General features: G+C 33.9%; 9 protein-coding genes and 1 long non-coding RNA gene across 10 annotated transcripts; 7 read left to right on the top strand and 3 right to left on the bottom strand.

Moving 5' to 3' along the window:
• Positions 1 to 3,504: 3,504 nt before the first annotated feature.
• LOC131172712 (disease resistance protein RUN1-like) lies at positions 3,505 to 8,704 on the top strand. Its single transcript, XM_058134229.1, has 6 exons — positions 3,505 to 3,830; positions 5,284 to 6,346; positions 6,468 to 6,758; positions 6,842 to 7,054; positions 7,137 to 8,321; positions 8,609 to 8,704. The coding sequence occupies exons 1-6, from the start codon at positions 3,505 to 3,507 to the stop codon at positions 8,702 to 8,704; spliced, it is 3,174 nt and encodes a 1,057-aa protein (XP_057990212.1).
• Positions 8,705 to 10,020: 1,316 nt separating this feature from the next.
• LOC131172713 (YTH domain-containing protein ECT4-like) lies at positions 10,021 to 13,035 on the bottom strand. The gene is made up of 5 exons (XM_058134230.1): positions 12,996 to 13,035; positions 12,024 to 12,037; positions 11,646 to 11,832; positions 10,634 to 11,196; positions 10,021 to 10,494 (listed from the first exon to the last, which is right to left on the bottom strand). Exons 1-5 carry the CDS (start codon positions 13,033 to 13,035, stop codon positions 10,021 to 10,023), a joined length of 1,278 nt encoding a protein of 425 aa, XP_057990213.1.
• A 5,497-nt stretch (positions 13,036 to 18,532) lies between these two features.
• On the top strand, positions 18,533 to 21,424 carry LOC131172563 (uncharacterized). The gene is made up of 2 exons (XM_058133646.1): positions 18,533 to 19,970; positions 21,296 to 21,424. The coding sequence occupies exon 1, from the start codon at positions 18,990 to 18,992 to the stop codon at positions 19,734 to 19,736; it is 747 nt and encodes a 248-aa protein (XP_057989629.1). The 5' UTR covers positions 18,533 to 18,989; the 3' UTR covers positions 19,737 to 19,970; positions 21,296 to 21,424.
• A 4,312-nt stretch (positions 21,425 to 25,736) lies between these two features.
• Positions 25,737 to 27,210, top strand: LOC131172565 (uncharacterized). The gene is made up of 3 exons (XM_058133648.1): positions 25,737 to 25,763; positions 25,940 to 26,341; positions 26,701 to 27,210. The coding sequence occupies exons 2-3, from the start codon at positions 26,171 to 26,173 to the stop codon at positions 26,896 to 26,898; spliced, it is 369 nt and encodes a 122-aa protein (XP_057989631.1). The 5' UTR covers positions 25,737 to 25,763; positions 25,940 to 26,170; the 3' UTR covers positions 26,899 to 27,210.
• A 3,178-nt stretch (positions 27,211 to 30,388) lies between these two features.
• Positions 30,389 to 32,341, top strand: LOC131172714 (disease resistance protein RUN1-like). Its single transcript, XM_058134231.1, has 2 exons — positions 30,389 to 30,951; positions 31,183 to 32,341. Exons 1-2 carry the CDS (start codon positions 30,479 to 30,481, stop codon positions 32,339 to 32,341), a joined length of 1,632 nt encoding a protein of 543 aa, XP_057990214.1. The 5' UTR covers positions 30,389 to 30,478.
• A 39-nt stretch (positions 32,342 to 32,380) lies between these two features.
• LOC131172564 (disease resistance protein RML1B-like) lies at positions 32,381 to 33,346 on the top strand. Its single transcript, XM_058133647.1, has 2 exons — positions 32,381 to 32,656; positions 33,032 to 33,346. The coding sequence occupies exons 1-2, from the start codon at positions 32,447 to 32,449 to the stop codon at positions 33,275 to 33,277; spliced, it is 456 nt and encodes a 151-aa protein (XP_057989630.1). The 5' UTR covers positions 32,381 to 32,446; the 3' UTR covers positions 33,278 to 33,346.
• On the top strand, positions 33,279 to 33,978 carry LOC131172715 (disease resistance protein TAO1-like; the record flags this gene model as incomplete). The annotated part of the gene is made up of 2 exons (XM_058134232.1): position 33,279; positions 33,323 to 33,978. Coding segments are annotated over 2 exons (657 nt in total), but the record flags the coding sequence as incomplete, so codon positions are not given.
• Positions 33,979 to 35,455: 1,477 nt separating this feature from the next.
• LOC131172716 (YTH domain-containing protein ECT4-like) lies at positions 35,456 to 38,023 on the bottom strand. Its single transcript, XM_058134233.1, has 6 exons — positions 38,020 to 38,023; positions 37,707 to 37,768; positions 36,988 to 37,174; positions 36,468 to 36,536; positions 35,973 to 36,349; positions 35,456 to 35,833 (listed from the first exon to the last, which is right to left on the bottom strand). The coding sequence occupies exons 1-6, from the start codon at positions 38,021 to 38,023 to the stop codon at positions 35,456 to 35,458; spliced, it is 1,077 nt and encodes a 358-aa protein (XP_057990216.1).
• Positions 38,024 to 44,632: 6,609 nt separating this feature from the next.
• LOC131172717 (leucine-rich repeat receptor-like serine/threonine-protein kinase BAM1) lies at positions 44,633 to 46,986 on the bottom strand. Its single transcript, XM_058134234.1, has 2 exons — positions 46,125 to 46,986; positions 44,633 to 45,162 (listed from the first exon to the last, which is right to left on the bottom strand). The coding sequence occupies exons 1-2, from the start codon at positions 46,984 to 46,986 to the stop codon at positions 44,744 to 44,746; spliced, it is 1,281 nt and encodes a 426-aa protein (XP_057990217.1). The 3' UTR covers positions 44,633 to 44,743.
• A 3-nt stretch (positions 46,987 to 46,989) lies between these two features.
• LOC131173343 (uncharacterized) lies at positions 46,990 to 50,572 on the top strand. Its single transcript, XR_009143647.1, has 5 exons — positions 46,990 to 47,211; positions 47,375 to 47,426; positions 47,576 to 47,848; positions 49,643 to 49,787; positions 50,042 to 50,572. It is a non-coding gene; the product is annotated as an uncharacterized LOC131173343 (long non-coding RNA).
• The last annotated feature ends 14,564 nt before the right edge of the window (positions 50,573 to 65,136 follow it).

Genomic DNA, 65,136 nt, shown 5'->3' on the forward strand with positions numbered 1-65,136 from the left:
AGTAACCCAGGGATATCATTGTCATACTAGAAGATACTACCCTTTTTTAAGGGTAGCTTACCCCAATGGCAACTGTAATTACTGACAAGTAAGTAATCCTAAATTCTTAGAATAACCATTGGCATAAAATTATAGTAATAATAGGATTTTTATTTGATAAATTAAAATTAACTTTGTTTTTAATTTAATTGACATTTGTATGTAATTAATTTAAATAAATACTTTGTAAATTAAAATTAATCTTGTTTATAAATTAAACTAATATTGGCATGTAAAATAAATTTAATTTAATACTTGATAATTGTAAAATAAATTTACATATTAGAAATATTTATTAGGTTGCGATTGTTTGGGCCTTATGTGATATTAGAATAAATTACGCATGTACATAATTAAATTAGTTCAATTATCCTTAGGGTAACTTGGTGAAAATTAATTAATTAGATTAAATATAAACTTAGTGTTATTTGAAATTGAATTTGTTTGTAAATTAAATTATCAATAATAAATTAATTTTAGTAATCTGGTAAATATTATTTAAATAATTAGCAACCCCATAGATAGAAATTATTTGTGCATGAAAATTGTTTGTAAACAACAACTCTTTTGTGAATTACTTGCTTGTGTAGGATTAGAATTGCATTTTTAGGATGAAGTTTAATAAATGAATAATAAATAAGAATTCTAGAAACATTAGTAGATGACTGGCACTCGAATTAACGAGGTTAGACCAAGCGTAAGGGGTGCCTAACACCTTCCCCTTACGTACCCACTATCCCGAACCTAGATATTGGGCTATGGTAATGACGGTTGAGGAAACTCTGCAAGGAGTAAGTTGCCATCCATGACCCTCGAAAGAAACACTGAATATGTCCCGGTTATTACCCGAGTGGCGACTCCTGTCTATCTATGTCTTTGTGACATAAATCCTTAGTATCGTGGTAGTGTTATGGGAAGGCGGTACTTACCAGTGGTTCGATTCTATTAGGATTGTATGAAGTGCACGTCTAGAAAATGTTGTCTAAGGAGGTAGTACTTAAGTGAGACCATTGTGACTCCACCATCTTTTCTGGGCATTACCTGGTCCATTTTATATAATTCTAGTGGATGATATTTCGCCTCACGCCCGCCCCCTCTTACAGGATCCTATGCTCCGCAAGTTTACTAGATCTCAACCGGGCTCTGATACCAACTTTATCACGACCCAAAATTCTGAGCTGTGACCGACGCATAATTTAAGTATTCTTAAATCATGCAAGCCTTATCAGAGTATCTTGAATAAATATATTGTCACTTACTAATTCTAAAAAAATAGACAAAATCCAAATAAACAAAATATTGAATAAACATCATAAATATCTGATAAGTAAACTACGGAGTCTCTACAGATTTCAAATAAAAACTTAAACTATTCAATAAACTAAACTAATTATTAGCTCGAGGGAATATGAATTCGGGCATACTATGAGAACAAATCAAAGATTGTCCCTATCCAGAAAATAAACTGAATATTTGGATCAGCTGCAGAATTCTACTGATATGAAACAGATAATAGACAAAGAAAATGTGGTTTGAGCTAATGCTTAGTGAATGGCAATTATAGCACACAAAGGAATAAGAACAGACAGACGCTTGATTAATTTCACAATAAATTTTCTATTCAATAAAATAATGCTCATGCTATCAAATCATTAATAAAATAATTTCATAAAACATATATATAAAAGAAATTCATTCAATAAAAATTTTATGATACAGTGCATCAGGGTGATGATACCCCACTTCACCAAAGGCCAGATGGTAAGCGCGCTACCAGATATTAGATACCTTCATCCTTCTTCACAGATATTAATGCATATGATACTAATGCAAACCATAAAGTGCAATGATGCATGACTCAACAATGCAACCTAATACCATGATAGTCCACACAGCGAGGCCAGATAGCAGATACAGATACTGAGCACAGGTATCAATTCAAAATAGAAAATCAAATTGTACAAATCAATCAAAATCCATGAAAAATTTCAGATAGCAAATAATAACTGATAGTGCAATTTCAACAGTTTATTTCAATAAATTCAGAGAGTCAATAAGATCAAATTAATCTCAAATAAATTTAGTGTAACACATCGATAAATTTTATATTAAGATATCAATTAATATAAAGACATTAAAGGCCTGTTCCCAAGATCCTAATATCTCTAATGTAGAGATAATTGACAAAATCAATTATTTAATCAAAATCAGAATAAAATTCAATAATAAAATAAAACTCTAGAACCTCACATATAAAATAATTGTTAAAATACTGATTTAAAATTTCATTTAATAACAATTTTAATGCTAAGAAATTTTAAAAGGGACTAAAACAGTGTCATGTATTATAATTACCACTCACCTGAAACCTCCAAGACAATAGCTAGATTCAATAAAAGAAAGACAATTTCAACTGACAGATTGAATATTCGAATCTCCTATACACTCAAAATATAAAAGAAAAATTATCAAATAATAATAAAATAAAATAACTTCAATATATATATATATAATCTAAATTTAAAGTTATTGTCTCACAGTAATCATGATCAACACAAATAAATATCAATAGTCAAAGAAAAAAAAATAAATTTTTAGAGTAGTTGTAACAATTCAAGAAAAGAAAATAAAATCAAATTCACTCATTATTGAACAAAGAAAGGAAATTTTTACCTTGAAAATAGAATCTAAGGTGATCAATAAAGAAATAAAAATTCATGAATTCTTTGCGCTCATCATATTATAAATCGTAAATATATATATATATATATATATATATATATATATATATATATATATATATATATAACAATAAATAAAAGATAATAAAAATACTTGTTGAGAGTATTTGGTGGAAGAAGGAGGTGATACACAAGCTTTGAGAGTAAAGTTTAGCAAAAAAAGATGATTATAATATATATATTTCAAGAATTATATTAGGTATATAATGAAATAAAAATTATTATTAAATTGAATTATTTAAATATTAGATATATATTTAATTTTAAAAATAATATATATATATATATATATAAATAGATAAATCATCATTTAATAAAATATTTTTTTTATTTATTTTTAATAATTATATTAAATTATTATTAATTAATTAAAATAAATAAATAAATAGGTAAAATATTAAATTTCCACAAAGCTTTTGCTAAAGCTGCATTTAATTTGTGTGGACTAAATAGAGCTATACGATCCTTCCTGGAAGGCAAATCTGATGTTGACTAAAATTCCAGTTGTTCTTTTTGTCCATTAGTAATATGTTCCTTCCTAGAAGAATATTATGGTGTTTCTGGTCATCTTCATCTTCTTTCTTTTTTTATTCTTCCTTTACCTCTTCATTTGTTCATAAATTTCTTGCATCAGACTAGTCTACCCAAATATTCATCTCTAGTATTTTGCTTTCTCTACCTTCTTCAAACTCGGTTGCACAAGATCCTTCTTTTATCACTTATCATGGCTTCTACTTCTTCCACTCCTCCCAATCAGTGGAAGAAATGGGATGTTTTTATTAGTTTTAGAGGCGACGATACGCGTTATGGTATTCTCTCCCATCTCTCTAAAGCCCTGAAGGACAAACAAATCAAGACTTTTACGGACGAAGAGCTTCATAAAGGGGAAATGATATCACCAGAGCTCTTGAAAATAATTCGAGAATCAAGCATCTCAATAGTCATTTTTTCTGAAAATTATGCAGATTCTCCATGGTGTTTGGATGAGCTTGTTGAAATACTTAAATGCAAGGAAGAATCAGGACAAATAGTTCTACCGCTTTTTACAAGGTAGATCCAACTGACGCGTTCAAAAGCTTACGGGAATTTTGGGAAGGCATTTGCTATTGCTACGCATGGAGAAAAAGGCAGTCCACAAAAGGTCGACAAGCTGAGCGTGCTATGATGGAAGTAAGCAACTTATCGTGGATGGGATTCACGAATATCAAGTAAGTTAATTACTCTTTCTTCGCAGTTTTTTTTAGTTTTTCATTTTAAGGAAAGAGAATCAAAATATAGAAACTTTTAATAGATTACATTAATCTTAATACCTAATTCGAATATAGGCAGCACTAATATGAAAATCGATATTTGTTAACTTATTCTAAAATCAAAACATATTAATTATATACTAATCGTTTTGCCTTATGTTGAGCATATTGTTTATTTTTTTATTTAATAACATAATTTAATATATTTTTTTTATATTTTTATATTTTCATAATTATATTATAAAATGTTAATAATAAAATTTTTAATTAATTATAATTTTATCTCAAGTGTTAATAAGTAAATAAATTGATTAATATATTAATTTTTGTTATTTTTAAGTTATCTGACATATATTAGTAAAATAATAAATAAAATAAGAAAAATTGGATGACAGGTGATAATTTTTAAAACACCATTATTAAATTTTTTAAATTTTAAATATAATAAAAAATATTTTTAAAATAAATGCCTGAATTTTATAAATAATTTTTAGTGAACAAATTGTTTTTAATTTCATTTTTATTAACTTAGAAAAACAATGAATTATTTAAAAAAAATTATATCAATAATATATATTTAATAAAATAATTTAATGTGTATTTTTCTATATTTTTTTATTTTTATAATCATATTATAAAATGTTAATAATACAATTTTTAATTAATTATAATTTTATTTCAAGTGCTAACGTATAAATAAATTGATTAATATATTAGTTTTTCTTATTTTTAAACGTAGCAATATTTTAAATATTATTTTTAAATTTTTTCAATTTTAAATATAATAAGAAATGTCTTTAAAAATAGTTACTTAAATTTTATAAATAATTTTTTAGCGAATAATTATTTAGATATAAATATGTATATATTAATATAATTTTAAATGAATTTAAAAATGGTTAATTTTTAAAAATATTATGATCAGTGGAAGTTCAAAAATTTTAAATTTTTTTTAAAAAAAATAGGAAAATGAATTTTAAATAGTTATTAATATTTTTGTATTTTAATGGTCGAAATTCTAAAATTTTTGGATAAAAAGTTAATTTTTCATGTGATACAACTAGTTATGATATAACAAAATATAAAAACAAAAATAAAAAGGTTGTGCCTCATGTGCCCTTTTCTAGGCAGCACACACATGTAAAGTCATTTTAAGGCTTAGCGTGTGTATATATATATATATATATATTAGTATTTACTTACAAGTGTGAGTCTATCTTACTTATCAGTGTTTGTTGTTTATATGTGACTAGGGATGAGGCCGAATTAGTAGAGAAAATCGTCAATGATGTGTTGAAAAAATTTAGTGATATGTCTAAAAGTGATGATTCTTATGATCCCAAATTGATTGGAATTAAATTGCGTGTGGAAAAAGTGGAATGCTTGTTAAAAGATAAGCAAGTTGTAGGAATTTTGGGGATCGGAGGCGTTGGTAAAACAACTATTGCACTAGAAGTATTTCGTCGAAACAAAAATCAATTTAATGGTCATTACTTTGTTGAAAATGTCAGGGAAACAATGATAAAGAAATCATCAAAATCAGCACGAAAAAAAATAATTTGTGAATTATTAAGGGACAAACATATAGATGATTTGAATGATCATGTTTGCAAAAGGCTCAAGAGTATGAAGGTATTGATTGTTTTTGATGATATAGAGCATCGAAACCATTTAAAAGATTTAGCAGGAGAGTGTCATTTGTATGGTGAGGGAAGTAGAATCATCATAACTAGTAGAAATTCACTTGGTTTATCAAAAGAAGGCATATATGAGGTTGAGGAGTTAATTGATTCTCAAGCTCTGGAACTCTTTAGCTTACATGCCTTCGAGCAAAATCGTCCCAAGGAAGAATATAAGGAGCTATCAAAGAAGGCGACAATCTATGTTGGAGGCCATCCACTAGCTCTTAAAGTTTTGGGATCTCATTTATTTCGTAGGACGATAGAAGAATGGGAAAGCGAATTGGAAAAATTGAAAGGCAAATCTCTTAAAAAAATTGAAGATGTTTTGAAAAGAAGTTATGATGGGCTAGAAAAGAATGAACAGGAAATATTTCTTGATATTGCATGTTTCTTCAAAGGGGAAGATAAAGATGAGGTTGAGAGAAAATTAAAAGCATTTGGTTTCTATCCAGAAAGTGGAATACCTCGTCTAATTGAGAAGTATCTGATAACTATTTCAAACAATAGGGTAGATATGCATGACTTGCTAGAGCAAATGGGCAAGGAAATTGTTAATGAGGAATGCAAACAGCCTGGCGGATGCAGCAGGTTGTGGAATTATGAAGATATTGATCATGTATTGACAACAGAGACGGTAAGGACCAAATTAATCAATGAAGCTTTTTTCATTATCGTATTTTGAATTTTGTAAGAATTGTAGATCTCGTGACGAATTAAGTATTAATCAATAATCCTTTTTGCTGTTATTTTACTAGGGAACCGAAAATGTTGAGGCCATATCGTTTCGTCCGGGTGGGAGAGGTATTTTGAAGCTAAGTGCCACGGCCTTTACGAAGATGTGCAATCTTAGATTCATCCAATTATATGCAATGCCGAACAAAGTGCTCCTTCCTAAGAACTTTGAATTTTGTGCACAAGCACTAAGATGTCTTTACTGGGATTATTATCCTCTGGAATCTTTGCCGTTAAATTTTTGGCCAAAGAATCTTGTAGAACTTCACATGCGTTCTAGCAAACTCATACAACTGTGGAATGGAGGAGATAAGGTACAATTTATAAATTTTAGATACATTTTATAGAAGTTAATTTGTATCTTCTAATTTATTGATATTTTTCTATTTAATTACAGCCTCTTGGAAGTTTGAAATTGATGGACCTTAGCGGCTCTTGGTACCTGATCAGGATTCCGAACCTGTCTAGTATTGCCCCAAATCTCGAGTTTTTATATTTAAATAGCTGTGAGAGTTTGGTTGAAATGCCCTCTCTTCAAAATCTAAGTAATCTTGTAGAACTTCGTATGCGTGGGAGCAAACTCATACAACTGTGGAATGGAGGAGATAAGGTACAGTTTATAAATTTTAGATGCATTTTAAGAAGTTAATTTGTATCTTCTAATTTATTGATATTTTTCTATTTAATTACAGCCTCTTGGAAGTTTGAAATTAATGGACCTCAGCTGCTCTTATCGCCGGATCAGGATTCCGAACCTGTCTAGTATTGCCCCAAATCTCGAGTTTTTATATTTGAAGGGATGTTCGAGTTTGGTTGAAACTCCCTCTCTTCAAAATCTGAGCAAGCTTACTGAACTTCATCTAAGTGATTGCTACAAAATCAAAGATTTTCCAGAGATTCCGTGTAATATAAGGATTCTAAAATTAGGAGGAATTGGAATAGAACAACTGCCCTCATCAATTAAGCATCTGTCTCAACTTGTCATATTGTCCTTGGATCGGTGTACAGCACTCGAGAGTCTTCCAAGCAGCATTGGCAATTTGAAAAGTCTTGAAGAACTTCATCTATCTGAATGTTCAAGACTCGTGACTATTCCAAGCAGCATAGGCGAGTTGAAATGTCTTGAAAAGTTATTTCTCTGGATGTGCTCAAATTTAGCAAGTCTTCCAGAAAGCATCAAACAACTTTCGAAGTTGAAACTGCTTGATTTAAGCGGTTGCGAGAGACTTAAAAGTTTACCAGAGCTTCCGTCATGCTTAAAATTATTAAATGCAACTGATTGCCGCTCTCTGGAATCTGCATCAATTTCTTTCAATTTCTTAGAACATGATGATGAAAATGAAGAAGCAGATAGAAGTGAACATGAAAATGAAGAAGCACATAAAAGTGAATCTGAAGATTGCAAATTTCTTAAATTTAGTGATTGCGTCAAATTGAATAAGAAAGTAATGGAGGATGTTTTTGAAGCGCACCTGTTGGGTCAGAAAGTTACATTATTGATGGCAGGAGGTGAAGTGCCAGAATGGATGAGGTATAAGAATAAAGGATCCTCGCTTTCCTTCAAACTTGACCTTCGTCACGTAATTGCCTTCTCTTTCTGCGTTGTTCTTAGTCCCTATGGTTTAATCGATTTTCATGGATTTGAAGTGGATTTCATATGTGAATCTGCAAATAGGCGGGAACGTAATGCGTTCAACTTATTTAGCGATAAGGTCGTTGCGAATTGGAATGGTTATCCGTATCTTTACGACTTATCACAGGTGTTGCTTTCATTCAAAGGATTGAGGACACGTTTTGATGAAGAGTGTTTAGTTAAGGCCTCATTTTGCTTCAACGCTGGCGGTTTCGCGGAACCGCAGGAAATTATGGAGTGTGGGGTCCATCCTATATATAGGAGAAGCAGAAATGAAAAGCATCAAGATGACGAGGAATGCCAATCACTTCTTCAAATATTGGAAGACAAATCGAAGAGAAGAAGAATAAATAATGAGGAGGAAGCTTCTTCTTCTTCTTCACTCGATCTAAATCTCTCTCTATCTCTTCCTGCTTCCTCTTAACCAAACCCCACTCACTTTCACAACAGGTATAACTCATTTCTAGTTTGCCGTTAGTTTTTAGCATTCTTAATTGCTTTACTCTTACAAATACCTGCAATCTTTTGCAGCTCTATCATCTGCCGTTCTATTGTCATTTGAGAGAGGGAAGACTATACAGGAGAATGATTAAGCTCAAATCAGGGGAAAAACAACAGGTGAAATGATAAATAGTATCTTCGTTTTCTATTGGCTTCTTTACATAATTACTCTTTGGATTGTAGCCGTGGAGAGAGAAATTCTTCATTAGATTGATAAGAGTCATGGGATTAGTAGTTTTCTTGATCGTCAAATCATCATCACATTTCCTATCTCCTGCTTTTATATGCTTCTGCACGATAAAAATAGAGTTGCAAAATTAGCAACTAAAAATGAACAAACATTAAGCAGAATTCAGCTAACTTCCATAGCAGTCGGCAAATTTAAAATGGAGCACTAATACAATTCACAGCAGTCATTCAATTTTAGTTAAAGTATCTAGGCAAGACTTAAGGTTTAGTTGTTGTTGTATCTAGGCAAGATCCCTAACATTGCACAGCAAAATTCATAGAATTCAGCTACTAGTCCAAACTGATAACAATAAGATCATGATTTTAACAATAGCAAATTTTAGGGAATAAATGCATCTTCTCAGAAGATGCAATGGTCAAACCGGAATTGTTGACAAAACTATAAGGCTAGTTTTCGAGAGTGAACTTGCAGAAACTCACCATTTTCGTGTATCTCCATTTGCAAAGTTGCAGGCTTATTGTTCTTTTTAGTGTGTAGAGATTTCTCTCGATTTTCATAGAAATTGAAGTCATCTAACAATGAGGTCTTAGCTGAATAACTCTTAAATATATTCAGCATTTCCAAACCTTGCTAAAGTCCAATCTGCAAATTATTATAACAAATCGTGTCAATCCAACCTTTAATATATTCAACAAGCCATGCACAAGTTTCTATTCTAGCTGCATCTTTTGCCAGATATATTGAAATATCAAGCCTAAATTGTATAGTACAACCACTGAAAATAACAGAAAAATGGCAACATACTCTGCTAAGTTGAGCTTTTAATGCAGGGGAATCATATGCACAGCATATTGCAGAAGACTTCCACAAATAGAAGCTGTTGTGTAAGAGAACAGGTCTTTTCTCAAAGCCACGAACTTCAAAAATAGAGAGTAGATTTTTTTTTTTTTTTTTTTTTTGAGGTTAACATGAACTTAAAAATATTTCTGCTCCATTCCCAACATGACAAGGTCAGGTATAACAAATATTCATTGTAAAGCAGTACTACCATGAAGTAAACACAATTTTCGACAATCAATATGTATTTAGTTCTAGCCATATTTCTTAAAATATAATATAACAAATTAGAAGATGTAAATGTAGAGCAGACTGGCTTTCACAACAGAAACATCAGAAGACAATTGAGTTCTAAAGCAAAGGAGATACCTCTTGAGTGTCTCTGCTATAAGTTACAGGCCGCCTACCATTATTTTCAAGATCTCTGTTCTGCTTCACAGAATGCTGCATCTAACTTTTTATTGCCATTTGGAGTGCTTGCCCATACATCATATTTAATGCTCTTATGAATGTCATCTTCATTGTAAGATTTGATAACATAGAACTTAGCATCTGCGTACTTAGTTTCAAAATCTGGTTTGTTATACTGATCTCTTTGTACAGTGATTCCCAAGTCTTCCTTGACAGCAGTCTCCCGAGAAGGAAATTTATTAGAGCCCCTAGGACCAGAAGTTAGTTCATTTGAGGTTTCAAAATCACTGTTTTTATAGAATCTGTCTCCAGATTTATTTCTATCATTTCCATTCCATATCCTTCCGTTCTGTCTATAGTTCATAGGACAATTATGCGGGAATGGACCATGTTTTTGGATAGAAAAAGGAGGCAAATTTCCTACAGGATGGTATCCTTTCGAGAGACCTGCTGAGAAATCAGAACCCAATGCAGACACCTGTAACAAAAAAAGTTAAATCAGCAAAAACACTCAAAACTGAAGACTAGTGATGACCAACAAGCACAACAAACTTCAAAATCAATTCTTTTTGGGAAAGTTTAAAGATATAGACATAAAAAGTAAGAATATTTCATACCTTGTTTAAAGGTCTGATTGCTTGTGTATTTGTAGACTTAGAGGATTTGCCAGCAGAATTGTCATTAGACTTCATAGAGTTAAAACCACTGGACTTGGCAAAAGTAGAAGCTGATCCATATTTTCCATTTTGAGAACCAGTATTGCCATTTGAGACATCACTAAAATATGCTGAATCCCATGAATGGCAAGGCATGGCTTCTGATCCATAGAAAACAGGATGTGGAAGGTATCCAGGTGAAGAAAAATATGCTTGTTGACCAACACTTTGCCCATCTACCCCAACCACTGCCCCAGAAGCATATGGATTATAGCAGGTAAATAATAGACTAGTGATCCATTGTCTGATTGCATCCCTGATGTGATCAACCGATACACTAGTATCAATTATCAACAAGACACAATTATACAAAACTACCCTTATCAGCCAAGCAGAACGAGACATAGTTTTGCCTAATTTTTGCAAATAGAAATGAAAGTACACGTCAGAAGAACATACCATATGAGATCCATCTGCTTGAAAATAACCATGATCATCCAATTGTGTGAAGGATCCATTATACTCTGCAACAAAGAGTAAGTTTAAGAAATAATATACCATAAATTAATCTAATTCTCAAATTATAAACTTCAGAGCTGCATATCAAACTGAAAAAAAAAATCTTTAATTGAAGCAAAGTAAAGTAACTTAATATTTTCAAAATTATCATGCTTGAAGACGTGCTAAAGTATTATCTTTTCATTTTTCACATGATTGCACCATTAGCCTAAAAAATGATTCTGACTATATGGAAGTCAACTACAAAATATGAGTACTTAATCACAAGGCCGATTAACATCATCCTATGCAATACATTGAGGAGTATATTACCAGACATCTCAAGTCTCAACTTTACTGAAAACCTATTATATGAGTACTTTTAACTAAGATTATGGCATTCCATTTAATTGACTTTATCACAACTCCAAAAGATTATATATAAGAAGAATATATAACCGTCTCAATATCCCACCTGGGTAGTAATAATTGTAACTACTAGTCGGTGGATTGTAAATACCAAGGTCTCCAACAGACTCTTGGTCAGTCTCCCCTTTGATACTAGAATTACCATCTAATTCACCTTTGGTATTAGAAGTAGCATCCCATGAAAAGCAACTGAATGATGTTGAGCCACATGGTAATCCATCTTTTCCAAAAGCCTGAAAACAAAGACATACAAAGGAAAATAAGATAATAAAAAGATAATCTTGTTCTACTAAGCATTAAGTAAGTTTGTTGTTAAAATAACCATCTAATCTTGTTCTACTAAGCATTAAGTTTGTTGTTAAAATAACCATCTACCATGCACAGAATAAATTTGTGCAATGTGGATGCCTAGAGATACACATACAGAGCCACAAAAATCTAAGATCCAAAAAATTTAAATAAAACACTAGCAATCCTTTTAAACAAGAAGAATGGATCTCATGGTACTCACACAAATAGATCATATTCTTGAACTTATGTTATGATGACCAAAAACATATTTCCTTGACCTTTTAGTGTTTTATAATTCTCAGTAATCCAATGCATACCATACACCAAACCACAAAGTGAAAGTTGGCACAACTACAAGAAAGATAGTATAGGAAAGACAGCTATTAGCTGTCACTTATTTTGCATTTATTTAGGGCATTTGTTTAGGAATTTTTGTGTGCATATCTGTTCTTACCTTTTGTTGTATGATTCTGATACAATTTTGGTAGTTTAGCTTGATTAGGAACCTATTTGTTAGCTGTAATTTTTTATATATATCTTTGATTTCTGGGGCAATAAACATCAGAATTCTTATTCCAAAATTTCTTAGTTCTTTTACATGGTATCAGAGCCATGGCTGATGAAAAGAAAAATGAGAGTTCTGGATCAGGGAAGAAAACTTCTAGTTCTTACACACTGAATTCGAATGACAACCCAGGTAACTTGATTACCCAAGTTCAGTTGAAGGGCGAGAATTACGAAGAATGGGCGCGAGCTATGCGGACTGCATTGCGGGCCAAAAAGAAATATGGTTTTATTGATGGATCTGTCAAGCAACCAGCAGATGACTCACTGGAACTCGAAGATTGGTGGACGGTTAACTCTATGCTGGTTTCTTGGGTGTTTAACACCATTGAACCGACGCTTCGCTCGACCATCTCTCACATGGAGAATGTAAAGTATCTGTGGGAGGATATTAAACAGAGGTTCTCGATTGGGAATGGTCCACGAATGTAGCAACTGAGATCGGATCTGGCGAATTATAGGCAGGAAGGTCAATCAATCGTGTCCTATTTCGGAAGACTCAAAACGTTATGGGATGAAATAAACAACTATGATCAGATACCAGTGTGTATCTGTGCAGGCTGCAGATGCAATCTTACCATTGAATTGGAAAGAAAGCGTGAAGAAGAGAGAGTTCATCAGTTTTTGATGGGCTTGGATGAAGAAGGATACGGAACAGTGCGCTCTAATATTTTGAGCACTGAACCCTTGCCCAATTTGAATCGTGCCTATGCTATGGTTGTTCAGCAAGAGCGGGTGCAAACTATGACACGAACCAAGGAAGAAAGAGGCAATCCTATGAGTTTTGCAATTCGAGCAGGTAGTCGAAATTCAGGAGGGGATAAAGACAAATCCTCAATTTGTTCTAATTGCAACCGAGAGGGACATGATGCTGAAAGCTGTTTCCAGCTGATAGGTTATCCAAAATGGTGGGGTAATAGACCACGTGAAACTTCTGCTGGACGAGGAGGTGGTCAAAAGCGTGGCAATGGAGCAGGACGTAGCAAGGGAGGAGTTGCTCGTGCCAACGCCACACAAGCAACTGGAGTTGATGGTGGGCGTGGAATTGTGACAGATTCAAATCGAAAGGGTCTTAGTGGATTAAATGAAGAACAGTGGGCTGCTTTGCTGGGCATGTTGAATTCTTGTCAGAATGGTGGCAAGGAGAGGCTGACAGGTACGCAGAGGATATTTCCTTGGATTATTGACACAGGAGCTTCCCATCATATGACAGGAACGTTGGCTTTTTTGAGTGAATTGCGTGACATTGTGCCATGCTTGTTTTAACCAGATGCGAGAGTCTTCAAAGTTTACCAGAGCTTCCATCATGCTTAAAATACTTAATTGCAAGTGATTGCCCCTCTCTGGAATCTGCATCAATTTCTTTCCATTTCTTAGAACATGAAGATGAAAATGAAAAAGCAGATAAAAGTGAAGAATTAAATGTAGAGTGGATTTCATATATGACTCTGGAAATAGACAGGGACACAATAAATTCATCTTATTTATGAATTCTGATGGTTATTATGAAGGTCCGTGGTGTTGGAACTCATCACACTTGTTGCTTTCATTCAATGGATTGAGGACACGTTTTGATGAAGAGTGTTTCGTTAAGGCCTCATTTTGCTTCACCACTTACGATGACGAGGAGTATACTATGAAGTGTGGGGTACATCCTATATATAGTAGAAATAAAAGGGGAAGCAGAAATCAAGGGCATCAGGATGACGGGGAATTTTGGAAAACAGCTTGAAGAGAAGAAGAATAAATAATGAGGAAGAAGAAGAGGAAGAGGAGGCTTCTTCTTCTTCACTCGATCTAAATCTCTCTATCTCTTCCCGCTTCCTCTTAGCCAAACCCTACTCACGTTCACTACAGGTATAACTCATTTATAGTTTGCTGTTACTCTTAATTGCTTTACTATTATTACAAATACTTGCAATCTTTTGCAGCTCTATCATCTCCTTATTTGGTTCTTAACAACCTGCCGCTCCATATTTTAGAAAGAGATGGATGACTATACAGGAGAATAATTGAGCTCAAATCAGGGGGAAAAAACATGTGAAATGATAAATACTATTTTCGTTATACGTAATGTAATCAATATTGCAATATACTATGTTGTTATGTGAACATATAATCTATTCTGTCATCCACATTACTACATTAACTTCCAAATCTAATGATTGACTGAAACTGAACCTTCTTCACTTCCAAATCAACTAACATAAACATTGCAAATAAACTACAACTCTCTAACCTGAAGAATGAATAGCCTTTATAGTTATAACAGGCTTAAAATGGAAAGTTAAAGAAATGATAAAATAAGGAAGAGGAACAACAACATCACATTAGAGGAAAACCTCTCTAGTAGAATAAACATTGTAAATAACTAAAAAAGGCTCTAAAATGCCTATGGTGTAGGAACAACAGGAATTGAATTTTCTATTGGCTTCTTTACAGAATTACTCATTGGATTGTAGCCGTGGAGAGAGAATCTTTTTTAGATTGATAACAATCATGGGATTAGTAGTTTTCTTGATCCGCAAATCATCAGCACATTTCCTATCTCCTGCATTTGCATGCTTCTGCACAATAAAAATAGAGTTGCAAAATTAGCAACTAAAAATGAACAAACATTAAGCAGAATTCAGCTAACTTCCATAGCAGTCGGAAAATTTAAAATGGGAGCTATAATACAATTCACAGCAGTCATTCAATTTTATAGTTAAGTATCTAGGCAAGGCTAAAGGCTTTGTTGTTGTGTTTAGGCAAGATCCCTAACATGGCACAACGAAATTCATAGAATTCAGCGACTAGTCCAAAACCGATTGGAGAAAGTGAATACAACATTAAGATCATGAGTTTAACAATAGCAAATTTTAGAGGAAAAATGCAACTCCTCAGAAGAAGCAACGTCAAAACCTGAATTGGTGACAAAACTATATTGCTAACATCCTGGTTCTAACATTAGGAGGATCATAATTATATTAATTTTTTTTTTAATTGAAATGATTTTCATTAAATAGGCTATATGGAGGTGAGGAGAAAGAAATGAGAACTAATAAGGAACAGTAATGCCCTAATTCTTGTGACAACAGAATTTGAAAAAAAAAAAAGTAAATTAAATAAATTAATAAATTGTTAAGTTTTGAATTTTTGAAAAATTAAAAAAAAAAATAAAAGAAAGAAAGAAGTCTAGCTGTAATAGAAAGGGGCAAAATAGGAAAAAAAAATAGTCGAGAATTGGGGGAGAAACAGGGGGAGCATCTACAGGTTAGAGAAAGAGGGGGAGGGAGAAAAATAGTTAGTTGTTGTACACTTTCACCCAAGTACCCAAAATTGAAGAAGTGGAGAGAAAGTGTCGCACTGTCCATCTCTTAACATGACGTTTTTTATGCCAATGGTGCCTGCATGCAGTTTCCTTCCATAATTTAGCCACTATAAAACTCTCCCAAGCCTCCATTATTAGCCAATAATTGGAAAGACAGAAGAATCAAAAGTTTTGGGGAAACTAAGTCTACAGCTAATGCACGAACTCGACAAAACATCAGCAGAGGAGAAGGTGGTCACAGAGATCACTGGAACCTTATCTACACCATGAAATCTTCATTAGGCCATTTTGAACCTGTTGAGTAAAAAATAAAAAATAAAAAAAGACTAGCAGCTCTTTGGGTTTCATGTGAACAGCCCCAATTTCTTCAATTTTTCCTGCCTTCAGGTTTAACAATGCAAATTTCATTTGATTGTCGGAAAGCAAATTGGGCAAAGCTTCTCCAATCTTCCATGCAATGTCAAGTGAAGGCCCTGTTATTCCTATTCCTAGACTTGCATATCTATTCAGTCCATGAGGTGAAGATTACTAGATGTTATAATTTTTAGCAATTTCTTGATAAGAAGTTTAAATCTTTAATGATTTAATTGACTATTAGCCTGGTTGATTCTCACATCATACGCTTTTCACCTTAAGTTCCACATAAACAACCTGAGCAAGAGATTTTATTTCTGTTTGTGCAATTATAATGTCAATAACATATTAAACTCATTCTTATATCTATTATAGTTGTTAAGGCACAAAATTCAATAGCTGTAGCATTCCTGTTAGGTAATTTCAATTGTCCAACTGGCTTTTTTTTATTTTTTTGTGGGATCATTTAAAACAAGGATTATTTTGACATAATTGATACACCAACGGACTTTGGAATATGCAGAAATCTTGAAAAAGGTGATAAATATATTGAAGATGTCTATAAAGATGTTCAATTCATTTGGGACAACTGTTATAAGTATGGTAGTAAAGGTGACTATGCATTGGACCTCATGAGCTGCAGCTGGTTTATTCGCTGAACAATCAAGAGGTTCGAGTGGTATGCGTTTTATGATAGTGTTCTTTCTCAATCAAATCTTTTTTATTTGTCTGCTAAGGCCCATTTGGTAAACTTGCCTTTCCTTTTTTATCATTTTTACCATTTTGACACTAATATAGCCTTTTATTGGTTGGCGGAAACATTGCCACCACAAAAATACTGGGTCTTACTTATCCCAGGTCTTTTTTTGTTGTTATAAATCATAGCTTCAAAAATGGAGGAATAGCTATTATTTTAGGACTTGATAACACTATAAAAAAATGAATTTCAGTGCTTTAGGCAATATATCAGTACTTTTTTTTATGAAAATATATAAATTTTAATTTGTGACATAATTATATCCTCCATTAGTTTTCCTTCAAAATTATCATTAGCTTGCTTACATGGGTCTTAAGCAGGAGTTGTTGGGGCCAAACTATGACGAGAAATAACTAATGTGGCAGGGCAATATATATGGCAACAAATCGGATGAAACATTGCCATAAGATTTTTTTTAGTGCCAAATCATATATGCTATCAGAGGAAAAGTTCATGATTGCTACCACAAAGTAACCCTTCTTTCATCCCAAAACATCATAAGTCAACCATGATTCATTCTGATCCTTTATCAATTGTTAAGTACAGCAATTTGTTCATAGTGGGATTTGTGTGGACAGCTGAAACAGCTGATTCATATGTTCATGGTTTGTCTATGTTAGATAGTTTAGGAAAGTTTTTTTTCTTGTTGTTTATTGGTAAATGCTGTGCTCCATTGGTTTAAGGCTGTCTGGCTTCATTTCACCATGGTTGCCTGAGCATCATTCATTTTCATTGCGCCAGGTGCTGAAGGCCCTCAATGGGAGTAGGACATTGGAGCATCGAATTAAGGACATGGTAAAAGCGATCAATCGAAACAAAAGACAAAAAGGCGTAATGGGTATGTCTCTGTATGGGTTAATTGTTTTTCTGTTAATGCAAAGTATATGAAATTTTCCTCCACTGTTTGTTGTGACAGTAACTCAAGAAGAGGGAGAAGTCAACAAGTCAAGAGGATCCTTGCTGAGTTGTATTTTAGGAGGGAACAGTTAAGGAGTTAGTTGTATTTTAGGAGGGAACAGTTAAGGAGTTTGTTTGTAATTTGTTACTGAAGTTAGCACTTGTTACAACCATAAACTCAATGTACTAGTAAGCATAAATACTGTACAAATCTTGGATTAGGAATTATTTGATCAATAATACAATCATTTACTCTCTCTCTCTCTCTCTCTCTCTCTCTCTCTCTCTCTCTCTCTCTCTTTCTTCTTCTTCCTTGAATCTTCTTCTCTTTCTTTATTCTTTCTTTCTTCTATTCTTCTGTTACTCATGTTGCTACTCTGTGATTGAAGGAGTTCCTGGTCTGAGCTCCACCGTCAGGTCTTGAGAAGTCTATGAGACCAATTCCTGACATTTTGGTATCAAAGCATCAAGATCCTGAGGTCTCTCAAGATTCCACTATAGCTCAGTTGATCAAGCTAGCGAGGAAGGCTATGCAGAATATGGCGATCGAAAAACCTTGATTGCAGAATCTGGAGGAGCAAATGCAATCACAGAATCAGAAAATCCAAGATTTGAGTGCAGGGCTGCATAGAATGGAAGAAATGATGAGCCATAGAATGGAGGAGATGATAAGTCAAATGATGGAATTGATGAAGCCGTCGCAAGGGAAAGGTAAGGAGCCTGTGGTCCCTGAAACTCAATCTAATGTGAGGGTCAATCCTATTGAAATTGGAGCAAATAGTAATGAAGGAAGGGGTATTTTGCCGCTGCCGAAGGGGAAAGAAAATGGGGATTCTGGTAATAGTTCTCAGGGGCATAAGAGTTCTTGTAATTTGAGGAATTCTGCGATGAAATTGAAGGTAGATGTTCCCCAATTTGATGGTAGTAATCCGAGAGGATGGGTAAGAAAATGCCAGAAATATTTCCAAGTTTATGATGTGACTGAGGAACAAAAAGTGGAAGTAGCTTCTTTATTTTTGGGGGAAAAAGCTGACATTTGGTTCCAAGGTTAGCAAGTCAGTAGACCAACTGCATCTTGGAGTGAATTTGCAGAAGAGTTATGCAAGAGATTTGGGAAGTTGACTGTAACTGATGTAGTTGAGGAGTTTAACAAGTTAAATCAAGAAGGTTCAGTATTGGATTATCAGGAGAAGTTTGAGGAGCTTAAGGCTTTAATGTTGAAGTATAATCCAGGTCTATCCGAACCTTATTTTATCTCTAGTTTCATCAGCGGGTTGAGTGAGGAATTGAGACCTGTAATTAAAATGTTTAGACCTGAATCATTGTTGCAAGCCTTTGAACAAGCAAAATTGCAAGAGCAATCCATTGAGGCTATTTTGAGAAAACAAAAGCCATATATTAGGCCATACTTCAATTCCTACAACACAAGAAATGCTCAGTTTAGAAATGCCAATCCCACATCTAAACCTAATTTCTCTACTGCAAACCCAAGTTCTTCTTTCTCTAAACCAATCTCTGTTGCTGAATTGGAGAAACCATCCTCAAAGTTTATTAACTCTGACTTGAAAAAGGGTAATAATAGTTGTTTTAAATGTGGAGACAAGTATTACCCTGGTCATCAATGTAAGACTCAACAAATATTAGCATTGCAGGCTGATGAAGAGGGATTGGAAGAAGTGGGAAATATGGGGGGAGAGGAGGACTATGAAGGTGAGGGAGAGGAGGTTGAGATCTCCATGCATGCCTTAGATGGCAGTATTTCTCCAAATACATTGAAGATTAGAGGGAAGATAGACAAGCAGTCAATTGTCATATTAATTGACAGTGGAAGCATATATAGTTTCCTGGATTATAAAATTGCTAAAGAGTTGGGATGTAGGATGGTAAAAGCCCCTCCACTTTCTGTGACAGTAGCAAATGGTCACAAGATGGTTAGTAGATTCAAGTGTGTTGGGTTTTAGTGGAATATGTAGGGTCATTCCTTCTTTTTCAACATAAGATTGTTGGATTTGGGTGGTTACTTGGAGTGGATTGGATGAGGTCTTATAGTCCAATCACTTTCGATTTTCAAAACCTAAAAGTTTCATTTCAAAAGGAAGGGAAGCAAATTGACCTTATTAGGGTGACTGAGGAAGGTTCATTAAAACTGATGACAGGGAGGCAATTACAGAAATTGTTCAGGAAGGGACTTTCTGGTATGTTCACTCATTTATTTTCTTTGCATGCTGTTGCTGTCAATGATGAACATGTTGAATCTAAGAGTGATGTTCCACCTGAACTACAATTTTTATTAGACAACTATGCAGACTTGTTTAAAGACCCTACGCAATTACCACCTTATAGGGATTATAACCATTCTATCCAACTCAAACCTAACTCCAAAATTGTAAATCTGAGACCTTATAGATACAACCATTTTCAGAAAAATGAAATTGAGAAGCAAGTGAAAGAAATGTTACAAACAGGAGTCATTCAACCTAGCCACAGTCCTTTTACCTCTCCTATTTTGTTAGTTAAAAAAAAAAGACAACACTTGGAAGGTTCTGCATTGACTATAGACAACTTAATGATGCCACCATTAAAAATAAATTCCTAATTCCAATTATAGATGACTTGTTGGATGAATTGTGTGGTGCCACCATTTTTTCCAAAATTGATTTGAAAGCTGGGTATCACCAAATTAGGATGGCTGAGCCATACACCCCTAAAACTGTATTTCGAACACACCAGGGCCACTATAAATTTAGGGTTACGCCTTTTGGGTTGACCAATGGCCCAGCAACATTCCAAGCCCTGATGAACCATATCTTTGCTCCTTATTTGAGAAAATTTGTTCTCGTTTTCTTTGATGATATACTTGTCTATAGTAAATCATTTCAAGATCATTTGGAACATCTTTCCTTAGTTTTTGACATAGTGAGACAACAACTCTTTGCCAAGAAATCTAAATGCTCTTTTGCAGTAAGGGAAGTAGAGTATTTAGGACATATTATCAGTGGGGCAGGGGTGCATACTGACCCTAAAAAGATTGAAGCTATGATTAAATGGCCTAGGCCTACCTCATTGAAGTCCTTGAGGGGTTTTTTGGGCCTTACAGGATATTATAGAAATTTGTCAAAAGTTATGGGGTTGTTACTAAACCATTGAAAAATTTATTGAAGAAAAATTCTTTTTGTTGGAATGAAGAAGCTAAGGTAGCTTTTAATGAATTGAAGCAACTGATGTCTTCTGCCCCAGTTTTGGCATTGCCTAATTTCACCCAACCATTTGTTTTGAAGACCGATGCTAGTCATATAGGGTTAGGAGCAGTTTAATGCAAAATGGGAGTCCAATTGCATATTTGAGCAAGTCCTTGGGAGTAAAAAACCAATGGTTATCCATATATGAGAATGAACTCTTAGCTGTAATTGTGGCAGTGACTAAATGGAGACATTATTTGGAAAATGCTCACTTTATTATTAACACTGACCATGAGAGTCTTAAGTTTTTGTTGCAGCAAAGGCTTCATACTTATGTGCAGCAAAAAGGCATAATGAAGTTGCTGGGATTGGATTATTCAATCAATTACGGGTCTGGGCATGAAAACAAGGCTGTTGATGCCTTATCTAGATATGCCTTGACTGATCAGCAAGGAGAACTGCAAGCCATTTCTGTTGTGGTGCCAGTGTGGCAGCAAGAAGTCAGTAATAGTTATGTGGTTGATCAATTGGCTCAAGCCCTTATTACTGCACTTACAATAGATCCTCATTCTAAGCCACATTATCAAGATAAAGCAAGGTTGTTACGATACAAGGGCAAGGTATATATTGGTGACTCTTTTGAGCTCCAACAGATACTTATTTCTACTGCTCATGATTCTCCAGTTGGGGGACATTCGGGTATGAAGGTGACTTATCATAGGTTGTCTCAATTGTTCTATTGGCCTAAAATGTTGCAGCAGGTGGAGAGATGGATTATGAGTTGTGACATATGTCAACGATGCAAAGGTGAATCATTGCCCTACCCTGGGTTATTGCAGCCACTATCCATCCCATCTCATGCATGGTCATGTATTTCTATGGATTTTATAAAGCAGTTGCCTAAATCTGAAGGTAAAGATGTCATCATGGTGGTTGTTGATAGGTTCACTAAAGTTGCTCACTTTATAGCCCTTGCACATCCTTATTCAGCTGAGAAAATAGCCAAGATATTCTTGGATAACATTTTCAAGTTGCATGGGGTTCCTACAAGCATGGTGAGTGATAGAGATAAGGTCTTCACCAATCTTTTCTGGCAACAATTGTTTAAGGCTTTGGGAACTAAATTGCACATGAGTGCAGCCTACCATCCTCAGTCAGATGGCCAGACTAAAAGACTCAATAGATGCTTGGAAAATTATCTTAGATGCATGAATTTTTAGCATCCTTATAAATGGAGTTCATGGCTAAGTTTAGCTGAATGGTGGTACAATTCTAGCTTTCATTCTAGCATTAAAATGTCTCCTTTCCAGGCCTTATATGGATATCCACCACCCATTTTTAATATAGCAGAACCTGCTGCAATTTTAGTAGCTAAAGTGGAGGATTTACTAGTAGAAAAACAACAATTGGCAAATGCGTTGAGAGAAAATTTATTGATTGCTCAAAATCGAATGAAACAGTATGCCGATTTGAAGAGAACTGAGAGAGAGTTTAATGTTGGGGATTGGGTGTTTCTGAAGTTGCAACCTTATAAACAACTATTAATGGCAGTTAGGAAATGTGTGAAATTGTCTCCCAAGTATTATGGTCCATTTTTAGTTTTGCAAAGAATTGGATCAGTTGCTTATAAATTGAAATTACCTGCGGATTCCTCCATACATGATGTTTTTCATGTGTCACTATTGAAGAAAAAGGTGGGAGCAGATCAATTTCTTCATAGTTCCTTACCTAAGTTCAACAAACAGGGGCTATGGAAGGGTCCTGTGGCAATTTTGAATAAGAGGACTATTCAAAAGGATGGCAAAGATGTGGAACAAGTGTTGGTGCAATGGGATACCTTGTCAATTCAAGAATCAACTTGGGAGGATAAGAATTTTGTTTCACAACAATTTCCTCAGATCATTCTTGAGGACAAGAATGCTGTTGCGAAGGGAGGTAATGTTGTGACAGTAACTCAAGAAGAGGGAGAAGTCAACAAGTCAAGAGGATTCTTGCTGAGTTGTATTTTAGGAGGGAACAGTTAAGGAGTTAGCTGTATTTTAGGAGGGAACAGTTAAGAAGTTTGTTTGTAATTTGTTACTGAAGTTAGCACTTGTTACAACCATAAACTCAATGTACTAGCAAGCATAAATACTGTACAAATCTTGGATTAGGAATTATCTGATCAATAACACAATCATTTACTCTCTCTCTCTCTCTCTCTCTCTCTCTCTCTCTCTTTCTTCTTCTTCCTCGAATCTTTTTCTCTTTCTTTATTCTTTCTTTCTTCTATTCTTCTGTTACTCATGTTGCTACTCTGTGATTGAAGGAGCTGCTGGTCTGAGCTCCACCGTCAGGTCTTGAGAATCCTATGAGACCAATTCTTGACACTGTTCTAGACATATTTTGGGAATTCTTGAAATTAAATGGTAATTCCCGGATTCTGAATATCCAACTTTTAGACGTCTCATTGAGGTTATTTGGTAAATCTACATTGGCAGCAGATGAATCCAGCAGGAAATGATGAATGGTCATACAAGTAGCAGAGGACAATTTTTTCATCTTTCTTTTGTTGTTTTCATGCTCAATTTTCTGCTGGTCCTGTGAGATATTTTGGATGATTAAATCTTATAGTTGTGAAATTTATTCAGTGTGGTCCAGTTGTTAACTGGTGTTAAAACTTGGATAAAATCTAATGTAAACATCAAACAGACTCCATGTGGCCCATGTGTCAGTGCACCCTGCTTTTTCTTTGTTCTCACATGTTAGACAGTGTCTTAGATTGCACAAAATGTTGTATCATAATCTTTCTTTGCTTTAAATGACATAGCTAGTTCTAATTTGCAGAAAGCGCCATAACTTGATTGCCTATGCGCCGTATGTGTTCTAAAGTGCCGTAGAAGAGAGCGTGAGGAGAATGCTGGACTTGCTAGCGGTAAGATTGGAGGCGCTGATAACAAACATGCTCATGAGTTGAAGCAAGAGGTGTGTCTATATTTTTTTACTAATGAATGGTATCCATTTTCAAACTTCGTTGATCAAGTAGATATTAAGTTTGTCATAACCAATCCACCATTTCATGTTATATAACTAACAAGGAAAATATATATATATATATATATATATATATATATATATATATATATATATATATATATATATATATATAAACAAATGCAAGTAGTTGTTAAATCATTTTTTTTATTATTATTATGAAGTGGCAGATTAAACAGGCTTAGAAAATAAATCTTGTTCCACCTCAAAATCTCTTTTAATGCATAAATTCCTCCACCTAGCCTAACTCTTCACATATAGGTCATTGATAGATATTGCATTATCAGCAGAGTAACAAATTTTGTTTTTTAAAAAAAATCATCAATCCCCAATTTCTCATACTAAAATTTCATACTCTACTAATTGATTGATTAGTTAGACACAAATCATGTCATCTTTTTAACATTTCAATAGCATGAAAGAATGAGTAACAATTCTAATGACTTATTAATTTAATTCAGAGCTATTATACTCGGGCATCAACAAATGAAAACGGAAAAATACAAGAAAGAAATATAACCTGGTTACTGCTGGTGTCTGTGCTTCGCTTATCTCCAACAAATAGACTATCTAGTGATGGTGCTGAAAATAAGAGGCTCAACAGACCTTAATGGCAGCCTCCACATGTTGAATTTCATTGAAGCTTTATGAATTTGGAACCTTCAAGTTCTGTTCCCAAATATTCGACTTTCCTTCCCCACTAATTCACAGTTGCCTTGCTTTGCTTCTCTACTGGGTTGGAGAACAACTGGATCACTTCTTTCCCTATTATCAATCATTGATTCCACATCTCTCTCTCTCTCTCTCTCTCTCTCTCTCTCTTGTGTTAAGTCAGTAAAGTCACAACTCGATTCCTTCATGCAATGTGATGCCACGACGATGACCTGAGGTGGAGCAGCAGTTGATAAGATGCGATGAGACGATGCCATGGAGGAAGGAACTGAGGGGTGAGGGTTGATGCTGCTGGGCTGGAGTTTGGAGTGAGGGCCAAGAAGAGTGGCAGATGAGGAAATAAAGAATCGATGATGAATTGTGAAGATGTCTTAGCATTTTTTTGTTTTTTTTCAGCACTTTCTTTTTGCCTAAAAAGAGTCTAGATCTTTCTTAATTTATTATTATTATTATTTTTAATTAATTCTTATTTAAATATCTCCCCCCATTATTATTATTATTATTATTATTATTATTATTATTATATTTCCCTCTCTCTTTTCTTAACACCCGTTTAGTATTGAGTTTCAGAGTAATCTAGAACCTGAAATTATTTTTCTAAATAAAAATATCATTCTAGATGCTATTAAAAAAAAATAGTTTAGAAAAAATTATTTTATTATTTTAGTGTTTTAGTGGTTAAAATTAATTAAATTTAATTTTTAACTATTTTTTAACACTTTCTAACTAATATATTTAAAAAAATAATTTTTCCAACAACCGTTTCAACAGTAATGCCAAATAGGTTCTTAGACTTACTAGAGTATGCTAGTCTTTCCGTCAAATTTCAACGCTTATTGTATTATAAATGTTATTATTCAAGCTAATACAAGGGTGTGGGCGTTACAAAGTTGGTAAAGTTGGTTTGATAATATGTGGTTTATAACAATATCCGATTTGACAAGATCTTGGTTACATACCCAATATTTCTTAAATTTACCGATATGTGTTGGTGGTTACAGATGGAACCTTAGTGGAAAACCAGCTAGTTTAATTATATTAGTCAATGTCTCTGGAATTTTGCTCATAAAAAGATAATGTAAATAATTTTCCAAACGTAATAAGGTTGGCACCACCTTGGTTCCCTTTGTAGTATTCTTCTCTTTGCTTATTTGTTACAAAAAGAATAATATTAAAATTTCATGTTGTGAAGTGAAAATAATAATAATAATAATAATAATACTTGTTTGTTCTCTCTCTCTCTCTCTCTCTCTCACACACACACACACACACTTTTGAAGGGATGTTCACTTATAGAAAGTCCAGGAGATGAAGATTCATCATCAAATATGGGCGAATCAATAGATCCAGATGCAGATGCTGAGGTGGAAGAAAAGGGACGGGTGAAAATGGGGGATAGTGAGCATCTGTAGAGCCCTGTTAAGGAGAAGCATGAGGAGGCAGAGGAAGACGATGATGAAGAGGAAGAGGAGGAGAATGAGATAGAGATTCAAAAGAAAGGGTAGGTTGAAATGTCAGATCAATCAGAGTTTGCTGATAGATCAGGAGAGAAGCCTAGTCAACAATCTCAGCCTGGACTAGCAGGGAATGCAGGTGCAGTGGACCAAATGCATATCGAGAAGGGACATGCAATAGGGCAACATGAGGAAGAAACTCAAAAAGTTCAGCAAAATAAGAATAAGGTAATTCCCTTAATAAATTTAATGTGATGTTTATGTGTGGGCTTGTAAACCAAGTTTGTCATTAGACATTTTCTCAATAAAATAATATTAATTCATCCATGTCACCATGCCACATTGGAAGATGTACACACACCTTTGGAGACCTATTAACAAGATTGCTAAAATTGAAATCAATCCTAAATGTTAAGGGCAAAATTGATAAAATCAAAAATATTTAAAATTGATAATTTGATATTCTTTTCCCCCAATTTTACAGCAGGCATAACATTATTTCTCGTGCAAAAAATGCTCACAATACATTTCTATGATGTTAGGTTTTTTATCTGGTACACTGACTCCATTATTTTACACGGTTACAGGAATCACAAGAAGGAGAGCAGAAGGCTATAATGTTTCAGAAGTTCCATTCTGAAAATCCTTTGCTTCTAAATGTGTGCAGAACTCTCTTCCCTGGCAACCATAAATATGTCTGGAGTGGACCTCGCGCACTGGTTCAGCGTGAAGGTTCCCGTCGTAGAAGTTGTATTGATGCTGCTATTGAAATTTTGATGAAGTAGGTACGTTTTGATTACTTCAGATTGCCCCTACAAAGGATCTGAATCAATCTTATGCTTCGCCTGGATCAAATATAATGTTATAGTGTGGCATGTTTGACATAAATGCTTGCACACAAATGGAATGTCTGGTAGTTGGTGGCTCTTCTCATCTGAGAATGGTAATTTGCTTTGGTATGGTCTTGATTTACAATCCCTAGTCAGCATTTGTTGTGACCTTTTGGGTATGTGGGAAGATACACTGGTATTTCTTGTTGTGAATACACTTGGTAACTGTAATGATTTAATATTGAGCTAAGATTTTTTAGTGTGTTATTGCAGGAAACAATCACTCGTAAAACTGTAAATAGTTGATCCTTTTTATTTCCACACATCTATTTCTTTTCATTTCTAAATGAACAGCAGCATTTAAGGTGGAAGCCTAGGAAATTATGTTCAGGGACATTGGGTTTCTGAGGGTGTCAAGCACAAAATCCTAACAATCTCCCACAAGGATTAATTTAAAAATATGGTAGAAGCCTTCATGCGCTGAAACCAAAGTTACAATTGCGAACATTCCAAGCTTGGTTAGATTTTGTTTTTTTTTTTCTAGAATAGACACTTGTCTATCGGCTTGCAGGCCCACATGGCGAAGTAAAAAAAAGGGGGTTAACTTGGGAAGCTGGAAGAAGGGATAAAAGGGCATTTTGATCAAGTAATAGACGTAATTCAAGTCACTATCCATTAATATTAATCTTCTAGAGATAGCACAAGGGCCTCAAGACAATGAAATCACATCTTCACTCGGTGATTAGCAGAAAGAGTTGATAAGCAAAACTCAAATGGCAACTTTGCCTTGGGGGTTAGATCATCAGATCGTGTTGGCTATAGGACCCTTGACGTTCAGCAATAGAAGGCAGCCTCCCGTGGGGCTAATCGAAATACTAGACTAAGCCGATTGCGGGCTTAAGCCAATGGAAAACACACCAACGCAGGTTTAGTGTAAAAAACCAATGACAAAACAACATGTAATCTACAACAAAACGAAAAGAGAAGATATTTGCAGCCCAATCCAGAAGTAGGGAGGGAGTGTCCCACACCCTGGGTCGGAGAAGAGCCTTCCCTTGCCTAGGAAGGGCACGGGAAAGCCTGGAACGACTGAGACAAGCAAGGACTTGGACTCGAGAAGGAGCAACACACACAAAGAAATCCTCTCTCTGAAAAACTAGAGAAACAAATACCCTCCAGTCCCGCGATGGTATTGTCCTGAATCAAAATAACATTAGCATTATTTTTCTAAATTCTTCCACTTACTTGTTTAATACAACCAGGGTAAATAAGCACGTCGTTTGGTGCGTAATTTTCATCTCATTTTAAGTAGTTCTTACTTTTTTGCTATGCTTTTAGACATAAATTAAATCTCAAAAATTTTTAAAATAATGTCAGACGTTCAAAATAGTTTTAAAATATATAAAAATAATTTTAAAGCAATTATTAAAATAAAATTTAAAATTTGAAATATAAATTTTGGACAAATTTCATTAAATTTTTATAATTTTAATGCGTCTACATACATCATTGAAAAATGCTCACTAAAAAGAAAAATGGTTAGCAACCAACTGAATTGGTTGCAAAACCATTAAAAGTGATTGCTAATTACTTTAGTAACCGATTTAGTCGATTACAATGAGACTGGTATTAATTAATTTATATAAATAAATTGGCAAATGATTTTAGAATTGGTTGCTAATTTTTTAAAAATTGGTGGTATCTCTCCCTCTAAATTTAGCAATTGATTCGTAAATTCATTGGGAAAAAAAAATGGATTTTCGAAAAAATAGATGATATTTTTGCCTCTAAATTTAGCAATCAATTCACAATCGGTTGCAAAAACAGTTACTAAATTGATTTTAGTTGGTTACAGAAATCAGTTGCTAATAGCAATCGATTGCGAATCGGTTGCAAATTATAGAGCCAATTAAAAAAAGACTACAATTTAGCTATCGATTCAGAATCGGTTGCTAACTATGTAATGGCAATCAATTGCCAATTGATGCCTTGGGCCCTGACAAGCAGGACAATGTTCATTCTCAAATGAGGAATAATTTCCATAGAAGCAATTAGGCTGTATGAATTTCCCAAATCAGTAGTTGGCCATTTTCTCATTTTTCTGTTTTCTAAACACGTAGGTAATTTACATTTTATTCTAAACATGACCTTCCTACAGTTGGTTTCAATTTTCTATTACAGGGGACGCAAATTCAATCTTGAATCAAAGTTCAGTAATAAGCATTGAAAATTTTGGTGCTCTCATTCAGGAGAAAGAACTCAATCTAACACTGGGATCAAGTGCATTTTTTGACGGCACCAGATAATGGCTTGTTGGGTTGTTTGAACCTTGAAAGGTCTGTTTTGTTGAGACTATTTAGGTTGACACCGTGGTTGTGTTCTGTGTTGTATTTAGCAGTGTTTGTATAGTAATTGTATTTACAACTGTGCAGTCGCGGAGGATTGCACCTTTTTCCATGTAATTTTGTTAATATATAATTCCAATTTACATGAGTTTGTGGACTAAATGCTAATCGTTTCATGTTGTCCATTAGAAATATGTTCCTTCCTAGAAGAATATTATGGTGTTTCTGGCCATCTTCATCCTCTTTCTTTTTTTCATTCTTCCTTTACTTCTTCATTTGTTCATAAATTTCTTGTATCAGACTTTTTAGTTTACCCAAATATTCATCTCTAATATTATTTTGCTCTCTGTAGCTTGTTCAAAGTCACTTGCACAAGGCCCTTCTTGGATAATTTTTATAATTCATCTTGAATTTTGTTCTATATTTCACTTTCGTCTCTTAATTTTAATTTATTAATAAAAAAATCCTTAAAGATTAATTTTGTTTCACTAAAATTCCTTTAACCTGTTATATAAACCTAAGATAGTAGGTTTTTAAAATGAAAAAAATGAAATTATCTTTTTACACCTTATCCTTTCACATTCAACTAAAAAAAAAAATCAGCCATTTCAAAAATTACTTGGACTTTATTATAAAAATATCAATACCATCATAATGATTTATTTTCTTTAAAATAAGAGAATTTATCCATCAATGAAAAGTACTGAAACTATATTTATAGATATCATATACTATAGTTTAGAGTACATTTTTAATTTAAAAATTTACTATACTGAAACTATATTTATAGATATCATATACTATAGTTTAGAGTAAATTTTTAATTTAAAAATTCACTATTACATATTAGAGGAATTTTCTTAAACAAAATTAAAATTTAAGAATTTTTTAATAAAAAATTTAAAATTAAAAAACAAAAATAAAATATGGGGCAAAATTCAAATACAACTATAAAAATTACCCCTTAAACGTACTTTGTTGACTAAATGCTAGTCATTCCTTTTTGTCCATTAGTAATATGTTCCTTCCTAGAAGAATATTATGGTGTTTCTGGCCATCTTCATCCTCTTTCTTTTTTTCATTCTTCCTTTATTTCTTCATTTGTTCATAAATTTCTTGTATCAGACTAGATTACCCAAATATTCATCTCTAGTATTTTGCTTTCTCTACCTTCTTCAAACTCAGTTATCATGGCTTCTACATCTTCATCAGCCCCTCCCTGCAAGTACGATGTTTTTATTAGTTTTAGAGGCAAAGATACCCGTTATGGTATTCTCTCCCATCTCTTTGAAGCTTTGCAGCGAAAGCAAATCAATGCCTTCTTGGATGAAGAACTTCGTAAAGGAGAAGAGATCTCACCAGCTCTCTTGAAAATAATCCAAGAATCCAGTGTCTCAATAGTCATTTTCTCTGAAAATTATGCAGATTCTGCATGGTGCTTGGATGAGCTTGTTGAGATACTTAAATGCAGGGAAGAATCAGGACAAATAGTCCTACCAGTTTTTTACAAAGTAGATCCCACTGAGGTTCAAGACCTGACAGGGAATTTCGGGAAGGCACTTGCTATGCATGGAGAAAAAGGCAATTCACAGAAGGTGGACAGCTGGAAGCGTGCTTTGATGGAAGTAAGCAACTTTGCAGGATGGGATTTACAGGAAATCAAGTAAGTATATTACTTTTTAATTACTCTTTACTGTAGTTTTTCTAGTTTTCAATTTAAGGGAAGGGAATCAAAATTTAGAAATTTTTAACCGAGTACATTAATCTTAACACAAAGCACCAATTCAAACATAGACAGCACTTATACGGAAAACATAGTAATTATATATTACTGTTTACTTAGAAGTGTAAGTCTACCATTACTTACTAGTGTTTGTTGTTCACATGTGACTAGATATGAGGCCAAATTGGTTGAGGGAATTGTCAATGATGTTCTGAAAAAATTTAGTGATATGTCTAAAGGTGATGATTCTTATGATCTCAACTTGATTGGAATTAAACTGCGTGTGGAAGAAGTGGAACGGTTGTTAAATGAGAAGCAGATTGTTGGAATTTGGGGGATGGGAGGCATTGGTAAAACAACTATTGCACAAGAAGTACTTCATCGAAACAAGAATAAATTTGATGGTCATTGTTTCGTTGAAAATGTTAGGAAAACAATGACAAAGCAATCATCAAATTCAGTGCGAGTCAAAATCATTCAACAATTATTAAGGGACAAACATGTAGACAGTTTGAATTATTCTACTAGGAGAAGGCTTAAGAGTAAGAAGGTATTGATTGTTTTTGATGATGTAGAGGATCGAAACCATTTAAAAGATTTAGCAGGAGAGTGTGATTTGTATGGTGAGGGAAGTAGAATCATCATAACTAGTAGAAATTCACTTGGTTTATCAGAAGAAGGCATATATGAGGTTGAGAAGTTAATTGATTCTCAAGGTCTGGAACTCTTTAGCTTACATGCCTTCGAGCAAAATCGTCCCAAGGAAGAATATAAGGAGCTATCAAAGAAGGCCACAATCTATGCTGGAGGCAATCCACTAGCTCTTAAAGTTTTGGGATCTCATTTATTTCGTAGGACGATAGAAGAATGGGAAAGCGAATTGGAAAAATTGAAAGGCAAATCTCTTAAAAAAATTGAAGATGTTTTGAAAAGAAGTTATGATGGGCTAGAAAAGAATGAACATGAAATATTTCTTGACATTGCATGTTTCTTCAAAGGTGAAAATAAAGATCATGTCAAGAGAAAATTAAAAGCATTTGGTTTCTATCCAGAAAGTGGAATACCTCGTCTAATTGAGAAGTCTCTGATAACTATTTCAAACAATAGGGTAGATATGCATGACTTGCTAGAGCAAATGGGCAAGGATATTGTTAATGAGGAATGCAAACAGCCTGGCGGACGCAGCAGGTTGTGGTATTATGAAGATATTGATCATGTATTGACAACAGAGACGGTAAGGACCAAATTAATCAATGAAGCTTTGATCATTATCATATTTGAATTTTGTAAGAATTGTAGATCTCGTGACGAGTTAAGTATTAATCAATAATCCTTTTTGCTGTTATTTTACTAGGGAACCGAAAATGTTGAGGCCATATCGTTTTGGCCGGGTGAGAGAGGTATTTTGAAGCTAAGTGCCACGGCCTTTGCGAAGATGTGCAATCTTAGATTCATCGAAGTATGTGCAATGCCGAACAAAGTGCTCCTTCCTGAGAACTTTGAATTTTGTGCACAAGCACTAAGATGTCTTTACTGGGATTATTATCCTCTGGAATCTTTGCCATTAAATTTTTGGCCAAAGAATCTTGTAGAACTTCACATGCCTTCTAGCAATCTCATACAACTGTGGAATGGAGGAGATAAGGTACAATTTATATATTTTAGCTATATTTTATAAAGTTAATTTATATCTTCTAATTTATTGATATTTTTCTATTTAATTACAGCCTCTTGGAAGTTTTAAATTGATGGACATTATCGACTCGTAACTTTGATCAGATTAGGACTTGTCAAGTATTGCCCCAAATCTCGAGTTTTTATATTTAAATGGCTGTAAGAGTTTGGTTAAAATTCCCTCTCTTCAAAATCTAAGTAATCTTGTAGAACTTCGAATGCGTGGGAGCAAACTCATACAACTGTGGAATGGAGGAGATAAGGTACAGTTTATAAATTTTAGATACATTTTATAGAAGTTAATTTGTATCTTCTAATTTATTGATATTTTTCTATTTAATTACAGCCTCTTGGAAGTTTGAAATTGATGGACCTTAGCGACTCTTGTAACCTGATCAGGATTCCGGACTTGTCAAGTATTGCCCCAAATCTCGAGTTTTTATATTTAAATGGCTGTAAGAGTTTGGTTGAAATTCCCTCTCTTCAAAATCTAAGTAATCTTGTAGAACTTCGAATGCGTGGGAGCAAACTCATACAACTGTGGAATGGAGGAGATAAGGTACAGTTTATAAATTTTAGATACATTTTATAGAAGTTAATTTGTATCTTCTAATTTATTGATATTTTTCTATTTAATTACAGCCTCTTGGAAATTTGAAATTAATGGACCTCAGCTACTCTAATGACCTGATCAGGATTCCGAACCTGTCTAGTATTGCCCCAAATCTCGAGTTTCTATATTTGAAAGGATGTTGGAGTTTGGTTGAAATTCCCTCTCTTCAAAATCTGAGCAAGCTTACTGAACTTTATTTAACTGGATCCAATAAAATCAAAGATTGTCCAGAGATTCCGTGTCAACTTGTCATATTGTCCTTGGATCGGTGTACAGCACTCGAGAGTCTTCCAAGCAGCATTGGCAATTTGAAACGTCTTGAAGAACTTCATCTAGCTGAATGTTCAAGACTCATGACTATTCCAAGCAGCATAGGCGAGTTGAAATGTCTTGAAAAGTTATTTCTCCCGAATTGCTCAAATTTAGCAAGTCTTCCTGAAAGCATCAAACAACTTTCGAAGTTGAAACGACTTAATTTAAGAAGTTGCGAGAGACTTAAAAGTTTACCAGGGCTTCCATCATGCTTAGAATTATTACGTGCAAATGATTGCCGCTCTCTGGAATCTGCATCAATTTCTTTCAATTTCTTAGAACATGATGATGAAAATGAAGAAGCGGATAGAAGTGAACATGAAAATGAAGAAGCACATAAAAGTGAATCAAGATTGCAAATTTCTTAATTTTAGTAGTTGCGTCAAATTGAATAAGAAAGTAATGGAGGATGTTTTTGAAGCGCACTGTTGGGTCGAAAGTTACATTATTGATGGCAGGAGGTGAAGTGCCAGAAAGGATGAGGTATAAGAATAAAGGATCCTCGCTTTCCTTCAAACTTGACCTTCGTCACTTAATTGCCTTCTCTTTCTGCGTTGTTCTTCGTCCCAGCCGTTTTATTCATTTTCCTCGATTTGAAGTGGATTTCATATGGGAATCTGGAAATAGGCGGGAACGTAATGCGTTCAACTTATATAGCGATAAGGTCGTTGCGAATTGGAATGCAGGTCCGTATAGTTCGGACTCATCACACATGTTGCTTTCATTCAATGGATTGAGGACACGTTTTGATGAAGAGTTTTTCGTTAAGGCCTCATTTTGCTTCATCGATAACCATCTCTGGCCGGAAATTATGGAGTGTGGGGTCCATCCTATATATCGTAGAGATAAAAGGAGAAGCAGAAATGAAAAGCATCAAGATGACTAGGAATGCCAATCACTTCTTCAAATATTGGAAGACAAAACTATAAGACTAGTTTTCGAGAGTGAACTTGCAGAAACTCACCATTTTCGTGTATCTCCATTTGCAAAGTCGTAGGCTTATTGTTCTTTTTAGTGTGTAGAGATTTCTCTCGATTTTCATAGAAATTGAAGTCATCTAACAATGAGGTCTTAGCTGAATAACTCTTAAATATATTCAGCATTTCCAAACCTTGCTAAAGTCCAATCCGCAAATTATTATAACAAATCGTGTCAATCCAACCTTTAATATATTCAACAAGAACAGAGGCCACCATGCACAAGTTTCTATTCTAGCAGCATCTTTTGCCAGATATATTGAAATATCAAGCCTAAATTGTATAGTACAACCACTGAAAATAACAGAAAAATGGCAACATACTCTGCTAAGTTGAGTTTTTAATGCAGGGGAACCATATGCACAGCATATTGCAGAAGACTTCCACAAATAGAAGCTGTTGTGTAAGAGAACAGGTCTTTTCTCAAAACCACGAACTTCAAAAATAGAGAGTAGTTTTTTTTTTTTTTTTTTTTTTTGAGGTTAACATGAACTTAAAAATATTTCTGCTCCATTCCCAACATGACAAGGTCAGGTATAACAAATATTCATTGTAAAGCAGTACTACCATGAAGTAAACACAATTTTCGACAATCAATATGTATTTAGTTCTAGCCATATTTCTTAAAATATAATATAACAAATTAGAAGATGTAAATGTAGAGCAGACTGGTTTTCACAACGGAAACATCAGAAGACAATTGAGTTCTAAAGCAAAGGAGATACCTCTTGAGTGTCTCTGCTATAAGTTACAGGCCGCCTACCATTATTTTCAAGATCTCTGTTCTGCTTCACAGAATGCTGCATCTAACTTCTTATTGCCATTTGGAGTGCTTGCCCATACATCATATTTAATGCTCTTATGAATGTCATCTTTCATTGTAAGATTTGATAACATAGAACTTAGCATCTGCGTACTTAGTTTCAAAATCTGGTTTGTTATACTGATCTCTTTGTACAGTGATTCCCAAGTCTTCCTTGACAGCAGTCTCCAGAGAAGGAAATTTGTTAGAGCCCCTAGGACCAGAAGTTAGTTCATTTGAGGTTTCAAAATCACTGTTTTTATAGAATCTGTCTCCAGATTTATTTCTATCATTTCCATTCCATATCCTTCCGTTCTGTCTATAGTTCATAGGACAATTATGCGGGAATGGACCATGTTTTTGGATAGAAAAAGGAGGCAAATTTCCTACAGGATGGTATCCTTTCGAGAGACCTGCTGAGAAATCAGAACCCAATGCAGACACCTGTAACAAAAAAAGTTAAATCAGCAAAAACACTCAAAACTCAAGACTAGTGATGACCAACAAGCACAACAAACTTCAAAATCAATTCTTTTTGGGAAAGTTTAAAGATATAGACATAAAAAGTAAGAATATTTCATACCTTGTTTAAAGGTCTGATTGCTTGTGTATTTGTAGACTTAGAGGATTTGCCAGCAGTATTGTCGTTAGACTTCATAGAGTTAAAACCACTGGACTTGGCAAAAGTAGAAGCTGATCCATATTTTCCATTTTGAGAACCAGTATTGCCATTTGAGACATCACTAAAATATACTGAATCCCATGAATAGCAAGGCATGGCTTCTGATCCATAGAAAACAGGATGTGGAAGGTATCCAGGTGAAGAAAAATATGCTTGTTGACCAACACTTTGCCCATCTACCCCAACCACTGCCCCAGAAGCATATGGATTATAGCCAGGTAAATAATAGACTAGTGATCCATTGTCTGATTGCATCCCTGATGTGATCAACCGATACACTAGTATCAATTATCAACAAGACACAATTATACAAAACTACCCTTATCAGCCAAGCAGAACGAGACATAGTTTTGCCTAATTTTTGCAAATAGAAATGAAAGTATACGTCAGAAGAACATACCATATGAGATCCATCTGCTTGAAAATAACCATGATCATCCAATTGTGTGAAGGATCCATTATACTCTGCAACAAAGAGTAAGTTTAAGAAATAATATACCATAAATTAATCTAATTCTCAAATTATAAACTTCAGAGCTGCAAATCAAACTGAAAAAAAAAAAATCTTTAATTGAAGCAAAGTAAAGTAACTTAATATTTTCAAAATTATCATGCTTGAAGACGTGCTAAAGTATTATCTTTTCATTTTTCAAATGATTGCACCATTAGCCTAAAAAATGATTCTGACTATATGGAAGTCAACTAAGAAATATGAGTACTTAATCACAAGGCCGATTAACATCATCCTATGCAATACATTGAGGAGTATATTACCAAACATCTCAAGTCTCAACTTTACTGAAAACCTATTATATGAGTACTTTTAACTAAGATTATGGCATTCCATTTAATTGACTTTATCACAACTCCAAAAGATTATATATAAGAAGAATATATAACCATCTCAATATCCCACCTGGGTAGTAATAATTGTAACTACTAGTTGGTGGATTGTAAATACCAAGGTCTCCAACAGACTCTTGGTCAGTCTCCCCTTTGATACCAGAATTACCATCTACTTCACCTTTGGTATTAGAAGTAGCATCCCGTGAAAAGCAACTGAATGATGTTGAGCCACATGGTAATCCATCTTTTCCAGAAGCCTGAAAACAAAGACATACAAAGGAAAATAAGATAATAAAAAGATAATCTTGTTCTACTAAGCATTAAGTAAGTTTGTTCTTAAAATAACCATCTAATCTTGTTCTACTAAGCATTAAGTTTGTTGTTAAAATAACCATCTACCATGCACAGAATAAATTTGTGCAATGTGGATGCCTAGAGATACACATACAGAGCCACAAAAATCTAAGATCCAAAAAATTTAAATAAAACACTAGCAATCCTTTTAAACAAGAAGAATGGATCTCATGGTACTCACACAAATAGATCATATTCTTGAACTTATGTTATAATGACCAAAAACATATTTCCTTGACCTTTTAGTGTTTTATAATTCTCAGTAATCCAATGCATACCATACACCAAACCGCAAAGTGAAAGTTGGCACAACTACAAGAAAGATAGGAATCCACAATAAATTAAAACCAAGCCTTTTCACCTTCATAACGCCATTTTTCCAAGCAATTATGCACAAGGAAGAAAACAAAAGCAACATAGATTAATATGACATACCACATCACACCCAGCCAATTTCCTAATGGACTCCGACTTCAATCCTGTAGGAACAGATTCAGCTGCATTATATAGTTAAGAATACAATACTTATTCAATTAGCCAACAAATCATGGAGTTGCCAACAATATCTACACCATTAGACAGTCAATACAGAATTTTTCTTTTTTTTTTTTTTCCACAGGACAAAGCCAATACACAATTTTAGCAGCAAGAGGAAGGAATGAAAGGGGCGAAAGGGGCATAAATCAAACAAGCCAAACAATTTACTTTCCATAAAATCAAAATCTTGATCATCCACGATAATTATTACCCATCTTCAATATAAAATGAACAACCCAGATTTTTTTTTCCCATTTTCAGTTAAAAAAAAGTTAACACAAATGAAATTAAAAAACAGAACCCATAATAGCTTTATATTTAAAAAGTTGGGGGGCGTGGGGGGGGTGTGGGGTGGGGTTGGGGAAGGAGGGGGAAGAAGAGGAGGAGGGGGAAAGGGGAAAAGAAACCCAATAAGAGAGGATACGTTTCTCAAGTTCTGTTCCAGCGGCAATGGTCGATCGATAAAAGCCCAAGTTAACACGTGCAAACAGAGAGACAAAATAAATAGCAAAAGTGTTAGTCAAAGTCAAAGCACCAGTACTTGTATACCAAAAGTCTTAGGATTTAGCATTGTATTTTGATGGGTGAAATTATTTTTTTTTAATAAAAATATTATTTTAAATAATATTAAAAAATTATTTAAAAAAATTATTTTATTATTTTTATATTTTTATAATTAAAATAAATTAAATTTAATTTTTAATTATTTTTTAATATTTTATAATTAATATATTTTAAAAATAACTTTTTTAATAATAATTTTAGTAACAATATCAACCCAACCTAATTCAACCCCTGTCGATAAAACAAAATATTTATTCTTATAAAAATTGAATTTTATTGTTTTCCTTTTAATAATAAAATTAAAAAAAATCTCATCTTCAAAAGCAAAAACGCTGGTTGCACGCTATCCAGTGTGCACCAGGCACACGTTGGCAACTTACAGAGAACGGGAAAAAAAGAGATTCAGATTCCTCTTATTATTAATTAATTAATTAATTAATGGAAAGCATAAAATTCTATTTTATTATTATCTTTTGATAGTTTTTTTTTCTTTTGAGATAAAAATCAAACAGAAAATGGAATTTTGTATATAAATTATAAAAAAAAATCCCTGGAGAGAAAAATCAAATGCAAATTCTCAACTTTAAAAAAAAAAAGAGATCTTTTTGAGTAAAAGTGGGAAATTCAATATATATCTTACAGAAAACAAACAACTTTCAAAGATTTTTCGTTTTTAAAGAGGGGGGGGGGGGGGGAGAGAATGAAATCTGCTTGGTTGGAAAGAAATCGCGAGAAAATGAAATTTCATGACTTCAAGTCCACATAAATAGAATATCAATTTGCAAAATGGAACTTTAAAAAAGAAGTCACCGAATCAAACTACTCATAGAGAGCAAAAAAATTAAAACTTTTCATTTCCTTTGATACGCATACGCTACAGAGGAAGCAACAGAGGACTAAAAACGAAGAAAAATGAGAAATCGGAAGCGGACCTAGAAGCGACGGATCAAGGCTGATACGAAACCGAGAGACCCGATCTGATGTGTCCGGAAAACTGCTTTTCAGTAGAGTAGAAAAGCGGTTTTCCAGAGAAGGAAAGAAGAAGAAGCAGTGAAAGTAAGGTCGAGAAGGAGAAGAGGGAAACAAAAGAGTCTAATTATGGAAGGATCGGACAGGTCAGATGAGTTCCTAGTTTGAGAAGAGGAAATAGTGACCGTTAGATGTAGGGTTTAAAGACAAAAAGGGTGGGAAAGCGCCAATATTTTGGGAGTGCGTCTAGTTTTGTGCTAACCTTGTTAGGAAATTAAATTCTCTTTGTTGTTTTTTTTTTTCTTCTTTTTTCCAACATGTTTAATAATGAAATATAATTAGTTTTAAAAAATAACGAAATAAAATTAAAAAAAATTATATTTTATGGGTATATTTTGGCTAGTTACTTATTCAAATCAGATTGATTTTGAGTTGAAATCGGCAATTCAAGATTTAATAAGATAATAAAATTAATTTTGATTTGATTCTAATTTTAGTTTCAAGTTCGAAATTATTTTAATTGACATTGCACCTTATAATTTTTTTTTTTTAATTTGATTTCAATAAGATTAAAATTATCTATTCGAACCATCAATTTCAATTTTATAATAAGAGAAAAAAATTAAAACCCATCACTATAAATTATAATAAGTTTGATTCTAATTCAAACCCTTAAATTATTAATTTGAGCCAATTTCATATTTCAATTTTCGATATAATTCAAGATTTATTTAGGTAAGTTCAATATTTAGTGTTATTTTGTCATTGATTTGAAAAAAAAAATTAGATATTAATTTGATTGGTGAAAGATATAATTAAAAATGCACAAAATATATAAATTATAATTTACATTAATTATATATCATTTATAATGGTAAGGCTATATTTATATATTTTATGATATATTAAAAGTTTTTTTTTAATATAATTCATTAATTAAAATGTCTATGGTTTAAAAAGATAATGTAAATATAATCATTAATATTTTTATATAAATAAGAAAATATTTATATGTAATGAATTTCTAGTATGAAATATTAATTAATTGTTGAGAAAATAGTTCATACCTACAAGAGGGATGCTCCATGTGATTTTACTTCATATTATTTTGAAATTTGATGATATGCGTCTGTATTTTATTCATTTTAATTTTTAGTTTATATTTTATTTTTTTAATTATTTATATATAAATAATTGTGACAATATATTATTAATTATATAAGCTATAATTAATATTTATTTAATAATATTTCAAACGATTTAATTAACCAATTTAAAATAAAAATAATAAAAATCGAAAATAGTGTGCTAGGAGATTTGAACAAATGGTTGGTAATCAACTTTAGAGTGTGTATATATATATATATAGTGTGCTAGGAGATTTGAACAAATGGTTGGTAATCAACTTTAGAGTGTGTATATATATATATATATATATATATATATATATTCATGATTGTAACAATATATTATTAGTATTATTTTTAATATATTGTTAATTATATAAAATATAATTAATATTTATTTAATAATATACCCATTAAATCTCAGTTGAAATAAGAATAGATTTAGTATGGGGGCAATGGGGCGCTGCTCTCAATTTTCCTTTTAAAAGATAATTTTTATATAAAATTTTAATATTATCCTATATTTAAAGATATTAATTTGCCCTACATTTAAAGATGTGTCCCATAATTTCTTTTGTTAAATAATTTTCTCTTATTCCATTAAAGTTTGGATGATTCTATTAATTGAAATAAATTTATTAGTTTTCTTAGGAAAAATAAATTTATTAATTGAATATATATACAAGTGAAAATGAGTATTTTTATGTTTATATATTACCCCTATTAATAAGAATTTATAAATTCATTATTGATTTAAATCTTAAATGTCATGACTCAACCTATGGGCCGGACAGGCACTAGGACCTGGGCCAGCTTAAAGCCCCCGAGGCCCATAGTAAGCCTAACTATTCCTCAAATCCATAACCAGGCTCACAATTTAGGCACAATATGCATATAAAATAATTTAAATTAAACTGTTCTAATTATATTTTGAGCCAACTTAACCCAGAAATTTTCAGAAACTAAAATTCGGGGGAGCCCAGCTCAACCCTGTTACCTCATTTAAAAACTGTTTAAATACCATACAAATCTTCATTTATTAATTTCAAAAGTTTAAATTAACACAATTTCTATCAAGGTCCACACTATTACTAACACATGCGGAGTTCTAGATTTTAAATTTAGAAAAGATAGTAAAACAGTTAAATAATCGACGTTAAACCTGCGAGGAAGAAAACAGGTTGCTCTATAAAATAACTCCTCCTGTGGCCTGAAAAAATATTGAACAGGAGTGAGCGTTCGACTCAGAGAGTAAAATATCAATTTTAACCATAATCTCTATAACTATCTAAAACTAATACACCCTGTGGAGTGAAATGCAACATCAGCAATATTATCACATCATAACAACAAAAAGGTAATTTGCAGCACTCACACACCCAATGATACCAATCGTAATATATATGGGAGCTGATCCCCTATATAGCTCTCTTAAATCCAATGCCATCGAAGAACTCAGCTCGGACTTCCACTTAATAACCAAATCGGGGTCCCAGCGAAGAACTCAAGCCGTGTCTACCCCGAAGGACCGGGTCCCAGCGAAGATCTCAAGCCGTGTCTACCAGTCCTATCCATAGTCCACACCACATCACACGCACGCCAACGCACGCATACTGCTCCAAATTACCACAACAATATACATGGCACTTTCACAGATGTGAATGCAACATAAAACATGTCTAGAGTTTAACTACATAGATATATACATATAAGTGATGCATGGGCATGCTTGAACATATAATAATATCGAAATTACAATTAAAATTAATATTTTACTTACAGTACACCGATGACTATTGTGGCTGCTGGATGCAGAAAAATAGCCGACCTCGATCACCTAATAATTAAATTATAAATTTATTAGTACTAAGTTAAGATAAAACTCTAAAGAGGCAATAGACAGCCTAATTCATGCCGGAAATCCGGCAGAGTTTCCCCTATACCTGGAACCTACCCAACCTGCAAAAAGGCTCAAATAACACTTCTAAATTCTCAATTTCCACAATCACATCTCATCAATATCACATGGCCCCTCCTGGGCCCTCCAAATCAGACAATACTCAAAATCTTAAAAATTACGTTTTAGTCCCTATAATTGACATTTTTCAAAAATCCACTCAAACAAGCTCTAAAAATTCTAAAATTTTGCCCCGCGGTCCTTAATAATATTATAAGGCTATTGCAAAATGAATTGTAATTTTCTAATCACCCATGAATATTTTATTCAAGAATTTTACTCGATTCCATAAGTTTCCAACATCTAACATATTCTTAATTCAACCCAATTAAATATTCACATATTTAAACCTCCATCCTCAAGCTTCAACCAATTATATAAAATTTAATTATCTTAATTTCAAATAATCTTATATGCCCATATGCTAAAAATCTAACTAAAATCCATCTATATTTTTTCAAAAATATTCTACAATCACTCAAAAATTCAACAAACACCATAGAATATCTCCAAATAATTTTACTTTCATCATATATTTTTCTTAGAATTTTTCTCCAATTTTTCCTGTTTAAGAAACACTGTATTTATGCTCCACAGACAGAGAAATAATAAAAATTGTCTTACCCGAAGTTTATCTGTGTCTCAAAAATTCCAAAAATTTATGAGGAAGCCTCTGGAAGTTGAATTATCTCCATAGCCCACTGGAGCTACCGCCAGAACCACCGCGCACGGTGGCCGGCCGCCGGCGACATTTGCCGAATCTGATCATACCACCATGTTCCTCTCCTCTTCCTCAGTCCATAGGTGGTCTCGGATCATTGATCCAACGGTCGGATCGTCGTAGATCTGACGAACAAGCTTGAAAAATCCGAAACTTCTCTCCTCCATATCTCACTCATCCGACCTCCATTTGCTGCAAAATTGGTATCAAAAGAAAGCTCTCGGAACAAGCTTTCCAATGCCACCTGAATCGCCTCGATCGGACATCGGATGAAGCCGGAATTGTGCCGGAAAGCCGCTGCCTACTGTGCGCGCGTTTTCTCTCTCTTCTCCCTCTCTTGCCGCCATTTCTGGTGGTTATGGCCGTCGCCGGAGGGTCGCCGGCCGGGTGGGGAGCTGCTTGGGAGGTCGCCGGCCGATCACCGAAGAAGGAAGAAGAAGAAGAGAGGGGAGGAGAGGAGAGAAGGGAAAATTGGGGGGGGGGGGGTTCCTCCTCTCGTTTTTTTTTTTTTGAACCTCTTTTTTTTTTTTTTTTTTTTTTTTTAAAGTTGGCAGTGACAGTGGAAACTCACTGTCACACGCCAACAGTCAAATCATTTAATTTTTTTTTTTTCCGATTGTTACATTCTTCCCCTCTTAAGAAAAAATTCGTCCTCGAATTTCGAATAAACAAAGAAATGAGGAAAAGAAGATTATTAGAACAAGTGCAATCATTACTCCTTAAGCTATACAATCATTACTCATTTTTAATATTATATTATATTTTTTTAATATATTAAAAGAATATATAGAATATAATATTATATTTTCATATTAAAAAGCATAATATATTTAAATATTATTTTTATTTATTAATATTAATATTATTCTTAAAAATAATATTTTTTAAAGAAAAAAAAAAGAATTAACATGATAGAGAATGTCATTCAGTAATACTATGAAAAAGAATATCGCATGTCAGCTCTTTGGAAACATCTATTTTAATATATGGATTCAATGTTTAATTAATAAAATAAAAATAGAGTTTTTGAGTTTAAATTTCTTTTTCTAATTACTTTAAAAAATTATTATATGGGATGCTTTAGATCTGCATTGGCTTCACATATTTAGAAAGGATTTTCCTTGAATCTATAACATAGGGTATATGATGAAATTTACTTATTAAATATATGAATCTCACGTACTTATGTCTTAGTTTCAAAGTGAATCGAGTTTATATATTATTAATGCCATCACTTCATATCTATAAACATTGATTATAACATGAAGGGGGAACAAAATGTAGAGGTGGGGCAAAAAATGAAGTAATGTAAAGCAATCAAAAATAGCATTTGTATAGAGAAGAGTATATGATACAAAAAGCATTCATGATCCCTTTAATAAAAGATTGCAAGCTCTCCACCTAAGGAGGACACTCCTTAAAAAGAAGGTAACCCGCAAATTATTCCTACATCTATATGCCTAATTCTATGCCCAAGAATTATAAAGAAAAAAAATTATTCTTTGCACATTAATAAAAAAAAAAAAAGCTATAACAAAAATCAAGCCAATTTAAAGACAGCATTAAAATTCAAAGGGAAAAAGAAAATTATTCAAGCTTAAACTAAAAGATCTTGTTTGGATTTTGCAAGGATTTTCCCATTTTCCCCATTTTTCAGTTGTTGGGAAACAATAGAAGATGATGAAGAATGGTAATTTGGAGAGTTACGAGGAAATTCAGAGAGCATTTGAATTAATTCTCTCATTGTAGGACGTTCAATGCTATTTTCTTGGCAACACAACATTGCAATGAAAAATAGATGCATTGCTTCATCTCTAGGCACCATTGTTAGTCTTGGATCAACAATGCGCATCACATCTTCTCTCCGATTATTTGTTACTCTTTTGCTCCATTGTACAATATCCACCCCTTCGCCGAAATCACCCACCGGTCGTCGTCCTGTTAGCAGCTCCAAGAGAACAACTCCAAAACTATACACATCACTCTTCTCGTCCACCTTCAATGTGTATGCATATTCTGCAATATGAACAAAATTTAGTCATGGCATAGCTAAACCATGGGATGAGGCCCATAAGACCACCACAATCCAAGCCCAACCAACCCAATTTGCAGCATCTTCATCTTGGGATTAAGGAAAGTGCCCCCAAAAAAAAATCATAGATATTAGGTCAAAGGACAAAGACAAAAAGAGATGCCAAACTTGCCAAGAAAGCTCAAAGCAGCCAAAGAAGACTGGTCGGTGGGAAGAAGAAGAAGAAGAAAAATACGCTTTACACGTTAAGACCAAAATCAGCTATTACACGAAAGATTAGTGTTGTAAATAGGTGTGCATGCATATATGTGTCGGTTAGCTTTCACTAATCTCAATGTGCTGGTACGTTAGAATCATTATCAGACTGAAAAAAAGCAACAATGTGTCAGATTTGGACCTCCAAGATTGCTAGATCAGAGTTTTTCGTGGGTCCCAACAAAGTGCTTCGGCTCTTTTGTTTCTGTGTGATGTTGTTTTGTGAATACCAAGAAAACCTATGCGCCTGTCTTCCCTTTAAAAATCAAGGGTGGTTTTTCTGCTCTCACTTTTTTTTTTTAATTTAAGAGTTTGAAGTCGAGATCCTATAGTTTCTCAATGACTTCAGTTTCACTGAGGTAACACTATTGCGTACAGAACCACTTATAAGGGATCAAAAGTCAGCTATACGTGGCTGTAACTGTTCTTACCTTGGGAATATCAGATGGTTGCTGTTCATCTTGAGTTCTTGAAATATTGAGACATTTTTGACATTACAAGAAAAATTTACTACCCACAAAATAACTAACTGAACTAACAAGGTCACTATCAATCATCAATCATCTACAGTATCACTGTGCACAAAATCGGAAAGCAAGCATTAGTAATGTGTGTAAAAATGTGATGCAGTGGTTAAAAACTGGCTTAGTGATATCATTTAATTGCAAATATAGTGAAGTAATGAACTTACCGGGTGCTATGTAGCCATAAGACCCTGCAATTGCTGACATACATTCTGATGTTCCCCCATCAATAAGGAATTTTGCTAATCCGAAATCTGCAACATGTGCTTCGAAGCTCGAATTTAACAGAATATTGTTGGATTTTACATCTCGATGAACGATCAATGGTGAACAATCATGGTGGAGGTAGCATAGGCCTTTAGCAGCCTCAATGGCGATTTTGTACCTCAAATTCCAACCCAAGAAAGAACCCTTTTTGCCATGTAAGGCTTCTCCTAGGCTTCCATTTCTCATGTACTCATAAACCAACAAGTTGGTTTCTTTGTTGGAGCAGAAAGCAAGCAATCTAACGATGTTTCGATGCCTAATGCTGCCTAGTGTTTGAATTTCTGCTCTAAAGCCATGGTCATGGCTATTGGTGCCAAAACCAAGTAGTTTTTTAACTGCAATTTCAACCCCATTTGGCATTTTCCCATGGTATACAATCCCAGCTCCTCCTCTACCAATTACGTTTCCATCTTTTACACATTCCAGGATGTCTGTGACAGTGAATTCTAGCTTTTGGAAAGCTGTCATCTTCCAAGAATCTGAGCTGTTTTTCTTGAAAGACTTGGCCTTTATTATGGCAGCAGTTGCAAATATCAGAGAGCACATCAGCAAGCCTAAAGCGAAGATGAGCTTGAAGTCACTTGGGGCTTTTCCTGGTGTGTTTGTGATGGTGGTGAAATTGCAAGGATTGTTAAGTAGAGGACCACAGAGTTGAGGATTTCCTGCAAAAGAGGAGGCATTAAAGAGGGAGAACTGACCGGATTCTGGGACCTTTCCGGAGAAATCATTGAAAGAGAAATCAGCAACAGTGAGGCTTTTCATGGAGTATGGCTGCTCTGTCAAGGAAGAATTGGGAATTACTATGCAAAGGGATCAGTATAACCTACCAGATTTTGAAAATGAGTTCGCAAACGCAAAGTTCTGTGTTATCAAATCTTACAATTGAAGATGACAATCATAAGAGCGTTAAATATGATGTATGGGCAAGCACTCCAAATGGCAATAATAAGCTAGGTGCAGCATTCCGTGATGCAGAACGAAGATCAGGTAGAACTAGCACAAAAATGTCCAATTTTCCTCTTTTTTTTTTTTTCTGTTGAAAAAGCATGTCTTCTATCTTCTGTTGAAAGTGCCTTAATCTTCGTTTCTTAATATTTCTAACATTAAATGCTTTGTGGAAGTCATCATTTTCTCTTAATCATAACTTCAGGTCAATGGAAGTGGACAATTTGTTGAGATGGTTGGGCAGAGACACTCAAGAGGTATCTCCTTTTCTTTCAAACTCAATTGTATTCTGATGTTTCTGTTGCGAAAGCCAGTCTGATCTGCGTATACATAATCTCATTTATATTTTAAGAAATATGGTCGGAACTAGATACCTATTGATTGTCTAGTTCACTTCTCTTGAAAGATTGGACCAATTTGAGGAGGATGAGGACCAAAATGCCTTATTTCACTTCTCTATTGACCATGACAAGGAGGGGAAAATTAAGCGTGCGGTCCATCCAATATAACAAGTTAAGATTAATGAGGAAGGCGTTCAAAGATTGGAACAAAATGATGTGGATGAAGACCAAAATGACTTTTTGAATCATAAGGGAGAGGAACCACACCTCCTCTATCAAATTCAAAATCTCTATCTCTTCCTTGTTGCCTATGCTAACCAAACTCAAAATGACAACAGGTAAATCTATTTCTTATATGCTATTTTAGCATTCTTAATTTCTATATTCTCTGTTAGCACACTTGCTTCTTAACTGCTCCTCTATCACATGTGGATTTATTGATTATTTTAAATTTTAATTTATCCTATTTAATTTTAAAATTTAAATCCTCATTTTCCTTTTTACTTTTATATATTTTACTTCCTTCAAAGTTGTAACATTTTTATTTTTGCTTTTTTCCTTATTTTGTTTTTGTCTTTTGATTGGTATACATAAATTAATTTAAAATATAATACAAATCATTTATCAAAATTTAAAATTTAAAATTAAATAGTATTTATATCGATTACAATTAAATAATTTATTTATTAATACTAGAAAATAAATTCATTCCTCATTCCTTTTTCTTTTGAATATTGAGTATCTATCTTATTAAAATCTCTCACATTTTTACTTGTTTCTACCGATACTTTAATTGTTTTATTTTTTTTAAATATGTATAATTATTTTAAAATTTTTATTATGTTTTATTTTTCAAATCAAATCTTTTTCAATGCATGCATAATTATAGAATATATTTTAAAAAAATATATATTTTTATAAAAGATATAGAATTTAAAATCAGATGATTAGAATAAAGAGATATACAATTAATTGTATAACTTTCCAATGATTTATATAAAAAAGCAAATATTGTTTTAAAAAAAAAAATACAAAATATTATATAGGAAAAATTAAGCAATGAACATTTGCAATGTTGGTAAGTGTAAAAAATTCAATTTTAAAAGGACAAACTTAAGACCTCAAAAAAAAAAATACAAATCATAAATTAAAAAATTATTTGGCATATTATTATTATTATTATTATTATTATTATTATTATTATTATTATTATTATTATTATTATTTCTTGGATATTACTATAATATTTAAAAAGTTTTTGAGCATATTTATTATTATAGTTATTATGGACAAACTATTTTTAATAATATATATATGGTTTTTTTTTAAATGCAATTATACTCTAAAAATATTGTATTGTTACATTTTTATGAAAGAATATTTAAAAAAAATTGATAATTATTTTAAAAATAAAAATTTAATTTAATTTTAATAGGATATAATTATTTAATATTTTAATAAAAATTTTAGTTGTATTTAATAATTAATTAAAAATGTTATCATTAACAAAAATTTATAGCATGGTTGTAAAATATAAATTTTATAAAAATAAATATTAAATTATATATTAAAATAAAAAATAAATAAGTTGCGTAATGCACGGTAAAATGACTAGTTGTATTTATAAAGCCTAAATTTTATCAAATTGGACCTCAATTTTATCAAATTGGACCTCAATTTCCTCTAATTAATCTGTTCATATTGATGGATATTTGTTACTTGACCAACTTATTTGATGTATATATATATATATATATAAAGAGTGGATATTCTCCTGTCATTTATTGATTTTCACTCGCTTTATTGTGACATAATATTTCTGCTGCATTTAGATCTATTCCTTAAACAAGAAAAAAAAGAAAACCACAGTTAGATTCACTCAAGTGTCTTAAGTATGTAATGGCGGTCAATTGGCATTAGATGCCTGGTGCCCTGACAAGTCCTGCTTTAATTTTCATAGAAGCAGTACGTACGTGCATTTTGGTCTCCCTGAAAAATTAGGCTTAGGCTGTGTGAAATTCCCAAATCAGTAATTCGCCATTCTCTCATTTTATCTTTTCCAAGCTTGCAGCTAATTTACATTTTATTTTAAAGATGAGTTTCCTACAGTTGGATTCAATTTCCTATTACAGAGGGATGCAAATTCAAGCATGAATAATTGCAAATATGGACATCAAATTTCAATGATAAGCATTGAAAATTTTGGTGCAATCATTCTGGGGAAAGAACTCAAACTTACACTTGGATCTAGTGCAAAGATTGGCTACACTTGATAAGGTCTGTTTTGTTGGGACTTTTTAGGTTGACACAATGGCTGGATTTTATGTTGTAATTTTAGGGGTTTTTTCACCAGCGGTGTTGGTATAGAAATTGTTTACTATAGGTTGGGCGTACGAGGCATGTGTAAAATTGATAAAATTAAAAGTATTAGCTAAAATTGATAATTTGATATTCTTTTCCCCCAATTTTACAGCAGGCATAGCATAACTTCTCGTTTGGTATACTGAATCCATAATTTTACATGGTTACAGGAATCACAAGAAAGACGCAGAAGGCTATATTGTTTGAGAAGTTTCATTCTGAAAATCCATTGCTTCTCAGTCTGTGCAGAACTCTCTTCCCTAACAACCATAAGTCTGTCTGGTGTGGACCTCACTCACTGGTTCAGCGTGAAGTTTATGCTCGTACAAGTTCTATTCTTGCTGGTATTGAAACTTTGATGACGTAGGTACTTTTTGAGTACTTCACATTGTCACTACAAAGGATCTGAAGCAATCTTATGCTTTGCCTAGATCAAATATAGTGTTACAATGTGGAATGTTTGACATAAATTCCTACATACAAATGGAATGTCCGGTAGTTAGTGGTTCTTCTCAGCTAAGGATGATAATTTGCTCTGGTATAGCTAGGGTGGGAATGACATACCTCAAGATCGATAACATGATCTTGATTTACAATCCTGTGTCAGCATTTGTAGTGATCTATTGGGGATGAGGGAAAATAGATATATTGGTATTTCTTATTGCGAAAATGATTTAATATTGAGCAAAGATTCTTGCAGAGTGCTATTGCTGGAAACAATAACTTGTGCAACTGTAAATAATTGATCCTTCTTATTTTCACACCTCTATTTAAGGTGGAAGCCTAAGAAATTCTGTTCAGGGAAGTATTCCCCACAAGGATTAAAAATATGGCAAGAGCCTCTTCGTGAGCTGAAACCAAAGCTACTATTGCAAATATGTCCAAGCTTAATTAAGGCTTTTTCTTTTTTTTTTTCAGAATAGACACTTGTCAATTTCCTCAATCAAAATTGCATTATCATTATTGTTTCCAAATTCTTCAACCTGCCTGTTTGATCCATGATTTTTCAAATCACTGTCCACGCTCTTGTTTTTCAATTATTTTTAGACCTTTTTTTTTAACTTTCTCACTCTATCTCAGGACGTAAACTGAATCTCAAAAAAGCTCAAAGAATTTTCAAAGATCTGAAATAATTTTAAAGCATAAAATTATTTAAAATTTGCCATATATTAAAATAATTTAAAATAATTTATCGAAATAAAATTCCATAAAAATGCAAACTCAAAATTTAAATTTCTGAAAAATTGTAATAAATTTCTTTAATTTTATTACATCTAAATACACCATAAAATTTAAAAAAAAAAAAATTCGAATTCGACCTGCATTTAACTCTTTTATTAAGTGTATGAGCTCATTTTATATTTAAGTCATTTAATGATATACTCAAAGAATTATAATAACTGAAAGAGGAATTCCACTTCTTCTCTTGAGGTACCGTCTTCTAGTGACCCTTCACTTTTCTTTACTGGTTTTCCACAGCTCTCCTTCATTTCTCTCTTTTTTCGAGCAGGGAAGGAATTTTTCCCTTGCCCAGAGACTAGATTGTCCCTTCCTGCCTTCAAGCAAGATTACAAATAGGCTTTTATGGGTGTATTTCGGATGTAGATCCAATGGCACCGAGGAGAGGGTTTCTTTGGATCACTCAGCTTTGGTTCCCTCCACAGAATATCCATCGAATTTAGGAAATTTAAAGTAAATTATTAAAGAGATTTCAAATATGAGCCTTTTATATACTAACCATGTCCATTAAATTTAAAAAATAAATAAATAAAGGACCTAAAATCTTAGATGAGTCTATCACATAATTAATGGGACGCCTCTCACCCGTCTATAGTACAGCCGAGCGATGAGTGCCACATTCGGTGCCGGAGCATCCTATCATATTTTATCATATTTATTGTAAACTTTTAATATCATTTAAAAGTAGTGATCCATATGTACAATTTTTTTTTTTAAATGTCATAAGTCTTTTTATTTTCCTTTCTTTTCTTTTATTATTTTCTTCTTCTTTCTCTTCTTTTCTCATTTCCCACAAATAAATTTATAATTTTAATTTATTTTAATTATTTTAATTCTCTCAAATTTTAATTTGACATGTACGTCAAAATTCACCTCTGGGGGTGAAATAACCAAAATGCCCTTCATAGTACATATCGGGTTATTTTTATTATTTTATATCAATTAATAAATTCTCTAAATTTTTTTCTATATTTTCTTTACATTTATTTCTTCAATTTATGCCTGCTCACTATTATTTAGGTGTAACACCCCTAAGTTCAGTGGTGCGTTCTACTGTTCCGGTGACCAGTGCTGTCCGGACAGCTAGGATGCCTAGAACCACACTTCAATATGAGTGAGGAGACATAAAATAATGAAATACAAGAAAAGGAAATACAAGAAAAACAAGGAAAAATAATAGCAAAGAAATGTATCCAAGTTAAGCGAGCCGAGAACCCTAGCGATGGGTGACCGCACCGGAAAGTCACGGCGTGGACCGTTGACTAGCCCTGGACTGCGGGGAACCCTGGAAAACATTTTTAAGACTTAAATAGACCCTTATTGAAGAATAAATATCATTAGAAATATAAAAAAAAAATTAAATAATTAGTACAAAGAAAAGTGAGAAATCGAAAAACAGACAAAACCCGGTGTTACCGAAAAATCGAGAATGTAACCCGAACAGGGGCATTATGGTCATTTGACATCTCGAATTGTCTTTTGACCTAAATGTCCATTAAAAATAAATAATGTTACACTTAGAAAATAAAATGAAAAATTAATTTGATGGTACCTAAAGTAAATAACAAAAATTAAGAGTTTAATGTGGGATAAGTGGAAATTAAACATATTATATGATTTAATTTAAGTAAGTGGACCACTAAGAATTATAAAATGAATTAAAAATAAGCATAAGTGGGCAGATTACTCCCACTCAAGCATCATCTTCTTCATTTTCTCAACCTTGTCGAAATGGAGAGCTAGGGAAACCTCCATGGCCGTTTCTCTTCAAGCTTGATCCTTCCCTCCATTTCATCTCCAATCACTTAGATAGCTTCATTAAAAATTGTCTACACATCATAAGGAAGAGCTTGATACCAAAATCAAGAAGTTTAATCAAGGTTTAGCAAGTTCCAACCATAAGCTAGTAGAGACTCAGAGAAGGGGAAGGAAACACTGAGTCCAGACCAGGAGACAGTCATCAGAGGTTTGTGCACAACAACTATTTTTTTTGAATTTTTCAATTAAAATGAATTATGACTATTTGTATATTATCGTTTTAAATTATGGAAATGTGTTTGAATGGATATTTATCGCTTGAAAATCATTGTAAATTGTTTGAAATTGTGAGAAATTGTTTGAATGATATTGATGGATACTTGTTGATTGAAAAGCACTATAAATGGTTTGAAACCATAGCTATCATGTATATTGATTGTATTCCTCGCTGGCTTGTCTAGTGGGATGAATTGAATTCCCTCTCTGGCTGAAGTGTTGAGGTGTGTGCCTGTTGAGGACGAATAGAATGAGTACTCATATTTTTGCTAGCTAGCTATGTTATTCCTCATTAGTTATTGACTTTTGGGATGAATTGAATACCTCATTAGCCATTGGCTTTTGGGATGAATTGAACTTTGGAACGTGATTAAAGCTGTGTGTGATTTATTGATGCATTTTGTAAGATTGTGAAATGAGTTTAAATTCTTATTGATATTCACTGTCTTTTGAATTTAACTATGGTTTTAAGTATCCATTATTTACATGACTTATGAATTGGGATTTAAATTTGTATTTGGTTAATGTTGTGCACCATTGAGACATTGTCTTAGCGATAGCTTTTTATTGCTGTTGCAGGTAGACAGACAGACAGGGCAGCAGACTAGGCTGCTAGTACCTCCAGCGAGAGATTTTTCGGGTATAACGAGTATACCACTTTTTGCATTTTGTACTGTAATGTATGACCACTGTATGTATATATTGTTTTGGTTTGAGCAGTTGTAAATTCAAATTGTAACTTGAGGTTGTAAAATAATTATGAGTTGTTTTGGCTTGTAAAAGCTGTATTATATTTCTTATACCTCAATCTTTGAAAAATCACTATGGAATTGAGTTGATAAATATGTTGTGTTGAGAAATATATTGGAGTTGAGATTTGGAAAAATATTGAAGTGCTTTTTACAGGTTTTCTGAAGAACTGTTTTGTCCAAAATACAGATGGCATTCTGCCAAAATTTTTACAGAAATTCCAAATGATTCAAATGTGTTAGTCCTATCACTTCAGTTCAAAAAGGTTTTTAACACCTGTAAATAGTGCTCACCACTATAAAAGAAGTAAGAAAAGTTTAAATCCCTTGTAGTGTATTTAATGGGTTATCAGTAGACGGAGTTGGTAATTCATTAGGTATACTACGGGATCATGTTATGCCTTACAGAGGGGTAGGGTGTGACATTAGGTGTAGTTCCAGACATTTTGACTGTTCGAACAGACATTAGTTGTCGGAACAGTAAAATGTACGAACTACCTATGGTGAGGACGTTACAATTCTTCCCCTCTTATAGAAATTTCGTCCCGAAATTTACCTAATGTGAAGAGCTGAGGGAACTGCTGCCTCATCGTCTTCCTGCTCTCCCATGTTGCTTCTTCCGTGTTGTGGTGTCTCCGCAAGACTTTCACCAGTGAAATTCTCTTGTTTCTGAGTTCTTTCACTTCTCATGCCAAGATTCTGACTGGTTCTTCTTTATATGTCAAATCAGGTTGCACAATTATCTCCTCTACTAAAATGACATGTGAAGAATCTGATCGGTATCTCCCGAGCATCAACACATGGAATACACTGTGAATCTTGTCCAGCTCAGGGGGTAAAGCTAGCCTGTAAGCTACTGGACTCACACGTTCAATAACATCGTATGGACCAATAAACCTAGGGCTTAATTTACCCTTCTTACCAAATCTCAGCACTTTCTTCCAAGGTGATACCTTAAGAAACACCTTATCACCAACCTCATACTCTATATCCTTTCTCCTCAAGTCGGCATATGACTTCTGTCTGTCTGAGGCGACTTTTAAATTGTCTCTGATGAGTTTCACTTTTTCCTCAGTCTGTCTCACCAAATCTGGGCCCACTACTTTCTCCTCACCCATTTCTGTCCAGCATAAGGGAGTCCTACATCTCCTCCCATACAATGCTTCATATGGAGCCATTTTTATGCTGGCTTGGTAGCTGTTATTGTATGCAAACTCTACCAAAGGAAGGTATTTCTCCCAACTTCCTTCAAAATCAATGATGCAGCTTCTTAACATATCCTCCAATACCTGAATCACCCGTTCTGACTGTCCATCCGTCTGTAGATGAAAAGCCGTACTGAAGTGTAGTCGAGTGCCTAAAGACTACTGTAGCCTCTTCCAAAACCTCGAAGTAAATCTTGGGTCTCGGTCAGATATAATCGATGTTGGCACTCCATGTAGCCGGACTATCTCATCTATGTAAATTTTTGCTAATCTCTCCAATGAGTAGTCAGTTCTAACTGGTAGGAAGTGAGCTAACTTGGTCAATCTATCCACAATCACCCATATAGTATCATGCTTCCTCTGTGTCAATGGTAGCCGAGTCACAAAATCCATGGTGATGCGATCCCATTTCCACTTTGGTATGGATATAGGTTGTAATAACCCTGATGGAACCTGATGCTCAGCCTTAACCTGCTAGCATATCAAACATCTAGTCACAAAATCACCAATCTCTTTCTTCATTCCAGGCCACCAATAATGTGTTTTCAGGTCTTGGTACATCTTGGTACTTCCTGAGTGCATAGCATGGAAGCTACTGTGCGCCTCTTTCAAGATATTCTTCTTCAGTTCCTCATCTCCTGGTACACAGATTCTGCCTTTATAATATAGGCACTCATCTCCTTTCAACTCATAGTCAGTCTCCTTCCCCTCTTGAGTTCTGCCCATAACAGTTAACAACTTTCCATCCCTTAACTGTGCCTCTTGTATTTGCTGTAGCAAATTTGGCTTTACAAGCAACTCAGCCAAAAGTACCCCATCATGTGCTAAAGACAACCGAGCATTCAATGCTCTTAAGGCCATCATGGACTTTCTGCTTAGGGCGTCAGCCACTACATTTGCCTTTCCCGGGTGATAGTCGATCACACAGTCATAATCTTTAAGGAATTCAATCCATTTCCTCTATCTCATATTGAGTTCCTTCTAGGTTGGCAAATACTTTAGACTCATATGATCTGTATATATGTAACATTTCTTACCATATAGGTAATGCCTCCATATCTTCAATGCAAATATTATTGTCGCTAATTCCAGATCATGAGTTAGGTAGTTCTTTTCATGTGGCCTTAGCTGTCTGGAAGCATAGGCAACTACTTTCCCTTCCTGCATCAGAACACACCCAAGCCCATTGTGAGAGGCATCACTGTAGATCACATAGTCTTTCTCTCGCTCTGGCTGTGTCAACACTAGAGGTTCTGTAAGCATAGCCTTCAGCTTCTCAAAGCAGGTTTAACATTTATCATTCCAGTCAAACTTTGCATTCTTATGCAGTAACTTATTCAGTAGGGCTGCTATAAGGGAAAATCCCTTTACAAATCTCCTGTAGTATCCAGCTAACCCCAAAAAGCTTCTGACTTCTGTTACATTTCTGGGAGGCTTCCATTCAACTATTGCTTCAATCTTCTTTGGATCTACCTTGATCCCATATGCTGACACAATACGTCCGAGGAAGGATATATCATCTAACCAAAAGTCACACTTAGACAACTTAGCATATAACTACTTTTCTCGCAGTGTCTGTAGTACTACTCTCAGGTGTTCATCATGCTCTTCCCGGTTTTTAGAATACACCAAGATATCATCTATAAATACCACAACAAATCGATCCAAGTAGGGATGAAAGATGCGGTTCATTAGGTCCATAAAAGCTGCTGGTGCATTTGTCAACCCAAATGGCATCACTAGAAACTCATAGTGTCCATACCAGGTCCTGAAAGCAGTTTTAGGAACATCTGTTTTCTTCACTCTCAACTGGTGATAGCCGGATCTGAGATCTATCTTAGAGAATACTCCAGCTCCCCTCAACTGATCAAACAGGTTATCTACCCTAGGTAAAGGGTATTTATTTTTCACAGTCACCTTATTTAGTTGCCTGTAGTCTATACATAGCCAAAGGGTACCGTCCTTCTTCTTCACAAATAGTACTGGTGCTCCCTACGGTGACACACTAGGGCGTATGAAGCCCTTGGCTAGTAGCTCCTATAACTAAACTTTTAAGTCTCTCAGTTCACTAGGTGCCATCCTATATGGAGCAATGGACATAGGTGTAGTACCCGGCATAACTCTATGGCAAACCCCACTTCTCTATCGGGTGGCAAACCCAACAACTCTTTCGGAAACACATCCGGAAAATCACATACAGTGGGGATCTCCTGCATGCTTGGGCTTGTCACACCCTACCCCTCTGTAAGGCATAACATGATCCCGTAGTATACCTAATGAATTACCAACTCCGTCTACTGATAACCCATTAAATATACTACAAGGGATTTTAAAAAACTTTTCTTACTTCTTTTACAGTGGTGAGCACTATTTACAGGTGTTAAAAACCTTTTTGAACTGAAGCGATAGAACTAAGACATTTGGATTATTTGAAATTTCTGTAAAAATTTTGGCAGAGTGCCATCTGTATTTTGGATAAAACAGTTCTTCAGAAAAACCTGTAAAAAGCACTTCAATATATATTTCCAAATCTCAACTCCAACATGTTTTTCAACACAACATATTTCTCAAGTCAAATCCACAGTGATTTTTCAAAAGCTGAGATATAGGAAATATAATACAATTTTTACAAGTCAAAATAACTCATAATTATTTTACAACCTCAAGTTACAATTTGAATTTACAACTGCTCAAATCAAAACAATATGTACATACAGTGGTCATACATTCTGATTACAAAATGCAAAAAGCGGTATACTCGTTATACGAAAAATCTCTCATTGGAGGTACTAGCACCTAGTCTGCTGCCATACTGTCTGTCTACTGCGACAATAAAAGCTATCATTTGAGACAATGTCTCAGTGGTGCACAACATTAACCAAATACAACTTTAAATCACAATTCATAAACCATATAAATAGTGGATACGTAAAACCATAGTTAAATTCAAGACAATGAATGTCATAAGGAATTTAAACTCCAATTCACAAATTATCAAATTTCATAATAACACAATTTAGTCAAATAATTTAAGAATACCGTATTGCCAATTCATACACAATTTGATCAAATTACTGAATAACACAGTGTTGCCGATCAATATCACAATTTGATCAAATAACTGAATAATATCGTTTTGCAAATCAATAACACAATTCGATTGCAAATCAATAACACAATTCGATCAAATAACTGAATAATATCGTTTTGCAAATCAATAACACAATTCAATCAAATAACTGAATAATATCGTTTTGCAAATCAATAACACAATTCGATCAAATAACTGAATAATACAATGTTGCCAATCAATAACACAATTTAGGCCATGACACAATTTTTTTTTTCCACACATGCCGTGTTGTACACCACGACAAGACATACTCACCCCAATAATCGAAATCAATGAGGGAGGAAGCTAGCTATATAATGAGTACTCATCCACACTCACCTCAGACTGGGAAGTCAAAGAGGGAGGAACATAATCATACTCACCCCAGACTGATAAGTCAAAGAGGGAGGAATATATCACACTCACCCCATAAATGGAGGAGGAACATAGTAACAGTGTCATGCCAATTGTGAATCAAAACAATTCCAAACATTTTATTCAAATGATCCGTAAGAATCCAATAAATTTCCAAAGTTATAATTTCATTCACAAAATGGCAACACAATTCGTAATTCACTTCAATTTCCACAAAAACCATTTCTGATTGCTTTTCAATCGATAAGTATCCATCAAATACCATTCAAAAAGTTTCTCACAGTTTCAAATCATTTACAATGCTTTTCAAGCAATAAGTATCCATTCAAGTACATTTCCACAATTTAAAACAATAATATACAAGCAGTCATAATTTATTTCAATTGAAAATAATTCAAAAGAAATAAATATTGTGCACAAACACAATTTAAAACAATAACATATAATTAATCATATGAAATATTATTCAGAACAAAATCAGTTGAAAACTAGTTGTGCACAAACCTCGATGACTGTCTCTGTCCGGACTCGGTGTTTCCTTCCCTTTCCACGAGTCTTTAGTAATCGAGAAACACAATTTGAAGTGTTTCAAGATTAAATTAAATCGTATCTCTAACGATAATGTTCGATAAACAATTCACTGGATACCTTTATTTGCTTAATCAACCCATATATCGACCCTCGATGTTTTCTAGGTAAATTAGGTCTTAACGTTATTAATATGTCATATTCGATAGGGTTTTAGGGTCGGTACGTTTTACCAAACTCATTTCCTTGTTCAGTGCATTTTAATGCAACTTGCTGGATTCCGGAATACTAGTTTGACCTAGCCGGACGACCTAGTTCCCTCGGTTTTCGAGTTTCGGTCAAAACTACAAACTTGTAGATCTATTACTTATGGATCGGTGCAAAATTTTAGGTCATTCCGAATTAAGTAGACCAAGTTATGGTCATTATACTATTGCTGGTCAAATGGCATCAAATTAGGTCATTTTAGGTCAATTTGGTCAACTCTGGTTCGGCCAGTTTTTGGACCCGAACTTGTGCAAGCTTTTTGACTTGCTTATGGTCATTTCTGGGCTTTGGTGTCTTCATAAGACTTGTAGGTATGGGTCTTAACTATTCATGGTTAAAATTTCAGGTCAATTGGACCTGTTTTGAGTGAGTTATGGCCTAAATACTCACTGCTGCCCAATTGGTCATTTTTCAGGTCCTAATTGCACCTAATCCGAATTGGTCATTTTTTTATGTCACCATGCAAGCAGAATTTTGGTATGCTTTCTCAATGAAAGTTGGCACATTTTGTGCCTAGTTCCACCTCCAATTGGTCTCATACCAATTGAGGTTACACATTTAAAGTTATAGGCTAAAATGTACACTGCCCTTAGTTACCTTGCTTAACACACATCAATTACACACTTACATTACTACATGTCCACTTCCCCTTACCATTTCTGTTTTGGTTCATTACCAAAGCCATATTCCACTTCACTTAAATGTCACTTTGGGCAGATTGCAATTATCCTCAATACACCAATTAAAACTCACATTTACAAGTTCTAAGTACAATCACATACACACCTAACCATTACAAATTTTTACATATACTTACACAATCAATCTATACACATATCCATCAACTCTCAAGGTCAATATTCTGCCAATAATTTCATGAACATATACATTTATTCAAGAATCTCAAGGCTGCCGCAAACTTCCTCAACACCAAAGTATTCCACAATTCATCAATTTCCATCCAAATGCAAAAATCACCATATATATATGGAATAATTTACTAGGATATTACATCACCCTAACCAACATAATTCTCATCAAATATATGTACAAATACTTCATCAATACATGACTACATGGCTGCCCAAAAATGGATATCTCAATAACTCTTCAAACTTAAAAATTTCCTTCACAAAACCAACACCCATAACATGTACACAAAGTTTAACAAAGAAATCTTCAAAAATGTAAACTTACCTTATGGTTGGAACTTGCCAAACCTTGATTAAACTTCTTAAATTTGGTATCAAGCTCTTCCTTATGATGTGTAGACAAACTTTCATGAAGGAACCTAAGTGATTGGAGTTGAAATGGAGGGAGTTAAGTGAGCTTGAAGAAAACGGCCATGGAGGTTTTCATTTTCTTCAATTCGGCTAGTTTTATGGAAATGGAGAAGATGAACTTTCTGCTGGGTATAGTGGACTTACATCAGCACATTTTATTGTTTAATTAAGTCATTAGTGGCCCACTCACACATTTAATCATTTAATAAGCTTAATTCTCACTTATTCCACATTAAGCCCTTAATTCTTACTATTTACTTTAGGTACCACCAAATTAATTTTTCATTTTATTTTCTAAGTGTAATATTATTTATTTTTAATGGACATTTAGGTCAAAAGACAATTCGGGATGTCAAATGACCATAATGCCTGTTCGGTTGCATTCAGATTTTTCGGTAACACCGGGTTTTGTCTGTTTTTCGATTTCTCACTTTTCTTTGTACTAATTATTTAATTTTTCTTTGATCTTTCTAATGATATTTATTCTTCAATAAGGGTCTATTTAAGTCCTAAAAATGTTTTCCAGGGTTCCCCACAGTCCAGGGCTAGTCAAAGGTCCACGCCGTGACTTCCCGGTGCGGTCACCCATCGCTAGGTTTTCCGGCTCACTTAACTTGGTTACATTTCTTTGCTATTATTTTTCCTTTGTTTTTCTTGTATTTCCTTTTCTTGTATTTCATTATTTTATGTCTCCTCACTCATATTGAAGTGTGGTTCTAGGCATCCTAGCTGTCCGGACAGCACTGGTCACCGGGACAGCAGAACGCACTACCGAACATAGGGGTGTTACAATTCTCCCCCCCTTAAATAAATTTCGTCCACGAAATTTTACCCAATAGCTATCTTACAATAGTCATACGTTTATTTTCTCCTTTCTATATGATCGTATAATCTTCTTTTCCTCAAATTTGTATAAGACTTTTAACAATCTAATACAACGTTTAATTTGTTTGTATAATACTAATCTCCTCTTACTATTGTGTTGTCTAATATTTCGATTCACATTCCTTCTTGAATGACCCTTGAGGTCATGTTAGAATCATTCATCAGTCATTGGTCCTCTGACCATTCTCGTCCATAGTCTTCCTCACATTCATAATATTTCTTTGTTATATATGAATCAACTGTTCAAATCTCTACTTCCATAACTCTTTTTATCTGTCAATGTTCTATAACTTACTTCTTTTTGTACTGAACTATAACCTTTCGATATTCTAACTTTTAAGTTTTAGATCCCTAAGTAGGATTTTCAAACTTATTTCTAACAATTAAATTCTGTCCTGGCCTAACTATACCAAAACAGATGCCGTTGGCAACTATTCTCATCTAGATGTACTATCGGGTAGTACGTAGCTCTACACAATAATCTCAAGTTAGTACTATAATCTACAGCTTACAGTATAAACATCAAGAACATTGCATAGTTACTACGATACATCCCAATAGATCAAATTTTCCTATCTTTTATCCTTTTTGAATTCACTGATATTCGAATCTTATTCTGATTACAATATCCATTAGCAATTTCTAACAGTAACCTCCTTGCCCTTATCAAGAGCAATTCCATTACTGCATCTTACTTTTACGTCCTCTTGCCTTACATTAAGTAGGCTCACTAATTAGCTTTATAATTTATGGTGTGTTAGAAAATACTTTTCGCCGATAAACTCTTTCAAAACTAATTTCACTTATTATCACAATCCTTATCTTAAGGACTAATCACTAATGCATCAAAATTTATTCCCCTGTAAAGGAATAACAACAGAACATGTAGTTCTAACACTAACATAAAAGTATGCAAACTCCAGGTCAAACAATACATATATATATATATATATATATCTTAGTTGCTAATTGAGAAGGTACCAGCAATAATGTCAAAAGTCTAAGCCTCTTCTCTCTGCTGTACAGCGTATACTCCAGCTGAAGCATCACCTTATTCTAGCTGATTCACAGCACTCTGACTTCTAGGTGTACTACCCCTACCTCTACCTCTGCCTCTACTAATTGATGGTGAACTCTTTGGGGTAGAAACTTGGGTTGATCCCTTTGGTGTAGTAAATGATCCAGAACGACCTGGATTTACACAATCCCTAGCAAAATGGCCAGTCTCTCCACAGTTAAAACATGCTCCTACGGCTCTATAACATACCCCACTATGTGGTTTACCACAAGTTTCACAAAGTCGATCTGACAGCGCATTCCTGGGTTTCTGTTGAGTTTGCTGATCCGATCGAGGTGGTTTCTGTCCAAAAGATCTATCTCTACCGGACTTCTTACTATCTCTGTCGTATCCCCCAAAGTTTTTCCTCTTTCCAGGAGGACCACTAGAACTCTGTTCTGCTGACTTTCCCTCTTTTTCTGTCTTCTCTGATTTCTTTTTCTCAAGAGCCGCTTCAGATTCAATTCTTTCTAATTCTAGTGCTTGAGAAATAAGTTCAGAAAAGTTGTTATGTTTGAATCCGACCACTTGTAATCTGATACTAGGCTTCAAGCCGGTTTCAAACCTCTTACATCTCTCCCTACTGGTAGAAAGTAGACTTACTGCATAATGGCTCAGGCGGAAAAATTCTCTTTCATACTCAGCCACTGATCTGCCCCCCTGTTTCAGACTTAGGAATTCTTGCAGCTTCTGGTCTACATAAGCATCAGGGACATATTTTTGCCTGAATTCCCTGAGGAAGTCATTCCATGTTAGCACTGCAGGTTCTACGGTGTGGGAATGGTTTTCCACGATCATAAGCATCCCCACAGCAAAGATACCGAGTATTCAAATCTAAGCTCCTGCATGCGGTCTGGTTTCTTGAATACCCTATCCATCCTTTCTAACCACTGTTCTGCCTCTAGAGGATCTACTGTCCCCTTGAACTCTGTAGCCCCACATTTCATCAATTTATCATATTGTCTAGCAGAAGACTGTGGTTGTACCACTGGTGTCTGTATTGGGGCTTGAGTAGGCACATTACCATCCATTTGTTGGAACATTGCAGCCGTCTGTGTGAGCGAATCGAGAAGACTGCGATGCTGCGGGGTGGTCTTCTGAACCACTGACATTATGTAGGGCTGGGGCATCCCCTTGCACCTCAGCCTCTATAGATTGATCGACTGAATGATCACCCTCTTCCATAGTCAATTCGAGGATCTTAGACCTCCTGTACAATAATACAAGGAGATTTCCTCCCGTTAGTGCATATTTATAATGTAATGTACTGTATGTATCAAACAATGATATTGAGCAGTTGTACTGTGAAGAAAGAATATTCAAATAACATGTGAAAACAGAATTTAAAAACTTTGCTCTGATACCACTAAAACATGTCACACCCTACCCCTCTGTAAGGCATAACATGATCCCGTAGTATATCTAATGAATTACCAACTCCGTCTACTGATAACCCATTAAATATACTACAAGGGATTTTAAAAAACTTTTCTTACTTCTTTTACAGTGGTGAGCACTATTTACAGGTGTTAAAAACCTTTTTGAACTGAAGCGATAGAACTAAGACATTTGGATTATTTGAAATTTCTGTAAAAATTTTGGCAGAGTGCCATCTGTATTTTGGATAAAACAGTTCTTCAGAAAAACCTGTAAAAAGCACTTCAATATATATTTCCAAATCTCAACTCCAACATGTTTCTCAACACAACATATTTCTCAAGTCAAATCCACAGTGATTTTTCAAAAGCTGAGATATAGGAAATATAATACAATTTTTACAAGTCAAAATAACTCATAATTATTTTACAACCTCAAGTTACAATTTGAATTTACAACTGCTCAAATCAAAACAATATGTACATACAGTGGTCATACATTACAGTACAAAATGCAAAAAGCGGTATACTCGTTATACCCGAAAAATCTCTCGCTGGAGGTACTAGCAGCCTAGTCTGCTGCCCTGTCTGTCTACTGCGGCGACAATAAAAGCTATCGCTGAGACAATGTCTCAGTGGTGCACAACATTAACCAAATACAACTTTAAATCACAATTCATAAACCATATAAATAGTGGATACGTAAAATCATAGTTAAATTCAAGACAATGAATGTCATAAGGAATTTAAACTCCAATTCACAAATTATCAAATTTCATAATAACACAATTTAGTCAAATAATTTAAGAATACCGTATTGCCAATTCATACACAATTTGATCAAATTACTGAATAACACAGTGTTGCCGATCAATATCACAATTTGATCAAATAACTGAATAATATCGTTTTGCAAATCAATAACACAATTCGATCAAATAACTGAATAATATCGTTTTGCAAATCTATAACACAATTCGATCAAATAACTGAATAATACAATGTTGCCAATCAATAACACAATTTAGGCCATGACACAATTTTTTTTTTCCACACATGCCGTGTTTTACACCACGACAAGACATACTCACCCCAATAATCGAAATCAATGAGGGAGGAAGCTAGCTGTATAATGAGTACTCATCCACACTCACC

The sequence above is a fragment of the Hevea brasiliensis genome, chromosome 14, assembly GCF_030052815.1.
Source record: "Hevea brasiliensis isolate MT/VB/25A 57/8 chromosome 14, ASM3005281v1, whole genome shotgun sequence".
Lineage (NCBI taxonomy): Eukaryota > Viridiplantae > Streptophyta > Magnoliopsida > Malpighiales > Euphorbiaceae > Hevea > Hevea brasiliensis.

Bases quoted from the DNA above. Each gene is read 5' to 3' on its own strand.
- LOC131172712 (XM_058134229.1), top strand. From the start codon at position 3,505: ATGGCTTCTACTTCTTCCACTCCTCCCAATCAGTGGAAGAAATGGGAT. The intron at 3,831-5,283 runs GTAGATCCAACT...ATATGTGACTAG, and splicing joins GTTCTACCGCTTTTTACAAG to GGATGAGGCCGAATTAGTAG. The intron at 6,347-6,467 runs GTAAGGACCAAA...TTATTTTACTAG, and splicing joins ATGTATTGACAACAGAGACG to GGAACCGAAAATGTTGAGGC.
- LOC131172713 (XM_058134230.1), bottom strand. From the start codon at position 13,035: ATGGTAAGATTGCATCTGCAGCCTGCACAGATACACACTG. The intron at 11,197-11,645 runs GTGGGATATTGA...TCTTTGTTGCAG, and splicing joins TTACAATTATTACTACCCAG to AGTATAATGGATCCTTCACA. The intron at 10,495-10,633 runs GTATGAAATATT...TTTTTGTTACAG, and splicing joins CAATCAGACCTTTAAACAAG to GTGTCTGCATTGGGTTCTGA.
- LOC131172563 (XM_058133646.1), top strand. From the start codon at position 18,990: ATGTTGAAGTATAATCCAGGTCTATCCGAACCTTATTTTATCTCTAGT.
- LOC131172565 (XM_058133648.1), top strand. From the start codon at position 26,171: ATGTCAGATCAATCAGAGTTTGCTGATAGATCAGGAGAGAAGCCTAGT. The intron at 26,342-26,700 runs GTAATTCCCTTA...ACACGGTTACAG, and splicing joins TTCAGCAAAATAAGAATAAG to GAATCACAAGAAGGAGAGCA.
- LOC131172714 (XM_058134231.1), top strand. From the start codon at position 30,479: ATGGCTTCTACATCTTCATCAGCCCCTCCCTGCAAGTACGATGTTTTT. The intron at 30,952-31,182 runs GTAAGTATATTA...ACATGTGACTAG, and splicing joins TGGGATTTACAGGAAATCAA to ATATGAGGCCAAATTGGTTG.
- LOC131172564 (XM_058133647.1), top strand. From the start codon at position 32,447: ATGTGCAATCTTAGATTCATCGAAGTATGTGCAATGCCGAACAAAGTG. The intron at 32,657-33,031 runs GTACAATTTATA...ATTTAATTACAG, and splicing joins TGTGGAATGGAGGAGATAAG to CCTCTTGGAAGTTTGAAATT.
- LOC131172716 (XM_058134233.1), bottom strand. The intron at 36,537-36,987 runs GTGGGATATTGA...TCTTTGTTGCAG, and splicing joins TTACAATTATTACTACCCAG to AGTATAATGGATCCTTCACA. The intron at 36,350-36,467 runs GTTCTTCTGACG...AATTGATACTAG, and splicing joins AGATGGATCTCATATGGTAT to TGTATCGGTTGATCACATCA.
- LOC131172717 (XM_058134234.1), bottom strand. From the start codon at position 46,986: ATGAAAAGCCTCACTGTTGCTGATTTCTCTTTCAATGATTTCTCCGGA. The intron at 45,163-46,124 runs GTAAGTTCATTA...TTCATATTGCAG, and splicing joins TTATGGCTACATAGCACCCG to AATATGCATACACATTGAAG.